Source organism: Ranitomeya imitator, chromosome 6 (assembly GCF_032444005.1).
Source record: "Ranitomeya imitator isolate aRanImi1 chromosome 6, aRanImi1.pri, whole genome shotgun sequence".
NCBI lineage: Eukaryota > Metazoa > Chordata > Amphibia > Anura > Dendrobatidae > Ranitomeya > Ranitomeya imitator.
This window is the reverse complement of record NC_091287.1, coordinates 505436679-505508767: the sequence shown is the minus strand read 5'-3', so window position 1 is coordinate 505508767 and position 72089 is coordinate 505436679.

The window sequence follows — 72089 nt, the reverse complement described above, 5'->3', positions numbered from 1 at the left end:
ACCGTGACATCCCCACTGAGAACTGAAGGGCCCGGCTCTGAGTACCCCACAGCCCTTGGGGGCGCTCCACATGCCCAAGGGAATATCTTTCATTGGAGGTCAGGGGTCACATGCTCTGGTCCTGTAGCAGCTCTTATTGGACCACTAGGAAGGTCCCGGAGAGTTTCTGCTATAAAAGGTTCGCATTGCCGCACGTCCATGCTCTAGTATAAACTTGATAACGTGTGTGTAGATGAATGACTGTCGATGGATGAAAGATCCTTAATCATTCCCATTCCTAGTGTTGTTGACTGTTCGCGAATGGTGGAAGCTATCTTGTGCCCGACAGTGCTACTTGCACACCTAGCACACGTTACAGTGCATTTTGCAGTGCCCGCTTATACGGCATCATGCGCAATCAGTGCGCTTTCCTGACAGCGTGTCAGTGTAGGGTGGGAATTCCCGCTTGGACTCTGCATCTGACTCAGGGCGTCCTCAGGCGTGGGCTCAAAAGCCACTGAGGGTCAGAGCGAGTCCAATCACCAGATTAGTGGGGGTGATTCATAGGGATCTATAGGTTATATATACTAGATTCCATGATAGGGTGTTGATCCAGGGAACTAGTCTGATTGCCGTATGTGGAGTCAGGAAGGAATTTTTTTCCCCAAAACGGAGCTTACTATTTGCCACATGGTTTTTTTTTTGCCTTCCTCTGGATCAACATGTTAGGGCATGTTAGGTTAGGCTATGGGTTGAACTAGATGGACTTAAAGTCTTCCTTCAACCTTAATAACTATGTTAGTGTCTTGCAGCTGCACCCTGTGTCTGTTAACAGGGCACAGCGTATTTTGGAAGCTCTGTGAAGCAACAGAGATCACTACTATTCACACGGGATGAAGTCTAACCCACGTGTGAACAAGTGTCCATCCGCCATTACTCAGCAGCAGATACCATCTCTGCACGGGTAGGGGAATGAATGAATTCAATGAAATTTCAACAAATTCTTGATGGAAACATAACAGCATCTGTAAAAATGATGAAGTTGAGAAGAGGATGGCTTCTACAAATGGATAATAATCCTAAACACACAACAAAATCTACAATAGACGACCTCAAAAGGCGCAAGCTGAAGGTTATACAATGGCCCTCACAGTCCCCTGGTCTGAACATCATTGAAAATCTGTGGTTAGCCCTCAAAATAGCAGAGGATACAAGATGACCCAGAAATCTCACAGAACTGGAAGAATTTTCCAAGGAAGGATGGATGAAAATCCCTCAAACAAGAATTGAAAGACTCTTGTCTGGACACAAAAAGCATTTACAAGGTGTTATACTTGCAAAAGGGCATGCTAGTAGTTTTTTTTTTTTTTTTTTTTTTCAAATGTAAAAGGTGAAAATATATATATATTTTGCTAGAATGCAAAGGAAATGTGTCATCTGTAACTTCAGGCCTTTTAGACCAGGGGTGCCCAAACTTATACATGCCACTGTATCTGGTTGGTTGATTGAATGGACCAGTAGAGAAAGGGTTATTTACAGTAAGAGCAGTCCAGCCTTAACACGAGCAATAATAGCAGCACTAAATAAAGATCTGGAATCTCAGCTCATCTTTATAATTAACAGTGTGTTATGAACAATATGTGGGAGAATGGTGTTATATGGATCCACACTTTCTTGTGGAATCAGGAAGGACATTTTTTTTTCCAGTTGAGACAAAATTGGTTACAATCACAATCACAAAAGTGGAAGTAGATGCATGTGTTGTTTTTTTTAAGTTATGTTAAAATAAAAAGTTCACTGGCCAAATAAAAATAAACTAATTTGTAAATGATAATTAAAGAACAAGCATTTTCTTTCTATGAATCTCCTGAATATTGTCTAGAAGCGCATGGGTCACGGAAAATCAACCGCAGAAGTTACGGAAAGTGACAAAAGCGTAATCAGCAACTCAACATCCCTATCTAGTGGTCAGAATAGGATATAACATTCGGGACAGATTCAGGAGAGTGTAGGAGAAATCTTCTGTTTTTCATCCTGAAAAAAAAACAGTCTTTTTGTCTTCCTTGTCATCTATATGGCTTTTTATTTTTTTTTACACATTGTTATCATCTTTATCACTTCTCTTTTTATAAGTTAACAGTTAAGAAAATGGACAAGTCCGTATCGTTTCCTATGTTAATAAGTGCAACATATAAATCAGAAGCGATACAGATGATTTGTTTGTGGTCCGGATTGTTTTTTTTTGGTGCTCTAGCTGAATTCAGTTTGTGAACCCGTTACTAGCCAATAGTCATCATGATATTTACTAATGCTGTATGACATCTGACCCCCGCCATGGGAGAATTCTGCAGCCATAGATCGTATATATATATATATATATATATATATATAATCTTACCAACTAGATTTAAAGAAAACAGAGCAGAAAGAGATATCATAAGCTGTTTTAACCCAGCAGTACAGGATTGACCTGATATTGTCCTCCGTTCTCTAGATATAAATGTTTTCATTCACTGATTGCAAGCAGAGGTCGTGCAGAATGGCAAGGAAATGCAACACAATATAGCTTAGATAGTTGGAAAACTCCACAACAGACCATGATTGTGGCTATGCGCACATGACGTCTTCTTCAGACCATTTCCACAGCAGAAAACGTTCAAAAGAATGAAAATTTGTATTTGTGTGTGAAGATGACTCTCTGGGCAGATGTTCAGGATTCTAACCGCTTCAAGTTTCTAAATCTGCCAAAAGAAGAGATCTGACCACTCTTATGGTAATTTCTGCTCAGAAGACGCTCTGTACTTTTACAAGACAAGTCAAGGAGAAAGCTTTAAAGACGTTTTTTGGAGCGTTTTGCAATCATTTCTAGCGTTTTCCCCATTTTTGATTGCAGTGGAAAAAAAACACTGTAAAATGACACTAAAAAACATGTCTCTAAAACAAATGGAAATATCTGCTAAAAAAAAAACACGGCTGGCTAAAACTGTAAGAAAAAACACTCAGGAAACGACTGAAAAATCCCAAAAAAGACTCTTCAGGGAAAGAAAACTCCAGTTTCCTTCTCCTTACTCGTCAGGTTCACCTGAGCTTAAAACATGTTGTGTGCACATGGCCAAAGTGAGGGAGAGTAATCCACCCCCTCTAATAAGCGTTATGCTGGATTTACACGGCACAATGAATGGCATTGACCACTGATCATCTATACACAAGCTGATGGACAGAAGGTTAATGGCCAATATAGATTGTCCGGCAAACGCTCCAGCACACAAAATGTATTTATAATAATTGGTCCCTATACAATATTGTGTATTCAGCAGCACATCTGTTTACATGAAGCTACGTGCTGCCAACAGCGATGACCTATAAGCTGGGATTCGAATCATCACATCAGGCGAGCGAGCAATTTGCTCGTTCATCAGGTGTTTGTCAGCTCATTTAGATGAGCCAATAATAGGGAATGAGGGTTCCTAAAAATCCCACTTATTATCTAAATGGGCCACTAGTCTCTGAGGTCTGGACGCTCAACCATGAGGAGAACTTGGTTAATTAATTCTGGTGCAGTGTTTTTAAAAGGCTCTGTCACAAATCTTCTGCTCACTGTGTCCTAGGTACACAGTGAGTGACAGCTCGGCCAACCAATAGATGACAGAGGCATATTGGGCTGTCAGTATTGTGTATGGGATAGCCGAGCCACCCAATCAGGGACTGCAGCATGCTTACTATCCTCATTAGGGACAGCCAAGCCACCCAATCAGGGGCTGAGGCCTGCTGAATATCCTCAATAGAGATAGTCCAGCTGCCCAATCAGGGGCTGGGGCGTGCTGACTATCCTCATTAGGGACATCCCAGCCACCCAATCAGGGACTGCAGCATGCTTACTAGCCTCATTAGGGACAGCCAAGCCACCCAATCAGGGACTGCAGCATGCTTACTAGCCTCATTAGATACATCCAATTACATTATTACAGTAAAACATGGACGCTGTACAGATATACAAAATGGAAATATGGATGAGGATACGGACACAAAAAATGGGCATGAAAGGAGGTGGAGAGCCTAACCAAGCTTTTATGAATGAACCCCACTTTCTACAGCCAAAGGCTATAAGAAGGGAAAAGTAGAAAGGAATAGTTTCAGCAGAAACCATGAAGTAGAGCGTGTGTTCCCAGGTATGGAGAATGAGTAGGAGACACCAGGTCATGTGACAGCTGTCTCGCAGTTAGGGATTATAAAAGGGCCAGGAGAGAAGAGAAGGAGAGGAGTCGACGCCTGAACCTGTATCAGGACAGACGTACGGAAGCATCAGAGCCGCCTTATGGCTGAAATCACCAGCTCTAGACAAATCAAGGAAGAGGGGCCTCAAGCTTGAGTAAAGAAGAATGACCAAAAAAGCGAGCCAACCAGAGGGATCAAGATAACCGTGAGAAGTAATCAGAGGGCTAGAGAGGAACGTGAAAGTCAACTAGAGGGATAGCGATAACTGTGAGAGCCAACCAGAGGGATCGAGATAACCGTGAGAAGCAATCAGAGGGCTAGAGAGGAACGTGAGGCATAGCAATAACCGTGAGAGCCAACCAGAGGGATCGAGATAACCGTGAGAAGCAATCACAGGGCTAGAGAGGAACGTGAGGCATAGCGATAATCGTGAGAGCCAACCAGAGGGATCGAGACAACCGTGAGAAGCAATCAGAGGGCTAGAAAGGAACGTGAGGCATAGCGATAACTGTGAGAGCCAACCAGAGGGATCGAGACAACCGTGAGAAGCAATCAGAGGGCTAGAGAGGAACGTGAAAGTCGACCAGAGGGATAGAGATAACCGTGAGAGCCAACCAGAGGGATCGAGACGACTGTAGAAACCTACCAGAAGGATCGAGACAACCATAAGAGCTTATTCGTAAGAACTGACAAAAGGAACCCAGAGGACTTAGAGACTGGATACAGGAATTTGGAAAATTGTTTGAGCTCTGACCTTGGGTGTATATTATGGTACAGAGGGGGTCGAGGCTGTGCTTCAGGTGACAGAGACAGTTAGAGGAACGCATCGTTAAAGCAACTCATTGGCAAGAGACTAACGAAGCAGCATCACTGACTCCAGTTAGAGTCTATACTATGATTATAATTTATTATTTTATATTTTTCATTATTATTATTATTATAGCAGACATAGTGAGCAAGCGACGATGGTAACAAAAACAAGGCGGACTCTGAAGTATTATAGATCAGGATATTAGACCGAGACATGCCGATTACTTACAGTAATCATTTGTTTGTTTACATAAAAGAGTTGTATTGTTAGACTGATACGTTCATATTCATAAACTACTTCACCGTATTCCAATCATTTGCTAACCCCCGAACATTGTTCCCTGATCGCCCAATCTGATGGCATTAAGTAAATAAATCTTTGGTCCAAGCTTCCCCTGCGTCTCCATCTTCTGCCCCATTGCATCCAAGCCCCTGTTTACAGACACACGGATGACAACACAGATGAAATATCATTTGTTTTTTTCTGGTCAGAAAACAGACGATTTTGGATACGATCGTGTGAACCTGGGATAAGGGTAAGTTCAGGCATGGTGGACAACAAACAGGTGCAGATATTGGAGCAACAGAAGCCTTGGAAGAAGACTTTTCTAACATGTGAGGGTGACTGGCTCAGCAATAAACTGTCCCTGAATATTACTGTGTAATGAAATCACTATTGTGGGGTCCCAATTAGGGTATGTGTCCATGCTGTTCAAAATGCCCACATTTCTGTACCTACCATGTAGTAACATCCCCCAAACACTGTCCTTTAGCTATTATTTTTGGCTATTCCAAAAATAACAGCTCTCCAGCTCAGAACACTGTAATTTGCCCGTCTTTGCACCCCCCACAGTGTTACTGCCAATCAGTAAAATGTACAATGTAATAGAGTCTCCTTGGCATCTCAGAAAAGTTGTCATACGGAAACTATGCAAAGATATTACAGCAAACTATTCCAGCTGTACAAATTCTTTATTTTTTTTGTATCGAAAATAGTCAAAACAAAAAAAACATTTAAAAAGGTCAGAAGGACTGATGAGACACATACAGCAAAGCAATACATTACATCTTGTAAATATTTAATCATTGCTATAAGGCATAACATTAGGGCGCCCCCTTGTGGCAATTCTTGGAATAGACTCATTGTGAAATCATTTCTAAGGAGCCAGTGTCGAATATATAATTTACATAGGGGTTATTGATTATAATGTGGCATTTTGTGTCTTTAGATATCAGAAAATAAGTAAATTTCAACATTTGCACAAGTAATTCAGCAATATAAGGTAATTCTAGTTGGAAATTATGTTTCCTCACTACAGTTGAAAACATAGACATATTATTTTGTGATGTAAAGAGGCAACATTATATGGTTGTCCAGGCTTGTGGATTGTGGATTGTGAGTCAATCTATGTGTCTGCAGACTTGTCAATCCTCACAGCGTGCACAGTGCCAGCTGTCAGGTTCTTCTGCTGGCGTAAGCAATCGGAGATGTGTATACTTCCGGCCACATTCCTACTAGACGTGTCCAGCCTTGCTCAATTCACTTTTATCGAGAAAGAAACACATCTAGTCGGCATGTGACTGCATGTATGAAAATTGCTTACTTGCAGTCATACGCCTGCCCACTCCCGAAAATCCTGACAGCACGCAATGCGAGGATTCACAAGTCTGCAGACTTACAGTGACTGCAGATGTGATCCCCAACCCTAGACAATTCCTTTAAATTCAAAAGGTCCAATTCATTGCTTATTTGTGGTCCAGATTTTAGTGTTTTGCACAACTTCATCATTTTTGCCTTATTCTTATTTTAATTTGCATATGTTTTAAAGCTTATTTTATACGTGTTTGTTTGTTTTTGTTTTTTTACTTTGTTCATCATTGTTTAGGGGATTCCAGATGTTTTCGTCTGACCCATGAATTGCGACTTTTTTAAAAAGTTACCAAATGTTTTGCATAAATGTCCCCCCCAGAGTGTTTGTATGTGCATCTAAAATTTTTGCCCCAAATTTTCTGACATTGGAAGGTGATACAATTTTTTTGTGTGTGTTAAAAATTCGCAACACAGCTTAAAGAAAATAAAGAATATTTTTTTTATTTTCCATAAAAAAAAAATTTAAGCACTTTCACCATTTTGAAGATTTTGATACAAAAACATTAACAAGTATCACACAAAAAAGAAAAGTGGCTTTAAAGGGAACCTGTCACCACTATTTTGCTCTATCAGCTAAAAATATAATTGAATTGATTGTCAGGTATGCATTCCACATCTACATTTGAAACCCCCTGACACTCCATGCATCACCCATAAAAACCTTTTTTATTTGTCCCGCGCTGTATGTTAATCTGTTCGGTCCGGCGTTGCCTCTGTTCCCTCCCTCCACCCCTCCTCGGCTTGCTGGATTTCATAAACGGGCCCTTCAGAGCTGATTCACCGTTTCACCTGATACGGGTTCCTCTCCCACAGGCACACTAGCTTGACTCAAGGACGTTTTTCTGGTACTAGTACACGGTCCCCATCTTGGAGATCTGTCCTCAGCAGCGGAGTTTTTTCTGCATGCTCTAATTCCTGGAATCTGGTCTGCACTAGGCGGTTCAAAGTCTGTAAACGATGGAGATGTTCTCGAACCCAGGTGGACACCCCCGTCCGTTGGAAGTCATCCTCTGGATCCAGCTCCAGCTTGGTGATCTCTTTTCCTGAACGACCAAATAACAAGGTATAAGGAGTATAACTGGTAGTCCTATGAGTGCGGTTGTTGTACACCCACACAAACTCAACTACGAACTCAGGCCATCAGGCCTTCCGGTCATCTTTCAGTGTTCTCAGCATTTTAATTAGGGTGTGGTTAAACCGTTCACAGGCTCCATTTCTTTGAGGGTGATACGACGTAGTGCGAGACTTCTCGATCTGGTACAAATGGTACAATTCTTCCATCACTTTCCCCAGAAAACAGGCCCCCTGGTCAGAATGATTTCGCTTTGGGCAGCCATATACTTGAATGAAATTCTTACAGATGGCATGTGCGGTGGATTCAGCAGTCTGATCACGTGTTGGGGTCACAACAGCGAACTTCGTGAAGTGGTACGTCATCACCAAACAATGCTCGTACCCTTGATGAGCCGGCCCAATAGTCAGGTAGTCTATCATGAGCGCCAGAAGTCACAATGGTTTGTGTAGGAGCTCTCTGCTCTGGTGGTTTCGCCAACTCACAACTCCTGCATAGCCTACAGGTCTCTTCCTCTACAGCCTTCAGTCGAGGATGGTATATTAATCGCTGTAACCACTGAAAGGTTTTCTCTTGGCCAAAGTGTGCTCCCCTTTCATGTGCCTCTGTAGCCACATTAGACAACAGCGTCTCCGGAACTAATACCTGCCAGTTGACACCTAGTTCCCATTGTAGTTGGACCTTTCGATACAGCAGTCCATTTCTCATTTGGATTCTTTCCCATTGTCGAAGAATCAGAAGAGTCTCTGGAGACAGGGCATTTCTCTCTCCTTGACTGGGAAGTTGCTTAGACATCACCCACTGTCTTAGTTGGACAAGTTCCCTATCTTTCTGCTGTAACCGAACCCACTCATCATGGGATCGTCCCAAGACACCATCCCGGGCCAACACCTGCATGCAAGGTCGTACTGGGGTGTTTGGGGCCCACCAGGGGAATGGACTCTAGGTGCCCACCCTACAGCTATATGCAAATATGTCATTATAGAGGAGCATCAGCTATAAAACACAGGTGGCTGCTGCACATCTACTGTGCCCCCATAACTGGGATGTATAACCACGATAGTTTACATTAATTGGGTTCTTGTTTAAAACAAGTTATCACTAGGGTTGAGCGAATTTTAGTTTTTCAGGATCGAGTCGGGTTTCACGAAACCCGACTTTCTCAAAAGTCGGGTCGAGTGAAATCGGCCGATCCTATTGAAAAGTCGGGGTCGGGGATCGGCCAAAACTCGAAACCCATTGTAAGTCTATGGGGTTTTTTTTTTTACATTTCCTTCAGGGCGATATAGCAGAAAAGTCGGTAATTCAATTACCGACTTTTCATTTCTCCTGCCAAAACCCGACATGATATGAGACATGGTTTACATACAGTAAACCATGTCATATCCCCCTTTTTTTGCATATTCCACACTACTAATGTTAGTAGTGTGTATATGCAAAATTTCGGCGCTCTAGCTCTTAAATTTAAGGGTTAAATCGCGCAAAAAATTGGCGTGGGCTCCCGTGCAATTTTCTCCGCCAGAGTAGTAAAGCCAGTGACTGAGGGCAGATATTATTAGCCTGGAGAGGGTCCACGGTTATTGGCCCCCCCGGCTAAAAACATCTGCCCCCAGCCACCCCAGAAAAGGCACATCTCTAAGATGCGCCTATTCTGGCACTTGGCTACTCTCTTCCCATTCCCGTGTAGAGGTGGGATATGGGGTAATGAAGGGTTAATGCCACTTTGCTATTGTTAGGTGACATTAAGCCAGATTAATAATGGAGAGGCGTCAATTATGACAACTATCCATTATTAATCCAATTGTATGAAAGAGTTAAAAAAAACACACACACAATATTAAAAAGTATTTTAATGAAATAAACACACTGTTTGTTGTAATATTTTATTGTACGCTCAATCCACTCGCTGCAGACCCTCGCTCTGTAACAAATAAAAAATAATAAACTAACAATGTACATACCTTCCGTAGATCTGTAACGTCCCACGTTGTAAATCCATCTGACGGGGTTAAAATATTTTACAACCAGGAGCTCTGCTAATGCAGCTGTGCTTGTGGCTGTAAACCCCAGCGAATGAAGGTAATGTAGGTCAATGACCTATAGTTACCTTCATTCGCGGTGATGCGCCCCCTGCTGGATGTCCTCATATGACCTTGATCCTGGGAACTTTTCCCACGCTCCAGGGGCATCCAGCAGGGGGCGCATCACCCCCCTCCCCCCCACCACCAATCAATATGTTATCAATTATCCTGTGGAGAAGTGATTACTTTTTTCCACAGGAAACCCCCTGTAAGTGCATCTCTGCCGCTGTATACAAAGCATTAAAGCTCTAATGGAAATAAAGAATCTTCTCCTAATTAATATCAGAGAGAACAAACGACACAACACAATCCACTATACCAAGATCAATAATACCACATGCAGGAAGAAATACCACCACACCATGACCAGACCACATAGTGACCGAATAATACTACATACATGGGACAAATACCGCCACACCATGACCAGATTGCATATTACCACCACATAGTGACCGAATATGACATATTAGGGCAGGATGGTTTCAGAGGCTAGCACTGCAGCCTTGCAGCGCTGGGGTCCTGAGTTCAAATCCCACCAAGGACAACATCTGCAATGGGTTTGTATGTTCTCATGTTTGTGTGGGTTTCCTCCAGGTACTCTGGTTTCCTCCCACATTTACAAAGACATACTGATAGGGAATCTAGATTGTGAGCCCCATCAGAGACAGTGGCAATAAGGCCTGTAATGCGCTGTGAAATTCATAGCGCTATATAAATGAGTAAAAATAAATATTACCAGCATATAGGGTCCAAATGATACCACATGCAAGGAGAAATACTGCCACGCCGTGACCAGACCACAAATTACCAACACATAGTGCCCGAATACTACAATATTGATTATGAATACAAACCACAATACTAACAACACTGTTATTACCACCAGTGACAATATACATAGTACCTCTGTATATAGTGTCAGTGTACAGGTAATACAGTGATCACAGGTGACATTATACACAGGAGATCTGTATATAGTGTCAGTGTACAGGTAATACAGTGACCACCAGTGACATTATACACAGGAGCTCTGTATATAGTGTCAGAGTACAGGTAATACAGTGACCACCAGTGACATTATACACAGGAACTCTGTATATAGTGTCAGTGTACAGGTAATACAGTGATCACTGGTGACATTATACACAGAAGCTCTGTATATAGTGTCAGTGTACAGGTAATACAGTGGTCACCAATGACATTATACACAGGAGTTCTGTATATAGTGTACAGGTAATACAGTGATCACCAATGACATACACAGGAGCTCTGTATATAGTGTATAGTGTACAGGTAATACAGTGATCACCAGTGACATACACAGGAGCTCTGTATGCAGTGTCAGTGTACAGGTAATACAGTGATCACCAATGACATACGTAGGAGCTCTGTATATAGTGTACAGGAAATACAGTGATCACCAGTGACATTATACACAGGAGCTCTGTATATATTGTCAGTGCACAGGTAATACAGTGATCACCAATGACATTATATACAGGAGCTCTATATATAGTGGATAGTGTACAGGTAATACAGTGATGACCAGTGACATACACAGGAGCTCTGTATACAGTGTCAGTGTACAGTGATCACCAATGACATACACAGGAGCTCTGTATATAGTGTACAGGTAATTCAGTGATCACCAGTGACATTATACACAGGAGCTCTGTATATAGTATATAGTGTACAGGTAATACAGAGATCACCAGTGACATTATGCACAGAAGCTCTGTATATAGTGTCAGTGTACAGGTAATATAGTGATCACCAGTGACATTATACACAGGAGCTCTGTATATGGTGTATAGTGTACAGGTAATACAGGGGATCATCAGTGACATTATACACAGGAGCTCTGTATATAGTGTCAGTGTACAAGTAATACAGGGATCACCAGTGACATTATACACAAGAGCTCTGTATATAGTGTCAGTGTACACATAATGCTCTGTACACAGTATACTGTATATAGTGTAAGTGTACAAGCAACACACTGACTCACCGGTGACATCTGTAGTTGAAGTCTATTTTCTTCATCTAGTGCAGACCGCCATTACTTCATCCAGCAAAGACTCGTCTCTGCAGAAAATAACACAGTTAGCTATAGCTGATCGTTTCCAGAGCACATTCCCCACTATTTTCCTCAACTTCTATACTATGTCAGATGAAGAAAAAAAAGACATAGTGCCACCCTGCACAATAGCAGGACCCCCTTTTGTTCTCCCCATGGAAGACAGTAAGCGCAAAAGTAAATTACAGCAGTAATAATGTCCCCTGATTGGCCCCTACAGTAATTGTCCCCACTTGCCACCATAAACCAATAATGTATGTTCCTCATCCTGACCTCAATAAAGTAGTTATGTCATGCCTTTATTTAATAAGGTGCCAGATCCTTGGACCCTTTACTTAATGTCTCCATCTTGGACCCCAATGTTCACCTTAATAAGGTCCCTATCCTGGGCTCCTTCCAGTAATAATGTCCTCATCCTGGGCCCCTTTATTTAATGTACCCTCCCTGGGCCCCTATGTCCATCCCTATGGCCACAACCTTGCCCAACTACAGAGGGGGGATTCTTCTCACCTTCTTGCGCTTCCCGGCATCCACTTGTGGCTTCATATTCAGCGTGGTCATTACAATGGCTGCCGAATGCAGCTGTGATAGGGCGCTCTGCTCTGTGACAGGCTACCTCATAGTGCACCATACAGTATTATGGTCAACACATAGTGCTCCATACATTATTACGGGCACCTCATAGTGCACCATAAAGTATGATGGGCAACCACATAGTGCTCCATACTGTATTACGGGCGCCTCATAGTCCTCCATACAGTATTATGGTCAACACATAGTCCGCCATACAGTTTTACGGGCACCTCATAGTGCGCCATACAGTACTATGGTTAACACATAGTGCTCCATACAGTATTACGGGCACCTGATAGTGTGCCATACAGTATTATGGGCAACCACATAGTGCTCCATACAGTATTACGTGCACCTCATAGTCCTCCATACAGTATTATGGTCAACACATAGTCCACCATACAGTATTACGGGCACCTCATAGTGCGCCATACAGTATTATGACCTGGCGGCAAAATGGCCGCTCCTTCCTCCCCGCAGTCAGTGCCCGCTCCATATGGATCGCCCCCAGACACAGGGCCATGGGTTACTCGGTACCGGTCCCCTGCTGGCTCAGTTCGGGGTTGTCACGGTGGCTGGACCCGATCCATGACCCTGCTAAGGGGCGTAAAATAAAAGGTGATAGGAGTCTGTCAAGGATTCGTGACGCCACCTGTGGTGTTCGGTCAGGATGACCAACGCTGCTTGGGGTCCGCTGGGGTGATGGAATGGCAGCTAGATGGTATACCTTCCCACAGGTGAAGTACGTCCCCAGGGCTTCCAAGTGATGTAGATGGCGATGGTGTGAGGTGCAGACAATAACGAGGACACAAGGTTGCAGTCTCGTTACCTCTTTACTGAACACTTCAGGATCCGCAATCCAGAGCACGTTTAACAGGGCTTTTTGAGACCGGCCGGTCCGAAGGGCACATCCAGAGTTCCCTTTGCAGGTGGAAATCACTGCCTACCACTAGCGCCTGTGTGTTGTAGTGCTACCCTGCTGAGCATTCAGAATAGTCCTCACAACTTCTGTTCTCGTTCGTTCTTTCTAATTCTCTCTCTCTTGTTCCAGATGTTACTAGTTTCTCGTCCCCCAGATATGTTATGGCTAGGACGCACCCGTATGACGGGAAGGCTCGGAGCTCTTCCGGGACCCTAGAGACGCCCCTCTCCAAGCGTTGCCCCCTATGTCTTTGTAGGAAATTTAAGGTAGACAGCCAACCTATAATTAACTGTCCTGCGGAGTTCGAAGTAAGGCATAGAGTCAGTTACTTCCGCGGTGTTCCGGCCACCGGCTACGCACCTCAGTAGAAAGTTGCCTCGGTCTCACGGCACGACTCCTACTGGCTCTCCTTTGTGCTTGATCTCATTTCTAACTGTTCCACAATACCCTTCGCTTCGTGTCTCTTTCTTAGGATACCGCCGCAAGGTAGTGCAGGCGCGGTTCCGTAATGTTCTGCTCTGTTCGCTAGGTACCTGCCAGGTTCCCACGCCCAACAGGGACCCCCCTGTGTCTTTTCCCTGCAACACCCCCTGCCACGGGATGTTGCCTGAATCCAACCCAGTCAGCTTCTAACTAACTTCCTACCCAACCCCTAGTTTTACCAGTGTGAAGAGTGGCCCAATAAATAAAGCCTTTTTCTCCCCCTAGTGGCCGGAGTGTGAAGTGTAATGTGTGCTGGTGATACCTGGTCAGTAGAATTCCTTGAGTGCCATCAGATGTACCATCACTCCCCTTAGCGGCAGAGTGTCATACTGCAACGACCAGATCTCTGGGGCGCTGCACATACTCCCCTCCAGTCAGCCCTCACACAGGGTTAATGGCAGCGTTATTGGACGGCGTTATGTCGCAGTGTAACGCACTCCATTAACGCAGCTATTAACCCTGTGTGACCAACTTTTTACTATTGATGCTGTGTATGCAGCATCAATAGTAAAAAAATATAATGTTACAAATAATAATAATAAAAAAAAAGGTTATTCTCACCCTCCGACGTGGTGCGCTGTCCTCGGCAGTGCAAGCAGCAGGTTCCGGTGCCAAGGATGCTATGCAAGAAGGACCTTCCATGATGTCACGGTCACGTGACCGCGACGTCATCACAGGTCTTGCGCTCATACCAATCCTGGGACCGGAAGCTGCCATGTGCACCGCACACAGGCGCCAGGACTATAAGGTGCCTTCCGAAGGTGAGTATATGTTTATTTTTTATTTTAAGTCTTTTTGAACCACGCATATAGTGCCCACATTGCTATATACTATGTGGGCTGTGTTACATACTGCGTGGGCTGCGTTATATACTACATGGCTGCTATATACTATGTGGGCAGTGTTATATACTATGTGGGCAATGTTATATACTGCGTGGGCTGTGTTATATACTACATGGCTGCTATATACTATGTGGGCAGTGTTATATACTGTGCGGGCTGCGTTATATACTGCATGGCTGCTATATACTACGTGGCCAGTGTTATATACTATGTGGGCAATGTTATATACTGCGTGGGCTGTGTTATATACTGTTTGGGCTGTGTTATATACTGCGTGGCCACTGTTACATACTGCGTGGCCTGTATCAACGCATCGGGTATTCAAGAATATGTCGTGGCCTGTGCTATATACTATGTGGCTGCTATATACATACATACATACATACATATTCTAGAATACCCGATGCATTAGAATCGGGCCACCATCTAGTAGATAATAATCAATCTTAATGCAATACAGGTGCTACATAAAGTAGTTAAACATGAAGATTGTGACAAAAAGAGAGAAAAATAACTACTTAATAATTTGCACATCAGAATCATAGAAAAAACATATTAATTTTTATTAGAAAACAACATGGACAACATTAACCCCTTAATCCCATTTGACATACTATCCCGTCAAGGTGACCTGGGACTTAATTCCCAGGGACGGGATAGTACGTCAAAGCGATCGGCCGCACTCTCGGGGGGAGCGCGGCCAATAGCCGCCAGATGTCTGCTGACTATCGCAGCTGACATCCGGCACTATGTGCCAGGAGCAGTCACGGACTGCCTCCGGCACATTAACCCCCGAAACACTGCGATCAAACATGATCGCAGTGTTTCGGCGGTTTAGGGAAGCATCCTCCCTGCGCGCTTCCCTGAGACCTGTCGCTCCATGGGTCTCCTACTTTCTTCTCCCTGCAGGCCCCGGATCCAAAATGGCCACGGGGCTGCATCCGGGTCCTGCAGGGAGGTGGCTTACCAAGTGCCTGCTCAGAGCAGGCGCTCGTAAGCCAGGAGCAGTGCACGTCAGATCGCTGATCTGACACAGTGCCCTGCAAAGTGTCAGATCAGCAACCTGACCTTATGACATGATCCCCCAAATTCTAAGGAGCATCTATGGGGCCATAATCAAAGGTGCAGAGCATATATGGCACAGCATTCTAAGGAGCATCTCTGGGGCCATAATCAAAGGTGCAGAGCATATATGGCACAGCATTCTAAGGAGCATCTATGGGGCCATAATCAAAGGTGCAGAGCATATATGGCACAACATTATAAGGAGCACCTATGGGGCCATAATCAAAGGTGCAGAGCATATATGGCACAACATTATAAGGAGCATCTATGGGGCCATAATCAAAGGTGCAGAGCATATATGGCACAACATTATAAGGAGCATCTATGGGGCCATAATCAAAGGTGCAGAGCATATATGGCACAGCATTCTAAGGAGCATCTATGGGGCCATAATCAATGGTGCAGAGCATTCTATATGGCACAGCTTTATAAGGAGCATCTATGGGGCAATAATGAACGGTGCAGAGCATTCTATATAGCACAGTTGTATATGGAGCATCTATGGGGCAATAATGAACGGTATGGAGCATCTATTTTTATTTTTGAAATTCACCGGTAGCTGCTGAATTTTCTACCCTAGGCTTATACTCGAGTCAATAAGTTTTCCCAGTTTTTTGTGGCAAAATTAGGGGGGTCGGCTTATACTCGGGGCGGCTTATACTCGAGTATATACGGTAAATTAAAATAAATAAATAAAAGTACACATATTTAGTATCGCAGCGTTCGTAACGACCCGACCTATAAAACTGTCTCACTAGTTAACACCTTCAGAAAACACCGTAAAAAAAAAAAAACAGCCAAAAAACAACGCTTTATTATCATACCGCTGAACAAAAAGTGGAATAGCACGCAATGAAAAAGACGGATATAAATAACCATGATACCGCTGAAAATGTCATCTTGTCCCGCAAAAAACGAGCTGCCATACAGCATCATCAGCGAAAAAATAAAAAAGTTATAGTCCTCAGAATAAAGCGATGCAAAAATAATTATTTTTCTATAAAATAGTTTTTATCGTATAAAAGCGCCAAAACATAAAAAAATGATATAAATGAGGTATTGCTGTAATCGCACTGACCCGAAGAATAAAACTGCTTTATCCATTTTACCAAACGCAGAACGGTATAAACGCCCCCCCCCCCCAAAAGAAATTCATGAATATCTAGTTTTTGGTCATACTGCCTCACAAAAATCGGAATAAAAAGCGATCAAAAAAAGTCACGTGCCCGAAAATGTTACCAATAAAAACGTCAACTCGGCCCGCAAAAAACAAGACCTCACATGACTCTGTGGACCAAAATATGGAAAAATTATAGTTCTCAAAATGTGGTAACGCAAAAAAATATTTTTTGCAATAAACAGCGTCTTTTATAGTGACGGCTGCCAGTCATAAAACTCCGCTAAAAAACCCGCTATAAAAGTAAATCAAACCCCCCTTCATCACCCCTTTAGTTAGGGAAAAATTAAAAAATTTCAAAAATGTATTTATTTCCATTTTCCCATTAGGGTTAGGGCTAGGGTTAGGGTTAGGGCTAGGGCTAGGGTTAGGGCTAGGGCTATGGTTAGGGCTAGGGTAAGGGCTAGGGTTGGGGCTAGGGTTAGTGTTAAGGTTTGGATTACATTTACGGTTGGGATTAGGGTTAGGCGTGTGGTTGGGATTAGGGTTAGGGGTGTGGTTGGGATTAGGGTTAGGGGTGTGTTTGGGTTAGGGTTTCAGTTAGAATTGGGGGTTTGCACTGTTTATGCACATCAGGGCTCTCCAAACGTGACATGGCGTCCGATCTCAATTCCAGCCAATTCTGCGTTGAAAAAGTAAAACAGTGCTCCTTCCCTTCCGAGCTCTCCCGTGCGCCCAAACAGCGTACTCAGGACAAATTGGACAACAACTTCTTGTGTCCAATTTCTCTTGTTAACCTTGGGAAAAGAAACATTTGGGGGGCTAAAAAAACATTTTTGTAGGAAAAAATGATTTTTTATTTTCACAGCTCTGTGTTCTAAACTGTAGTGAAATACTTGGGGGTTCAAAGTTCTCACAACACATCTAGATAAGTTCCTTGTGGGGTCTAGGTTCCAATATGGGGTCACTTGTGGGGGTTTCTACTGTTTAGGTACATTAGAAGCTCTGCAAACGCAATGTGATGCCTGCAGACAATTCCATCTAAGTCTGCCTTCCAAATGGCGCTCCTTCCCTTCTGAGCTCTGCCATGCGCCCAAACGGTGGTTACCCCCCACATATGGGGTATCAGCGTACTCAGGACAAATTGCACAACAACTTTTGGGGTCCAATTTCTCCTGTTACCCTTGGGAAAATACAAAACTGGGGGCTAAAAAATAAGTTTTGTGGGAAAAATTGTTTTTTATTTTCACGGCTCTGCGTCATAAACTGTAGTGAAACACTTGGGGGTTCAAAGCTCTCACAACACATCTAGATAAGATCGTTAGGGGGTCTACTTTCCAAAATGGTGTCACTTGTTGGGGGCTTCAATGTTTAGGCACATCAGTGGCTCTCCAAATGCAACATGGCGTCCCATCTTAATTCCAGCCAATTTTGCATTGAAAAGTCAAATGGCGCTCCTTCCCTTCTGAGCTCTACCATGCACCCAAACAGTGGTTTACCCCCACATATAGGGTATCGGGGTACTCAGGACAAATTGTACAACTTTTGGGGTCCATTTTCTCCAATTACCCTTGGTAAAATAAATTAAATGGAGCTGAAGTAAATTTTTTGTGAAAAAAAAATTAAATGTTCATTTTTTTTTAAACATTCCACAAATTCCTGTGAAGCACCAGAAAGGTTAATAAACTTCTTGAATGTGGTTTTGAGCACCTTGAGGGTTGCAGATTTTAGAATGGTATCACACTTGGTTATTTTCAATCATATAGACCCCTCAAAATGACTTCAAATGTGATGTGGTCCCTAAAAAAAATTGGTGTTGTAAAAATGAGAAATTGCTGGTCAACTTTTAACCCTTATAACTCCCTAAAAAAAAATTTTTGTTTCTAAAATTGTGCTGATGTAAAGTAGACATGTGGGAAATGTTACTTATTAAGTATTTTGTGTGACATATCTCTGTGATTTAAGGACATACAAATTCAAATTTGGAAAATTGCGAAATTTTCTAAATTTTCGCCAAATTTCCGTTTTTTTCACAAATAAACGCAGGTAATATCAAAGAAATTTTACCACTATCATGTATCATGAAATACAATATGTCTTGAGAAAACAATGTCAGAATCACCGGGATCCGTTGAAGCGTTCCAAAGTTATAACCTCATAAAGGGACAGTGGTCAGAATTGTAAAAATTGGCCCGGTCATTAACGTGCAAACCACCCTTGGGGCTTAAAGGGAAGGTGCCACCAGTTTTCTTGTATTTTGTTTTTTTGTGAAATTAAGCTTAAAATAGTAATTAAAATGTATTAATGCAATGTTTGCACTGTTTGCAAACATTTCTATATGAAAAATATTATATATTTTTCTACAAATATACATTGTTACCACTAGGGGGAGCATTTTCCGTTTTAGACCTCAAGCAGCTATAGTAAGATTTAGCAGCTCTGCCCCAGGGATATTAGACCACCCAAAAGGGGAGGGAAATGGTGATGTCAGCAGTTACTGCCCCAATTTTGCTTCTAACAGTAAGAATGAAGAGCAGCATCACAGGGCAGCACCATTTTGTGTGTGACTGCCCTGTGATCTGCTATCACCAGCAGTTACTGCATCAGAGGCACAGCGTGTTTACAGAGGAGCAGAACACAGTGGGCTCAGCAGCATTTTTTGTGAATAACATTCTTGCCATCCCCCTTCCCCCACCTTAATCCCTGTCCTGTCAGCTGCCCTGCTCTCTCTCCAGGTGTCACCTCCCTCTCTGCAGGCTGTGAGTGCAGCTTACCAGAGATCACAGGGACTGTGTGTGAGGGGGGGGCGGAGACACAGCAGGAGAAACACACAGGGCAGTGTGTGAAGAGCAGAGGATGTGCCTGCCTCGAGTACAGAGGAGCAGTGAGGGCTTCTTCGGTCCTGCGATAGAGAGCACAGGGCTATAATAAAATGGCAGCTAGTCACAGCTACAGCAGTGAGTTGTGCAGCCCACAGAGGTGTGCCCAGCTCACTGCTAATGCTGCTGCAATGTTAGAGATAGGGTCAGCGCCGGTCTATTATCTCCTATGTCCATGGGGTGCCGTAATCTGACACTAATAGTGCCCTGCTACTGCTGCAAAACCAAGATGTCAGCCCCCAGTGCCTTCTTTAAACTCCTATAACACATGAAATCTGTTTCACATGCATTTCAAACTTGCTTATAGCAGCACGTTATGCTACATTACAGTGATTTATTAATGACCTACAAACGCGGTACCTTCCCTTTAAGGGGTTTAAAACATCTAAAAGTAAACACTCTCTGCCATCACCATCTGAGGTATATAACCGGCAAAATTTGCACAGGGTGCTATATACTGTATATACTCGAGTATAAGCCGACCCGAGTATAAGCCGACCCCCCTAATTTTGCCACAAAAAATGGGAAAACTTAATGACTTGAGTATAAGCTTAGGGTGGAAAATGCAGCAGCTACTGGTAAATTTCAAAAATAAAAATAGATACCAATAAAAGTAAAATTAATTGAGACATCAGTAGTTTAAGTGTTTTTGAATATCCATATTGAATCAGGAGCCCCACATAATGCTCCATACAGTTCATGATGGGCCCCATAAGATGCTCCATATTAAAATATGCCCCATATAATGCTGCACAAATGTTGATTATGACCCAATAAGATGCTCCATAGACACATTTGCCCCATATAATGCTGCACATGGTCCCATAATGGAAACAGGAACACATGGGCTACCTGCACAGAGAACAAGTCTGTAAGAACATGTTCACACACCACCAAGAAACCTGAAGACACAAAAGAGAATGGTAAAACCAAAAACACTCAGTTTGAAAAAATGTTTCCAGTAATCCGCAAGTGCTAGTAAAAGATGTAAATAACAGGGTATTTGGTTGATACGTTTTTTGCAAAAAATGTATACTAAGCTGCTCTACCAATCTTCACGGTATACCCTTATCAGAGCAGTCCTAACTAATGTATGCAATCCCTATCTGATGTATTTAAAAACCTGATCATCTGTACATTACCTGTGTGAACAGGGTTCAGAGAGGAAAAATCCATGTGTGCATACAGGGTAGAACAGCTTTTGTGCAGATAGCCCAAGAGGAGTGGTGGAACTCCCCAGTCTTGTAGACACAAGAGAACAATTATGGAAACAGGAACACATGGGCTACTTGCACAGTGAACAAGTCTGTATGATCATGTTCACACACCACCAAGAAACCTGAAGACACAAAAGAGAATGGTAAAACCAAAAACACTCAGTTTGAAAAAATGTTTCCAGTAATCCGCAAGTGCTAGTAAAAGATGTAAATAACAGGGTATTTGGTTGATACGTTTTTTGCAAAAAATGTATACTAAGCTGCTCTACCAATCTTCACGGTATACCCTTATCAGAGCAGTCCTAACTAATGTATGCAATCCCTATCTGATGTATTTAAAAACCTGATCATCTGTACATTACCTGTGTGAACAGGGTTCAGAGAGGAAAAATCCATGTGTGCATACAGGGTAGAACAGCTTTTGTGCAGATAGCCCAAGAGGAGTGGTGGAACTCCCCAGTCTTGTAGACACAAGAGAACAATTATGGAAACAGGAACACATGGGCTACCTGCACAGAGAACAAGTCTGTAAGAACATGTTCACACACCACCAAGAAACCTGAAGACACAAAAGAGAATGGTAAAACCAAAAACACTCAGTTTGAAAAAATGTTTGCAGTAATCCGCAAGTGCTAGCACTTGCGGATTACTGCAAACATTTTTTCAAACTGAGTGTTTTTGGTTTTACCATTCTCTTTTGTGTCCACATGGTCCCATAAGATGCTCCATAGATATATTTTTCCCATATAATGCTGCACATGGCCCCATACAGATATTTGCCCCATATAATGCTGCACATGGCCCCATACAGATATTTGCCTCATATAATGTTGCACATGGCCCCATACAGATATTTGCCCCATATAATGCTGCACATGGCCCCATACAGATATTTGCCTCATATAATGTTGCACATGGCCCCATACAGATATTTGCCCCATATAATGCTGCACATGGCCCCATACAGATATTTGCCCCATATAATGCTGCACATGGCCTCATACAGATATTTGCCTCATATAATGTTGCACATGGCCCCATACAGATATTTGCCTCATATAATGTTGCACATGGCCCCATACAGATATTTGCCCCATATAATGCTGCACATGGCCCCATACAGATATTTGCCCCATATAATGCTGCACATGGCCCTATAAGATGCTCCAGACAGATAATTGCCCCATATAATGCTGCACATGGCCCCATACAGATATTTGCCTCATATAATGTTGCACATGGCCCCATAAAGATATTTGCCCCATATAATGCTGCACATGGCCCCATACAGATATTTGCCTCATATAATGTTGCACATGGCCCCATAAAGATATTTGCCCCATATAATGCTGCACATGGCCCCATAAAGATATTTGCCCCCTTAAATGCTGCACATGGCCCCATACAGATATTTGCCCCATATAATGCTGCACATGGCCCCATACAGATATTTTCCCCATATAATGTTGCACATGGCCCCATACAGATATTTGCCCCATATAATGTTGCACATGGCCCCATACAGATATTTGCCCCATATAATGCTGCACATGGCCCTATAAGATGCTCCAGACAGATAATTGCCCCATATACTCTAATGCTGCACATGGCCCCATAAGATGCTCCATAGAGATATTTGCCCCATATGCTGTTGCTGCGATAAAAAAAATCACATACCGTATTCACCTCTCGTCGCTCAGGCCCCCGGTACTTGCTATATTCACCTGCTCCCCGTTCCACCTCCGAGCGTCGCTGTGTCTTCCGCGTCCTCTGCACTGAAGTTCAGGCAGAGGGCGGCGCACACCAATCATGTCATCACGCCCTCTGACCGGAGCGTCAGTGCAGAGGACTCAGAAGACGCAGCGGGCAGACAGGGCAGACAAAGTACGCCTGCGCCGAAGCCGCGGCGTGAAGACCAGAAGAGGACGTCATGGAATGAAGATAGGAGGCCCCGGAGCAGACCTGAGACACCCATTTGACCGGACCGCAGCGGGACCGCCCCTGGGTGAGTATAATCTAACCTCTTTTTCTCCTCTTTCAGGTAACATCGGGGGCTTATCTACAGCATTACAGAATGTTGTAGATAAGCCCCTGAAGACGGTGAGCTTACCTCACCATTGATTTTGGGGGTGACAGGTTCCTTTTAATAAATATACACTGTATATACAGTAGTCACTGTCTGCCAGATGGGAGCCCTGACATCCCTGGCGGCCTCTTCCGATTATTAAGCCTGGGTCGATGTCAGGCATGGGTCACACCACAACAATGATGTCGCGCCAAGGCTACAGATCGGAAGCGGCGCTCTGTATTCCTGCAGGTAGGGCACGGTTCATCCCTCAGCCATAGAACAACTGACGTGGCAGCTGGACTTGTGCCCTGTGAATTTATTAATCTGTAATATATACGTATATATTACATTTTTTTCCACATTGATCATCAGAAGGTTCTTTTCCAAATCAAATCAACCAACATTTTTAGTGCAATCATTCTAGAGGAATTTCGGAAACACATTAAGTTCAGTCTGCCTTTGTCAGCATTTTTAAACCTTCACCCCATCTTCTAAACTCGGTTATTTATCTGCTAATGACATGCAGCGAGCTGCACACGATCAGAGATTTCCTGCTGACTTGTGACACGTGGTCGTAGATCCATATTTCTTAACGAGCCGAAAAAAAGAGATGGTTCAGAAAGCAAAACTAATAGGACCATCGTACCCACGATTTTCACATAGGAACGCCACAGGAAAAAAACTGCAGCTTTGCAAACTGAACTTCAATTGACACTTCCACCAAGAAGAATATAATCTTCAAAATGTCTCTGGAAGACGTAGATTAGACGTGACATTGGAAGGAGAGAGTGGAAGTCATTAGTATTAATTGCCTATTAATTCACAGTGATTACAGATCCCCCTCAGATAGGAATGCCTATCACACCACAGCGCCCCTCACAGCCGAAAATATATTGTTCTGGAAATTATCGCCAGGCCGTATACACTTAATTGAACGGATGGCATTTAAAATACTGCGAAAAATACTGATCTGACACATTTTATCTACACAAGAAACTCCTTGAGACTGACTTCTCCGCTCTCATTTATGTCATTAGACCACAGATTAATGTTTCAATTATTTTGGTTGAGAGATAGTTTTTACATAAAAGTCACTAGAAAGTAAAAAGTATGGTCGCCATTGAAAGGAACCGCTAAATCTGTAAAGAGGAGATAATAAATTTACCCTGGTCTAGAAGCCACATCAGCAATCAGTGGCTGCCAGACAGGAACCCTGCAAACAACCTACTACCACCATCTTGCCTGGGGCAAACACGTATGGCGAAGTGCCAAGCTGCCTAATCGAAAGAGGATACCAGAAGATAGGAGGTGGCTCGCGGAGTTCCCAAACGGCAGCCACTGATGTGGCCGCTGGGCAAGGGACCTGCAAATCCATGTCTAAAATAAATCTGCTCATGTATCTGCTGGTGAGGTTTGTATAACTTCATCCACTTTTCTGCTTCCCTAGTCCACGACCGAAGCCCACAAAATTTATAGCAATTGTGTCTGCTGTGAATTTACCCTGTAAGTGATTGTTTATAACCCTATTAAAGTGGATCTGTTACCAGAATTCACAATACAAACTGCATATATTATTGAAGGGAATCTGTCAGCAGCTTTGTGCTATGTAATCTGAAAGCAACATGATGTAGAGACAGAGACCCTGATTCCAGTGATGTATCACCTAGTTTACTGAGTGCAGCAGTCGTGATAGAATCACAGTTTTCTCTGCTGCAGATCGAGCAGAACTCGGAATGCTGAGCCCTGTATAACGCCGCCCACACCACTGATTGGCAGCTTTCTCTGTACAATGCATAGGAAGCAGAAAGCTGCTAATCAGTGGTGGGAGCGAGGTTGGACCAGGAGGCGCAAGACAATTAGTCCTGTAGTGATAATTTACTGCTGATAAAGCACTGATTGTATTGAAACAGGAAAACACAGCCAAGTAAGCAACACATGACTGGAATAAGGATCATGGTGTTCTCGGATTACATAGCCAAAACATGTTGACAGATTCCTTTTAAACAGATCCTGTAAACCTGAGGAGGCTGGTGTACTTACTCAGGCAATCCGTGTAAGAATGGCTGTATAATCATTTGCGAAAGTTTAAACCTAATCTCTCCCAGCCCGTAGCCTGATTGACAGATTATCAGTGTCCCTCCTCCCTGCTGCTGCTGCTGCTGCTAAGATCACACACTGCTCAGTACAAGCTGCATCTGTCAGTCAGGCTGGGTGGGCAGAGACCCAATCCCACTGAACTTATGAGACCTCTAACTCTATAGCTGGACTCATAAAATTATCATTTTAATATTAGAATTTGCGATCCACTTTAACTGATGATGATTTTCATTAAATGGGTTAGCTGATCACAACAAATGAATGAGTGACCTATCCATAGCATAGGTCATCAATATCGGATAAAACGGTGTCCAACACCCATCACCCCTACTGATCACCTGTTATTTGCACTGGCGGCAGCCAGATGTAAACACTTTAAATGCCACCACAAAGTGCTGCCGTGTACTGCAGAACAGCCCTACTCAAAGGCCAGCAGAGGAAATAACAGCTAAGCAGTGGGGTGTCAGGTGTCGAACACCCTCCAATTCAATATTGAGGACCTATCTCACGGATGGCTAATCAATTTGTTGTGCCCCGACATCCCTTTTAACCCATTCACTTCCATATCCCGCAAAGTATGCCCACCAATCTCTAAGGGGCTCCTATAAAAAATGGAAAACTCCCAATCTACCAGAAGAGTTGTCAAAGGCCAAATCCTTCCAAATAAGGGTTTCTTCAAATGTTTCTCCTTTGATGGGGGCACAGAAGAGATGTGAGGGGAGAATGGAAGGGATTTGAAGGAAGAATAGAAGAGATGTGAAGGGAGAATGGAAGAGATGTTAAGGGAGCATTGAAGAGATGGGAAGGGAGCACGAAAGACATGTGAAGAAAGCACAGAAGAGATGTGAAGGGAGCATGGAAGAGATGTGAAGGGAGCATCGAAGAGATGTGAAGAGAGCACAGGAGAGATGTGAAGGAAACACAGAAGAGATGTGAAGGGAGCACGGAAGAGGTGTGAAGAAAGCATGGAAAAGATGTGAAGGGAGCATGGAAGAGATTTGAAGGGAGCACGGAAGAGATGTGAAGGGAGTACGAAAGAGATGTGAAGGGAGCATGGAAAAGATGTGAAGGGAGCACGGAAAAGATGTGAAGAGAGCACAGAATAGATGTGAAGGAAGCACGGAAGAGATGTGAAGAAAGCACGGAAGACATGTGAAGAGAGCACAGAAGAGATGTGCAGGGAGCATTGAAGAGATGTGAAGGGAGCACAAAAAAGATGTGAAGGGAGCATTGGAGAGATGTGAAGGGAGCATGGAAGAGATGTGAAGGGAGCATGGAAGAGATGTGAAGGGAGCATGGAAGAGATGTGAAAGTAGCATCGAAGAAATGTAAAGAGAGCACAGAAGAGATGTGAAGGGAGCATGGAAGAGATGCGAAAGGAGCAAGGAAAAGATGTGAAGGGAGCATGGAAGAGATGTGAAGGGAGCACGGAAAAGATGTGAACAGAGCACAGAATAGATATGAAGGGAGCATGGAAGAGATGTGAAGAAAGCATGGAAGAGATGTGAAGAGAGCACAAAAGAGATATGAAGGGAGCATGGAAGAGATGTGAAGGGAGCACGGAAGAGATGTGAAGGAAGCACAGAAGAGATGTGAAGGGAGTGAAAGATGGGGCCAGGGAGGTATTCATAGCCGATAGTAAACCATTTATCTCCCCCCTATCCCCTCTCAGCATACGATTATGTTTCCTTCTCTGAGTACCTCAGGCCTGTTCCTCTTCGCCATCAGGGTCCCCCTGGTGTGAAATTGGGTTCTCTACAGACAGCTTAGCAATAAGAGAGTTACAGTCTGACTTAACTTCAATAACAACATCTTTACTCAGCACAACTAGGACATCTTCAGTTACATTAGGTTTCCCAGCAGGCGACGTACTCTAGGTCCCTGTTCTTCTCTTCCCTTCTCTAAGCTCAGCCCCAGTACGGACCATACCTCTCGGTCCCTCAGCGTCCTCTCTGTCCAGAATTTCTGCCTCATGTGAGGGTGTCCTCAGCTGCTTCGCACCGGATCTAAGAGCCGCTGCCCACGCAAATATCTGCCGCATGATGAGTGACCTGCCCATTCTGCTTAGTCTCCTTCTTAATAGGAACAGACTTGGCTATACTGCATCTGCAGCGCTGCTGTTGCTCTTCCTCCTAATGAAATTCTGCCCCAGGTTGCTATATGCTGGGCCTCTCCTCCTTGGAACGTTACGTGGCACGGTGCTGCACTGGGCTAGCCAGCCCCAGTGAGCTACATGGGCCCCAACTGACAAAACCAGGAAGCTCTCTCTATCTTAATCCCACCGTGCCCCTCCTATCTGAACTATTTACACCCTGTTCCCTTATGACTATGCGAGGGACTGTAATCTATGTGCCCCCATCTAGTGGCCAATTTGAGGTACTAGTCCCCTTAGCACTATACCTTCAGCTGGTGACCGGCCCGGGGTACTAACTTTCCTAACATTCAATATAAATATAAACCATCTTAGCAATATGATTACCTATACACAGAGTAATACACTTTAGGTGTAGCAATACTCGTATTCACCACTGGTAATACACTGAATGGTGTAGCAGTACCATGGTGTATATATTTGTCAGTTATACAGTATATAAACAAATAACATTTGGCAAAATATAAATACAATTCATCATGTCCCCTACAGGAGGACAGGACAAGATGTGAAGGGAGCATGGAAGAGATGTGAAGGAGTGTGGAAAAGGTGTGAAGGAGTGTGGAATATGTGGTGGGGCTTGGCCTGGAAAAAGGGTGTGGAAACTGTTGAAAACCATTCCCAAGGGCGTACATTATTGCAAATATTCTTTTGTTCAGAGACCCTCAGTCATCTGTATCCGCTTCATGTCTTGCTTGACTCCTGCTGGCTGCAATCCTGATTGCTGTCTTGGTATTATGGTTCTTGTCTCAGTTCTGCGCTTTTATCAAGTTGTCTCATGGCCTTGCTTATATCAGCACAATCTGTCTGCTCCAGTTTTATTTCTGACTTGTCTCACAATGTCACCTTAGCTTGAGTTCAACTTAATTGCTGGGACTGCTTCTGTACAGGATAAGATGGAAGTTCCAATTCTGGAAGTTATCATGAGAGGAATTGAAGAAGTCAGTTTTGTGTTTGTGACTGCATATTTTTGGCAAATCTATCAAAGTGTTGTAGGCATTTGGTGCTTTATATCACAGACCGAACTTCTGTTTAGAGATGCTTTCCACTTTTTACACCACCACCATCGCTAATGGAGTGAGAATTTAAACTTTTTTATAACTTTTTAAAAAACTGCAGTTCCTAAAACTGTCTCAGACCTTATTAGCATAGTTAAAGGAGTTGTCCCCTACTGCACAACCGCCTCTTAAAGGGAATCTATTGCTCTATTCATGCTGCCAAAAACCAAGGGCAGAACAAAACAAAGCCTGACAGCATGATTCACTAACCGACACAGACAGAAAAGGGCCCTAGTGCAAGAACAATATATGGGCCCTCATCACAATACACAAATCTCCCTACTTTGGAAGTTGTATTGGCGCCTTATCTCTTGAACCCCTGCAGCCAAAATTCAGGATTTGCTGCCTTTTTTGCTGCTTTTCTTGCAGCATTTTTGCTGTGTTTTTCAGGATCCCAAAGTTCAGCTTGCTTCCACCTTGCAAGCATGAACAATACCAGGTGTTAGGCCATCAATGTAAGATTTATATGAAACCATTGAACATTTGGGGGAAAAGACCAATTTGATCAAATTGTTTAGAGAAAGTGTTTTATAGCTGAAAAAATAATGACTATTCTGTACAAAACAGCTGAATTCATGTATGAAGCACCACCGAGAACTAAGGTTACATGAGTCCACGAAAAAATACACGATTGCAAACTTAAAACCAGCAGGGGAAAGTTGAATTGGTAAGGCACTATTTACTTAAAGGGACACTGTCACCTGAATTTGGAGGGAACAATCTTCAGCCATGGAGGCGGGGTTTTGGGGTTTTTGATTCACCCTTTCCTTACCCGCCGGCTGCATGCTGGCTGCAATATTGGATTGAAGTTCATTCTCTGTCCTCCGTAGTACATGCCTGCACAAGGCAATCTTGCACAGCGCAGGCGTGTACTATGGAGGACAGAGAATGAACTTCAATCCAATATTGCAGCCAGCATGCAGCCAGCGGGTAAGGAAAGGGTAAATCAAAAACCCCAAAACCCCGCCTCCATGGCTGAAGATTGTTCCCTCCAAATTCAGGTGACAGTGTCCCTTTAACACATTGGTAGGGCATTGTTCACTTTCACTCTTGGCAGGGCATTGAATTGGTAGGGCTCTGTTTTCTTTCACACATTTGTAGGGCATTGAGTTGGTAGGGCATTATTCACTTTCACACGTTGGTAGGGCATTGTTCACTTTCACACATTGGTAGGGCATTGAATTGGTAGGGCATTGTTCACTTTCACACATTGGTAGGGCATTGAGTTGGTAGGGCATTATTCACTTTCACACGTTGGTAAGGCATTGAGTTGGTAGGGCATTATTCACTTTCACACGTTGGTAGGGCATTGAATTGGTAGGGCATTGTTCACTTTCATACATTGGTAGGGCATTGAGTTGGTAGGGCATTATTCACTTTCACACGTTGGTAAGGCATTGTTCACTTTCACACATTGGTAGGGCATTGAGTTGGTAGGGCATTATTCACTTTCACACGTTGGTAGGGCATTGAATTGGTAGGGCATTGTTCACTTTCACACATTGGTAGGGCATTGAGTTGGTAGGGCATTATTCACTTTCACACGTTGGTAAGGCATTGTTCACTTTCACACATTGGTAGGGCATTGAGTTGGTAGGGCATTGTTTACTTTCACACATTGGTAGGGCATTGAATTGGTAGGACATGGTTTACTTAACACATATCACTAATTTAATTAAACTGTATTTGGAGTCAGGAGAAACAAAATCACAAAAATAAATGGGATTCACTTGCTGCTGTACCTACATTTTCTCACCAAAATGCTGCAATAACTGATAGGAAAAAGGTAGTCAGGAAAAAAACAAGCGTATGCATGAGATTTCTTAAATCTTATAGCTTTTGCTGGTACTGTAAAAAAACGCTTTTATTTTGCATTTTAAAAAATGCAGCAAAAATGCAACGTGTGAACATAGCTTTACTTCGTAAAATGTGAAGGATTCTAAGATTACCCTATAGCTTGTTATACTTTTGACACTAATATGTTCAATTAACCATCTTCCTTTCCTATCATTTCTTGAGGTATGATTCAATGAGTCTTGTTAGTCATTTACAAGCTCATTTGTCAACTAATGAACTATTTTCGTGAAAGTTTAATTTAAACCTCTTCAGACCATTTAGTGCCACCCGTGTCTAAGTAATGAATGATATTCACATGTGCGTCTTGTGAAAGTAAGTAATTATCCTGTTCTTCCTGCTATTAAACATTGTGTTAGTCTCTGACAAGTGAAGGAATCTATTTAAAATGCCACCAGGACATAAAATATAATTATGGAGCTACATCATTTTCTAGAAAATGTCACAGAAGAAGTGTTTACTCAATGTTATACATTTATTTGCTGGATTCTTCGTAGTTACCAAGAAATCAGAGCTTGTTAATTTTGCACATTTTGGCATCACACATAAATGTATATTTTCTTTGCACTGTATGTAGATAGATAGATAGATAGATAGATAGATAGAGAGAGAGATAGATAGATAGATAGATAGATAGATAGATAGATAGATAGATAGATAGATAGATATATTGTCAGGCCTCATGCCCATGTCAGAACATGGTCACAAGGCTTGTATGGAGTCCCTTATTGCTTTGTGTTAGTGTTCTGTTGGGTCCTTTCTTGTAGTCATATGCTGCTGTGAACTATATGTAACACATTACATATTTTTCTCCAGAATGGATGCACAAACACGATTTTCATCTATATACAGTACCTCAATATAAAATTGATGTTATAAGGAGATACTGCACAGTACTCTGTGTCGCTCCAATACTAAGAACCTCCAACTAACGGCGAGGTGCAGACACTGCCTCTCTCTATGTAACTTCAGCCATCCGGTGTACCCACTGCTCACACAGAGGTAATCCAGTCCCCAAAAGTGATTATCTATCCACTGGATGGGTGACATTTGTTAGATTGGTGTTAGTCTCACTCCTGGGACCTGTAACGGGGGGCAAGGTGGCAGACATGGTGGAGTGCCACATCCATTTTTTTTTAATAAAATGATGAACGAGAGACAGTGTTTTATTTTTATTTTTCTCCCCAACCCCAACTATCATTTCCCCGATTGCCACCGCACCAGGGCAATCGGGAAGAGCGAAGGCGAAGCACCAGAATCTAATGTCAATGACGGCAAACAGAAAACCTCACCGACAGTAAAAATGGACCATCTCACGCGTATGTTTTTTTAAGCGGACGTGTGAAGGGGGCCTAAGTTAGTAAAATAAATGAAATAAATACCACGGCTGAATTTCAGCCTCAATGTCAAGATGACATATGGCTAACCTGTTCCAAAAGTATTGAGGGGCCAGCTGATTGTTATATCCTTCCATATTGTATAGGATGATTGAATAGTAGAAAGGACAGAAGAATGCAAACATTTCACCTAAGGCTCAGCCACACACATATATCTACGTAGTTCCAGCAGATGGAGCTATACAGTAATGGACCGGCCATATAATGATTCCTTAATTTCTTGTAGGAGATTGTAATATATCAAATAGGCTAAATCACCCTGCAAAAACTGATGTACTGTGCAGGAAATTATTAGGATGCGCTAAATCCGTAGACTTTTGATCAGGTCACACATTTTTGGTGTAAAAACATTTTTGCAATAACTTTAGAAAGTATGACGGAAACAAAGGCATAATTTTTAGAGGTGAGGGTAAGAAATTAAAGGGAACCTGTCACCCCATTTTTTCAGTAGGAGATAAAAATACCGTTAAATAGGGCCTGAGCTGTGCTTTACAATAGGGTACTTTTTGTCCCCTGATTCCCTACCTATGCTGCCGAAATACCTTACAAAAGTGTCCTTTTTTGCCTGTCAATCAGACTGGTCAGGTCAGATGGGCGTGGTCACAGCGCTGTTTCTCCCCCACATCTTGCTTATGATCCCGTTGGTGGCGTAGTGCTTCTCGCATGCGCAAGTGCCGAATGCACTGCGCAGCTGTAGAAAAAGAGCGCGCTCGCCGCTATTCAGCGGTTTCTCGGTGGGCGCGGCCATCTGCCTGAGGCCGCGCGTGCGCAGATGGAGTCTCCTGCTTCCTGGGGCTTCAGGAAAATGGCAGCGGGATGCCGCGCGTGCGCAGATGGACATCGCGGCGGCCATTTTCCTGAAGCCTGATTGACAGGCGAAAAAGGACACTTTTGTAAGGTATTTCGGCAGCATAGGTAGGGAATCAGGGGACAAAGAATACCCTATTGTAAAGCACAGCTCAGGCCCTATTTAACGGTATTTTTATCTCCTACTGAAAAAACGGGGTGACAGGTTCCCTTTAAAAAAGGCTAATACAAAATTTGACTAATATGCCCTCAGCATAATACGGGGCATCCAAATTTAATACATACGATCGCTTTCAGCACAGCCCAAAATGACTAAAAACCACACACCAGACCCCATAAATAAGTACAAACCCACAAATAAATGAAGATCTCCCAAAACTAATGGAGAACACAATCCATCTCCCACAATAAAGACCTCAAACCTGTAAATATATACTGACCACAGAACAGACCTCCTAAAAATGCTAAACCTGGGACCAAACTAAAATACCAACACTGTGAAAGACCAGACTGTCACACACAGGTATAGAAGTAGAAAATCTGGAGAGCAAATAAAGCGCAAATAGGGTCTTAACTGGTTAAAAACATGGGGTGCATCGGGGAGAGATATGCTCACCTTGTTTTGTTGCAACTGAGCAACATGTAAAAAGCATGGATCAGCTGCTGCAGGACACGGGTCCAGAGACCGAGGATAATGGTAAAACAGGGTGTATGTGTCCAAATCTGCACTGCTGAGATGAATGACGGATGATATTCTTCAAAGATTTATTTCAAACAAGTTAATAGTCAATGCGTTTCAAGGTCATGCAGGACCTCTTCTTCAGGACGAAACCTTACAACTTCATCGTGAGCCACGCTGTGCCAGCAGTGGAGCCGATGAGACTGGAGCAGCGCAGGGATCAAGGAGGAGAGGTGAGTTGTGTGTGTGTGTAAATGTATGCATTATACTGTGTGTATCTGGGTCTGCACTATACAGTGTGTGTGTCTGCACTATACTGTGTGTTGGGGGAGCTGCACTATACTGTGTGTTGGGGGAGCTGCACTACACTGTGTGCTGGGGGGAAGCTGCACTATACTGTGTGTTGGGGGATCTGCACTATACTATGTGTTGGGGAGCTGCACTACACTGTGTGTTGGGGAGCTTGTTGTGATAGGCAATTCAGTATTACAATGGACATAGCGGTCAGAGCACATACAGTGATCTGACAATAACCCAAAATAATAGAACGAGCTCTGAGACGTGGGAACTCTGCAGACCGCAATCCCTAATCCTCTCCAAACAACACTAGAAGCAGCCGTGGATTGCGCCTAACTCTGCCTATGCAACTTGGCACAGCCTGAGAAACTAACTAGCCTGAAGACAGAAAATAAGCCTACCTTGCCTCAGAGAAATACCCCAAAGGAAAAGGCAGCCCCCCACATATAATGACTGTGAGTTAAGATGAAAAGACAAACGTAGAGATGAAACAGATTCAGCAAAGTGAGGCCCGACTTTCTTAACAGAGCGAGGATAGGAAAGATAACTTTGCGGTCTACACAAAACCCTAAAGAAAACCACGCAAAGGGGGCAAAAAGACCCTCCGTACCGAACTAACGGCACGGAGGTACACCCTTTGCGTCCCAGAGCTTCCAGCAAAACAATTAGACAAGCTGGACAGAAAAAATAGCAAACAAATAGCAAAGAAGAACTTAGCTATGCAGAGCAGCAGGCCACAGGAATGATCCAGGGAAAAACAAGTCCAACACTGGAACATTGACAGGAAGCATGGATCAAAGCATTAGGTGGAGTTAAGTAGAGAAGCACCTAACGACCTCACCAGATCACCTGAGGGAGGAAACTCAGAAGCCGCAGTACCACTTTCCTCCACAAACGGAAGCTCCCAGAGAGAATCAGCCGAAGTACCACTTGTGACCACAGGAGGGAGCTCTGCCACAGAATTCACAACAGGAGCTGCACTGTACTGTGTGTGGGGGGGAGCTGCTGTTACAGATCTGCAACTCAGGGCTAGGGTAGAATGGGGAAAAGCTGACCGTGAACTATGACTAGGCTGAAACCCTACGATCGAGTGGGCGACCTATTCCTTGTAAATAGACCCACCAATGTTTCCTAGGCTAAACTCAAATGAAGACCTACAGGTAGGGGGGAAGGGTATCCATGAACGAGCTAGGGACTGGGAACAAAAACAGATAACCTCCCAGTAGGAAAATAGAGGAAGCTGCAGAAACGAATGGAAAACGAAAAACTAAACTGGCAGAACTAGAGATCCCAGGACTGCATAATACAATACACAGAAAGCTAACAAGGCACCAAGCCAGAACACTAGCGGATTAACACTGTTGTCCAGCAAGGACTGTGAGGCATGTGCTGGGTAATAAAGAGTGATACAATCACCTGACCTAGGACAAACCCAGCACCAGGGGAAAAAGACCATCAGCCTGAAAACCACAACAAGATGGCGGATGGTCAAAATGAAATAGAGTACAGCTGCACTGTACTGTGTGTTAGGAGGAGCTGCACTGTACTGTATGTTGGGGGAGCTGCAATGTAATGTGTGTTGGGGGGGCTGCACTGCACTGTGTGTTGGGAGGAGCTTAACTGTACTGTGTGTTGGGGAGCTGCACTGTACTGTGTGTTGGGGGAGCTGCACTGTACTGTGTGCTGGGGAGCTGTACTGTACTGTGTGTTGGGGAGCTGCACTGTCCTGTGTGTTGGGGAAACTGCACTGTACTCTGTGTTGGGGGGAGCTGCACTGTACTGTGTGTTGGGGAGCTGCACTGTACTGTATGTTGGGGGAGCTGCACTGTTCTTTGTGTTGGGAGGAGCTGCGCTGTACTGTGTGTTGGGAGCTGCACTGTACTATGTGTGGGGGGAGCTGCACTATACTGTGTGGGGGGACTGCACTATACTGTGTGTGGGGAGATGCATTACACTGTGTGTGGAGAGGGGCTGCATTATACTGTGAGTGGGGTGCTGCATTATACTGTGTTTGCGTGGGGCGGCTGCATTATAGTGTGTGTGTAGGGGGGTGCTGCACTATACTGTGTGTTGGGAGATGCATTATACTGTGTGTGGAGGGGCTGCATTATACTGTGTGTAGGGGAGGGGCTGCATTATACTGTGCGTGTGTGGCTGCAGTATACTCTGAGGGGGACTGCAGTATACTCTATCAAGGACCATGTGGAGTGCACTAGACTATAGGTACTATATTGGAACTGCATTATACTGTGTTGAGGACTGTCTGTCGCCATCATTCTTCCTCAGTCGGTGTAAAAAAACTCGGGAACAAGTGTTGAACGACTTCATTATTGTCGATCATGCTTGATTAACAGCCTGAACTCTACACCTGTAAATACAACCAAAATATTTGTGTGATGTGGCATATGTGAGCATTTGCGGCCCTACTTTAAACTTTTGCCCAGGGCCCCACTTTCTCTAAAACCGACCCTGTATGCTAGGCATGTGCAAGGAGTCGCGAGTAAACATCACTTAGTCAAGGATACTGGGAATTTTTTGCTCTATTCTTATGACTGCATGAAAAATTCTCTACCTTGTCAAAAATAACACAAAATGATACAATGGAGCATCTAAAATAGTAGATACATCATGTAGAGTAGAGTATTCATGATTACAACCAAACATTTCCATCCAGCTGGAGTTGCTCAGCAACACCAGTAAATTGTCCTTGGAAATGTGAGAATGTCAGGTCAGGAAGTGTGCATGTAGAAAAGCGTATACGGTTTGTTGTTCTGCAGGATTGAGATCTGATGTAATATGATTTTTTTAGATAATAGCGAGGCGATTATGATGTTTCTGGTGTCAGGGTAAATAGTTCAGCTGGAAATACTGAAATAATAAAAATAAATCAGTAATACCGACATATCATGTCGAAATGTAATAAAAAAAAATCACTGAAAAGCAAAAACATACAAAAAATGAAATAGAGGAGATTTACTAATTTATGCCCCAAAACCAGTATAGTTTTCATGTAAATGTCTGCTGTTATCTTATACATTACATATAGTAACATAGTAACATAGTTAGTAAGGCCGAAAAAAGACATTTGTCCATCCAGTTCAGCCTATATTCCATCATAATAAATACCCAGATCTACGTCCTTCTACAGAACCTAATAATTGTATGATACAATATTGTTCTGCTCCAGGAAGACATCCAGGCCTCTCTTGAACCCCTCGACTGAGTTCGCCATCACCACCTCCTCAGGCAAGCAATTCCAGATTCTCACTGCCCTAACAGTAAAGAATCCTCTTCTATGTTGGTGGAAAAACCTTCTCTCCTCCAGACGCAAAGAATGCCCCCTTGTGCCCGTCACCTTCCTTGGTATAAACAGATCCTCAGCAAGATATTTGTATTGTCCCCTTATATACTTATACATGGTTATTAGATCGCCCCTCAGTCGTCTTTTTTCTAGACTAAATAATCCTAATTTCGCTAATCTATCTGGGTATTGTAGTTCTCCCATCCCCTTTATTAATTTTGTTGCCCTCCTTTGTACTCTCTCTAGTTCCATTATATCCTTCCTGAGCACCGGTGCCCAAAACTGGACACAGTACTCCATGTGCGGTCTAACTAGGGATTTGTACAGAGGCAGTATAATGCTCTCATCATGTGTATCCAGACCTCTTTTAATGCACCCCATGATCCTGTTTGCCTTGGCAGCTGCTGCCTGGCACTGGCTGCTCCAGGTAAGTTTATCATTAACTAGGATCCCCAAGTCCTTCTCCCTGTCAGATTTACCCAGTGGTTTCCCGTTCAGTGTGTAATGGTGATATTGATTCCCTCTTCCCATGTGTATAACCTTACATTTATCATTGTTAAACCTCATCTGCCACCTTTCAGCCCAAGTTTCCAACTTATCCAGATCCATCTGTAGCAGAATACTATCTTCTCTTGTATTAACTGCTTTACATAGTTTTGTATCATCTGCAAATATCGATATTTTACTGTGTAAACCTTCTACCAGATCATTAATGAATATGTTGAAGAGAACAGGTCCCAATACTGACCCCTGCGGTACCCCACTGGTCACAGCGACCCAGTTAGAGACTATACCATTTATAACCACCCTCTGCTTTCTATCACTAAGCCAGTTACTAACCCATTTACACACATTTTCCCCCAGACCAAGCATTCTCATTTTGTGTACCAACCTCTTGTGCGGCACGGTATCAAACGCTTTGGAAAAATCGAGATATACCACGTCTAATGACTCACCGTGGTCCAGTCTATAGCTTACCTCTTCATAAAAACTGATTAGATTGGTTTGACAGGAGCGATTTCTCATAAACCCATGCTGATATGGAGTTAAACAGTTATTCTCATTGAGATAATCCAGAATAACATCCCTCAGAAACCCTTCAAATATTTTACCAACAATAGAGGTTAGACTTACTGGCCTATAATTTCCAGGTTCACTTTTAGAGCCCTTTTTGAATATTGGCACCACATTTGCTACACTACATTTGCTACACTACATTTGCTACACTACAGGAAGAATATATAAACTGATTTTCACTAGATTTAACCGGGCTAGGCAATGTGGCAATTCATTCTGTGCCAAAAATTTGCATAGAAAACATAAAGTTTATGCCGCATTCACCAAACGTAAAAAAGGATGAATGGTCTTCTCATGGGAGGCAGAAAAGAGAGAGATGACATGATTTATAAATAGGGTATCAAATACTAGTCTTACGGCCAGAGGCGTAGCTAGAGCTTTTGCCGCCCGGGGCTGTTCCCGAGTTTGGCGCCCCCCCCCGGCTCAATACACACAAAGGTTACCAAAAACGGTTTTCCTGTTTTGTAGAACTTAAACTGGGCCTAATGGTGTCACCCCCACATGCCACACCTGTGACTTAATACCACCACACCATGACCAGGCCACATAGTGACCGAATAATACTACATACAAGGGACAAATACCACAACACCATTTCCAGACCACATATTACCATCACATAGTGACTGAATACTACAATACTGATCAGTAATAAAAAAAAAACCACAATACTATCACCATAAGTGCCAGTATTCACAGGAGATCTGTACTTAGTATGCAGTGTCTGTGTAGAGGTAATACAGAGATCACTGGTGACATTATACACAGGACCTCTATATAGTATACAGTGTATAGTGTCAGTGTATAGGTAACACTGACTCACCAGTGACGTCTCTAGGTGAAGTCCTTCATCTTTCATCCAGCACAGACCGCCATCATTCCTTCCAGCCAGGACTCGTTTCTGCAGGAAATAACACAGTTATCTCGAGCTCCGCTTGCAGAACACATTACTTAATTTTTCACAACTTCTACATTACATCACATGAAGAAAAAAAGGTGATATAGTGTCACTCTGCACAGTAACAGGACCGCCCCCCCATTTAAAACAGTATACTCAAAAAATAAAATAAATACATCACTGCAGTAATAATATCCCTTAATTAGCCCCTATGGTATTAATAATATCCCCCAGCCTGGCCCCGTTTCTCATTCCTGGCTCCAGCCATATGTTCTCGCATCCTGCCCTCATGAGTATCCATTCTACCCCATATGATCTCCACATCCTGCCCCACCAGCCTCCATCGTATCCGTCCTGCCCAATGATCCAATCCTGCCCCGTGTCTCCAATCATGCCCCGTATCTACATTCTGCCCATGCCTCAAGTCCTGCCCCCAGTGTGTCCAGCATATTACCCCCATGTTGTCCAGCAATCTGCCCCAGTGTGTCCAGCATATTACCCCCATGTTGTCCAGCAATCTGCCCCAGTGTGTCCAGCATATTACCGCCAGTGTGTCCAGCAATCTGCCCCAGTATGTCCAGCACTGCCCCCAGTGTGTCCAGCAATCTGCCCCAGTGTCCAGCCTTTCCCCAGTGTGTCCAGCAGTCTGCCCCAGTGTGTCCAGCATATTACCCCCAGTGTCCAGCATTGCCCCAGTGTGTCCAGCATATTACCCCCAGTGTGTCCAGCAATCTGCCCCAGTGTCCAGCATTGCCCCAGTGTGTCCAGAAGTCTGCCCCAGGGTCTCCAGCATTGCCTCAATGTGTCCAGAAATCTGCCCCAGGGTCTCCAGTATTGCCCCAGTGTGTCCAGCAATCTGCCCCATGGTCTCCTGTATTGCCCCAGTGTGTCCAGCAATCTGCCCCATAGTCTCCTGTACTGCCCCAGTGTGTCCAGCAATCTGCCCCATGGTCTCCAGTATTGCCCCAGTGTGTCCAGCATTGCCCCAGCCCCAGACAGTCAGACATAAAGAAAAAAAAAAAAGTAAAATCCTCACCTCTCCCGTTCCTAGCGCAGGTCCGGTGCAGTCAGCGTCTCTCCGGCTCTGCGACGCTCAGGACAGAGAGGCAGAGCGGCGCGCACAGTAGTGACGTCATCGCGCCCTCTGCTCTGAGACGTCGCAGAGTCAGAGGACGCTGCAGCTGCCGGCGCCGCAGGAACCAGGAGAGGTGAGTATAGAGCGGGGGGCGGGGTCCGGTGGTGGGGGGAGCTGGCCCTGGTCGTGGCGGCGGACGGCGCCGCCCGAAGATTTAAAGGGGCGTCTTTTTTTTTTTTTTTCTTCTCCTGCAGCGCCGGCCGCCCCCCGCATTGTGCCGCCCGGGGCGGACCGCCCCCCCCGCACCCCTCTTCCTACGCCACTGCTTACGGCTCACTTACACGAACCTATAAATCAGACGAGTGCAATGCTAGATTACATCGCATTGCACCCTGACTAATGTTAGTAAATAGGTCAGTGCTCATATGAGTTTTTTCTCAGCTTCGATATGACTGACAAAAAATCCATGCTGCGATGTCTGCGAGAATCGGATCACACTCACCAATGCAACTTAATGGGTGCGAGAAAAAAAAATTGCACGGCACACGAATCATGCATGTGCCGTTCAATTTTTACGCCCACCTCTCAAGGGAAATTCCATATTTCATCAGTCAAGTACAGTAAATTTACAGCCCGAACCATCAGAATAGAATCAATAGAAAAGATATATAGATAGAAATGTCAGTGAGATATATAATTAGCGCAGTGCAAGTGTAGTTTACTGTACATGTACATGTATCTAGCTATGAAATATAAAGCTAAATGAAAAAAAAATGGCGTGGGGTCTCTTATTTTTAATGACCAGCTGAAGGAAAGCAGACAGCTGTGAGCTGGTCTTATTATTCTGGGAAGGGGCCAGTATCCATGGATCTTTCCAACCTACAGTATTAGTATCAACTCACAGCTGTCTGCATAGCTTTTACTGGTTATTAAAAAAAAGGGAGGACCCCAAAAAATAATTTTGTGAGGTCTCCCTTATTTTTAATAACCAGTAAAGGCTAAGCAGACCGCTGTGGGCTGATATTAATAGTCTGGAAAGGGCCTTGGTATTGGCACCTTCCCAGACTGATAACACCAGCCCTCAGTCACACCATAAATGGTGCATCTATTAGATGCACCAATTCTGGTGCTTAGCCTTGGCTCTTCCTGATTGCCCAGGTGCGTTGGCAATCGGTGCAATGGTTTTGGGGTTGATGTAAGCATTGTAATGTCCGCTGACATCTATCAAAGTGGTTAGTAATGAAAAGGCATCTATACTCACCTCCCATGCTGGTGCCATTCCCACGATATGGGCACTCACTCTCCTCTGGGCTCTCGTGTGGTTGTTGTGACACATGACCCCAGTGCCCGATCAGCAAGTACAGACTGCTAATATTATTGAAGCAAGCATATTACAATTAGAATGTTAAATATATCCAAAACTTACAAATAACGAATATGCGTAAAGGACATATAAGGAAGGGGCCAGCTGCCAAACATGAATCCGAAAAGGAAGGCTAAACAGCCATGGAGTCCCATAAAATGTAAATATTTATTAAACAACATTAAAAACCATCAGATAAGGTATATCAGTACAAAACAAGGAAATAGATGCACGATACAAATGGCCATGGCAAAAACGGGCCCAAGACACCAGCATCCAACCCGCCTAACTACACCACTGGGCCATATAAAAGTAAATGCCCATTGCTAATAAGAAGTATAATGGAACAGTGCCATAGCATGGGACGCTAGACATATGCGTACATACCCAGTGTGTATATATGAGCAGGATGGATCGGCGGCTGGACCCGACCCCGACGCGCGTTTTGGAGTGGACAGCTCCTTCATCAGGGGCTTTTTAATGTTCTTTAATAAATGTTTACATTTTATGGGACTCCATGGCTGTTTAGCCTTCTTTTTCGAAGAACAGACTGGGGCTGAATTTAAGTCCTGGCATTTGAAATCACACAGGCCCATGTTTTCGCCGTCCCCATGAACCAGATGGGGATATATTACTAATATTATCCTGGATGGAGGAAAGGGAGATTTTCTACAAGACCAATCTTTCTAATGATACCCTTGGCCTGCTGGGGTAAGTGATGTAATCAGCAACTTTGTGCTCCATCACAACTCTTAACAGTATGGGTATCTTGAGAACACCAATTCTGTTAGCAGCATAGCAGACAAGGCGGCCGATGACCAAACAGGCCCTTCTGGTATTTGCCAGAATTGCCTGATGGCCAGTCTGGCCCTGCCGATCAGCATCACTGTCTCCGACTTCATACAAATTGAACATGACGAGGAAGTCAGAGATAAGCTACAGCCCCAACTTCCTCTTCAGGTTCAATTTGTCCAAAGGTGGGAACAGTGACACCAGCACTGATTAGGTGTTGGGGTCACGTGTCACAACAACTGCACAGGAGCCCCAGGAAGAATGAGTACCGACACTGCGAGAACGGTGCCGGCACAGCAGGTGAATATAGGCTTTTTTATTTTATTGGGGTCAAGTGTGGGTATGAGAAGGGTTCTGTCCAAGTAGTCGACAACTTCTTTAAGATTATCTCAGCATAGGAACATTTTTTTAACCCTTTAGCAACATTAAAATGGTGGCCATTAATAGACCTTATTAACTTTTAAATGGGTGATCGGGAATAAAATTATAGCACCCCTGCATTGGAAATTCTCTAGGGTTTCAGCTACCTTGAGTAGCTGAGACCCCGGAAAACATGATCAGGGTTGTTTTTTCCAGTCTTCAATCAAAAAAACAAAAGTGTGCCCGCTATTAAAAACATATCTCTCATCTGACATGATATACATTTCACAGGAGTGAAAAATGAGGTCCTTCGGTACCACTGCCAACCCCCAGTCCCTCCAGCTACATTCCCCGACCATCCGACAAGTCTTCCTGGAAAAAAAATGGCAGGCAAATGCACAGTGAGCCCCCGAGATCTGTTGGTCGGCACCTAGTAATGGCAGGGATTTTTCCTATTTTCTCATTTTGATCACTGTGATAGACCCTACTCATTACTACCAAATGCTAATCCTTAGGAATGGGTCATCTATGCTTGACAAGAATATGTTCGATGCCCAGAAACCTTGCCATTTGTAAAAATGAAGTGCTGCACTATAATGAAAAGTTGAAATATCCCCACAGTACAAAGTAATATGTGTTGTTCAGTAAAATATATATAGATTCTGTACAGATGATGTCTTGAAATACTGCAGTCTTTGGTGGTTCGTTGTCACATGCACGTAAAAAAGGGTTACAGACGTGGGAGTGACAGCCAGTATTGATGGAAAGTCATTTTATTATATTGCTCCTCAAGGTTTCTATTATGATTTCATGGTGACGTAAGACCTATCACTACGATTAATATAGAGCAATGTAAACAAAGACTGAACAATAACAGTTCCACCCGACCTGTATAGTTCTTGCAATATCACGCTAAAAAGCTGAATAAACATTGATTAGTGGGAATGCATCATCAGAATTGACTCGTATGTAAAAGAAAACTAAACACAAATAAATGCATAACACAATGTAAAAATATCCCAGCACTTTCTCCCTTTATTTCCTATTTTATCTCATCCTGCAACTAAAACTGAATGGCCAAGTCAATTTTTCTTGAGTGATTTTCATTAATGTTCCTGGATCCGGTTTTTGTTCGTTTTTGGTCAATGTGGCTGTGGATCGCCCCCGAGGGTCGTGGGGTACTCAGATCCGGGCCCTTCTGTTCTCGGTGGGGATGTCACGGATGTCCGTTGATGAAATGGGGGAAAGGTTTTTAAAGGGATAATGTTCGTGATGCCACCTGTGGTACTCGGTCAGGCTTAGGGGTCCGCTGGGGTGATGTGATGGCAGCTAGGTGGTATACCTTCCCACAGGTGAAGTATGTCCCCATGGCTTCCCAGAATGTAGATGGTGGATGGTGGATGATGTAAGGTGCAGTGACTAACGAGGACACATGGTTGCAGTCTCTTTACCTTTACTGAAGGCTTCAGCATCCACAGTCCTGGGTAGGGACCACAGGGTAGGCAGAGTCCGGCCGGTCTGAAGGCAAATCCAGAGTCCCTTTTTCCAGGTGGAAATCAGTAGCCTTCCTCTAGCGCACAGTAATACAGTAGATCCCTACTTGCATAAGCTCCAATAAGGTCCTCACTGTTGTTACTCCTCTCACTGTTCCCCGTGGTCGGACAAAACACGTATGACCGGTGGCTTGAGGCTTTTTATAGGGACCCTAGAGACGCCCCGGCCCCCACAAGTTGCCACTGTGCCTGCTGTGTAAATGGCTATAAAGGCACAGATGATACGCCTCAGGGAGACCAAAACATCCAACACCGCGGAGACACCATCACGTGTTTCTCAACGCAGTGATTCCAGAACACTGCCCCCATCCCTTATGGGAAATATGCAGATGCATGTAAAGAAGCTGCGGTGACACCATCACGTGTTTCTCGACGCAAGCAGTGAATAGCCAGGCCTTTCCCCGGGAAGGAACAACCACGGGAAGGGCAGCATCCTATGAAGGAAAGCCACCTATGCCAAACATGGTATCCATCCACAGACAGCTGTTTCGGGGTTGTCTGTGGATGGATACCATGTTTGGCATAGGTGGCTTTCCTTCATAGGATGCTGCCCTTCCCGTGGTTGTTCCTTCCCGGGGAAAGGCCTGGCTATTCACTGCTTGCGTCGAGAAACACGTGATGGTGTCTCCGCAGCTTCTTTACATGCATCTGCATATTTCCCATAAGGGATGGGGGCAGTGTTCTGGAATCACTGCGTTGAGAAACACGTGATGGTGTCTCCGCGGTGTTGGATGTTTTGGTCTCCCCGAGGCCAATCATCTGTGCCTTTATAGCCTTTTTACTAGGCACTGCTCCTAATAGCCAGATTCCTACTCCACACTGATGAGGGGCAACAACCCCGAAACAGCTGTCTGTGGATGGATACCATGTTTGGCATAGGTGGCTTTCCTTCATAGGATGCTGCCCTTCCCGTGGTTGTTCCTTCCCGGGGAAAGGCCTGGCTATTCACTGCTTGCATCGAGAAACACGTGATGGTGTCTCCGCAGCTTCTTTACATGCATCTGCATATTTCCCATAAGGGATGGGGGCAGTGTTCTGGAATCACTGCGTTGAGAAACACGTGATGGTGTCTCCGCGGTGTTGGATGTTTTGGTCTCCCCGAGGCCAATCATCTGTGCCTTTATAGCCTTTTTACTAGGCACTGCTCCTAATAGCCAGATTCCTACTCCACACTGATGAGGGGCAAAAACCCCGAAACAGCTGTCTGTGGATGGATACCATGTTTGGCATAGGTGGCTTTCCTTCATAGGATGCTGCCCTTCCCGTGGTTGTTCCTTCCCGGGGAAAGGCCTGGCTATTCACTGCTTGCGTCGAGAAACACGTGATGGTGTCTCCGCAGCTTCTTTACATCCAAGTCTCTGAAGTAACGGCATAGAGCTCTTTACTCCCTCGGTGTTCTGGCTACCGGTCCTGCGCTTCAGAAAGAGGCAGCCTGCTTCTAGCTGGTCTCCCTCTGATGTTTCACTCCTGTTGCTATGACTTCGTTGCTCACTCACTGTAACACAATTCCCTCCGTGTCCTTTCTTAGGATGCTGCCACATGGGATGCAGGCGCAGCTCCGTGTACCCTCGTCCTCCTCAGACCGCAGTCTAGATCTGACTGGAGATCACTCCAGCCAGCTCGACCTGGAGACCTTTCCGTCTCGGTCCCCAGCCAGGAACTCCCTAACTTTCCCTCCAACTACCAGTTTTACCCAAGTGTGAGGAGTGGCCTAGTAGATAGAACCTTTAGCTCCCCCTGGTGGCTGGAGTGTGAAGTGTGTGTAATGGTTGTGATACCTGGACAGAAGATCTCCTTCATTGCCCTCAGGCGTAACATCACTCCCCCTGGTGGAAGAATAACATTACTGCAACAAACCAGGACTCTGGGGCGCTGCAGCTGTTTTACCGTTAGTGAGTTATTGCTTATCTATGAAAAAAAATTAATAGACTGTGAAGCCTCCAAGTATGGACAGCACTGCACAGACCAGCCGCAGATTTCCTTATCTGAATTTGACAGCCTGATATACCGCTCTGGCAAAAACTAAGAGACCACCACATCAATCCCCTGTCAGGGCAGCCCAATCTCCAGACCTGAAACCCATTGGAAACCTCTGCAATGTAGTCAAGAGGATGATGGATAGTCACAAGCCATCAAACAAAGAACTGCTTACATTTTTGCGCTAAAAGCAGTGTGAAAGACATGTGGAAAGCAGGTGAAAATCATGGTTATTCCACAAAATATTGATTTCTGAACTCTTCCTGAGTTGAAACATTAGTATTGTTGTTTCTAAATGATTATGAACTTGTTTTCTTTGCATTATTTGAGGTCTTAAAGAACTGTGTTTTTTTACATTTTGACCATTTTTCTTTTTCAGAAAATAAAATACAAAATGTATTGCTTGGAAATTCGGAGACACATTGTTGTCAGAAGTTTATAGAATAAAAGAACAATTTAAATTTTATTCAAAAATATACCTATGAAGAGAAAAATCAAACAAACTGAACATTTTGCAGTGGTCTTAATTTTTGCCAGAGCTGTATGCCTAAGGTCCATGCATCACGGTCTGTATTCGGACTCTGAAACATGGATAAGTGAATCTGGCCCAAGACAAGTGTCTGCAGCGGAAGCCTCCCCTTTTCCCTATCTGCAGAAGGACAAAGATTTGCTAAAGACTTGCTAAGTTTTTCACCTTGGCTAAAGGGGTAGTCACCAACCTAAGATGGAATTGATCAGGAATCAGGATTTAAACCCTGGTGTTATCTTTCTGAGAGCCGCCTGAAGTAATGACAGGCACATTGTCTTGACCTGATTTAGGGTGGGTTTTTTACACACGTAACCAGCTACAGTGTCTTGAATAAGTATTCATACCCTGTGAACTTTTCCACATTTTTTCAAGTTACACCTGAGTCGCCCCGCCGGCTAGGGGTACTCGGTACCGGGTCCTGCGGTTCACAGGGCAATGTCACGGTGGCTGCAACCCAGTCCGTGGCCCAGGGCACCCATGTAAAAGGGGAAAGGTCTTTAAAGGGATAGAGTTTATGTTCGTGACACCACCTGTGGTATTCGGTCAGGGTGACCGATGCTGCGTTAAGGGGTCCGCTGGGGTGATGATATGGCAGCTAGATGGTATACCTTCCCACAAGTGAAGTGTTATCCCCAGGGCTTCCCGGTGTGTAGATGGTAGGATGGTGAAAGGCGCAGTGAAGAACGAGGACACAAGGTTGCAGTCTCTTTACCTTTACTGAAGACTCCGGCATCCACAGTCCAGGGCACCAGACCACAGGGAAGGTAGGGTCCGTACTGTTTGGAGGCAAGTCCAGAGTCCCCTTGTCCAGGTGGAGAATGAAAGCCTTCCTTTGCGCTGTAGTGGTGTAGTCGCTTACAGCTAAGCTTCACATAAGGTCCTCACAGATGTTATCTCTTTCTCTGTCCCCCGGATAGGATAGGACAAAACCCGTATGACTGGTGACTTGAGCCTGTTTATAGGATCTCTTATATGACCCGGCTCTATGGGGTGTCACCGTGCCTCCTGGGTGTAGGTGCGGACAGGTAACGTGCAATTAGCTGTCCTTCCGGTCTCTGATGTAAGGCGGAGAGGTCCTCACAACCTCGGTGTTCCGGGTACCAGTGTTTCTGCGCCTCAGAAGGAGGCAGCCTGCTAGGGGCTGATCCCCTTCTGGTATCCTCTCCTGTGCTTCCTCCCCTGCATGCTCGCTGCAAGCAATTCGGCCTTCAATGTCTCTTTCTGGGAGCTGCAGCTCTGTGGGCATGCACAGCTCCGTGAACCCTCTCCTCTGTCCTCTGACAGGAATTCACTCCTGCCAGGAACAGCTTCCCTCAAGGACTGACTGGCTTTCCCTACAGACTACCAGTTATATATATATATGTGGAGTGACCTTGTAAATAGGAGCAAAAGCTCCCTCTGGTGGCCTGGATTGTGATGTGTTGAATGTTTGTGGTACCTGGATGCAGTTATCCTTCCTTGCCTCCAAACGTAGTATCACTCTCCCCTGGAGGAAAGCAATACCACTGTGACGACAAGGACCCTGGGGCGTCACACACCAACAAACTTAAAAATATTTTATGGGGATTTTATGTGATATACCAACACATGGAAGCAAGTGTTTGTGAATAGTGATGAGCAAGCGTGCTTGTCGCTGCTCGATAATCGATTGAGCATCAAGGTTTTAGATACCTTGTAGATTGTGAGCCCTCGCGGGCAGGGTCCTCTCTCCTCCTGTACCAGTTGTGACTTGTATTGTTCAAGATTATTGTACTTGTTTTATTATGTATACCCCTCCTCACATGTAAAGCGCCATGGAATAAATGGCGCTATAATAATAAATAATAATAATAATAATACTCTCATTACTTGATAAGAGTATTGAGGGTTTTCGAGCACCATGCTCAAATAACTGCCTCGCATGTTTGGCACCTATTAGACAGCCAATGAACTTGAGGGGATTGCCTGCCAAACATAATAATGCCATAGCAATGTTGACTACGGACTTTACTGTGATTGTCTGGCCTCATCGAGTCATGGGGTCTTACACTGTATTAGAACCAGTGACACAATGCTCAGCACACTGTGCTTAGTAAGCAGTTCAGGGAGAGTTTCTCATGATCCAGTTCGGGGTTTGTTTTCTGCTATCCTCTCTCTGAACTGGTCATGCAGGGGTTAATCCCCTCAGCCTCGTTTTGGAGCTGAATGGGCTTTTTAAGTCCTCTGCAGTTTGCTGGCCAGCGTCAGTGATAGTTCATGCTTCCAGGTTAGAGCAGCTGACCCGTATACCCTGGTGATCCTTCTGCCTCTGACTTTCCGTATTTGTATTAGACCCATTCCCTATCCCTGATTTAGTGTTCGTCTGGTTGTTTCCCTACAGTGTATGACTCAGCCTGATATCTGAACCCCTCCTCTTGTATTTTGTCTCTGATACCATGTTCCCCGACCGGCTTTGACTCTCTGGCTTGTACCCCGACTTCGTCTTATGTCTCACGCTTTGGATACTGCGCTCCTGTTTGGCTATGACTTCTGGCTTGTCTCTGACTGCGTGCATTGCTGTTACTTATGGTACTTCTGCTCCTGACAGGTTTCTGTGAAACCTGTGTGGCTGCTCAGTGTTGCTGCAATGTAAGTGTGCAGTTTCTCTTCCCTCACCAGCACCCCCTGGTGGAGGTTGCGCTACACTGCACTGACCACACATTTAAAGGGGATATTGCTTTTTTTTCCTCTGGTCATGGATCCGCTTTGTAACTTGGCAGATCAAGTGTCCAGTTTGACACAGATGATGCGGAAACATCAGACCCTCATGTGTCTCATACTCAAGAAAAAAGTTGATGGAGACTGTTAAGACCGTGCAGGGAACTACCCTTCATGCTGTTAGTCGAACTGGTGATTCAGTAGATGTTGTTTTGCACTCTCCCGAACCCTCGGTTAAGCTTCCTGACACCTTTTCTGGCAAAAAAGATAAATTTCGTACGTTCAGGGAGGGATGAAATGAAACCATCTCATGAAAATGCCATACATCAAAGTAATTGTATCAATTGTTCTAATATTTTAGTACTAGGGTCATATATTGATGGACATTATAGAGGAAAAATCGCAATAATCATAACATCCAAACCAAAAAAACCGCGACAAAAAATTCCAGAAATACTTAAAGTAAACAAAAAATAATTTATTAAATAGCCAGGTACAGACGGAGAAAAGGAGAGGGTTACACCCACTAGCACATGCAAAAAGGATACTCAAAGGACACTATATAGACTATCGACAAAAGCTAAAAGAGTCATATCCAATGCTACCACATGTGATCATGATCACAGATATTGCACATCTCCCTTTTTGCATGTGCTAGTGGGTGTAACCCTCTACTTTTCTCTGTCTGTACCTAGATATTTAATACATTATTTTTTGTTTACTTTAAGTATTTCTGGAATTTTTTGTTGCGTTTTTTTCGTTTGGATGTTCAGGGAGGGTTGTAGATTATTTTTTTCTCTTAGACCCCGATCGTCTGGGAATGAGACTCAGTCGGTAGGGATTATTATCTCCTTACTTAGGGAGGGTCCCCAATGTTGGGCTTTCTTGCTGCCCCCTACTGCCCCTGAACGGATGTCGGTAGATAGGTTCTTTGAGGCCCTAGGACGTATCTATGACAAACCGGACAATGCCAGGTTGGCAGAGGACACTATTATGGGTCTGATTCAGGAGAAGCGCTCAGCCGAGTAGTACAGCTCTGAGTTCCATCGATGGTCCACTGAGGTGTCCTGGGATGAGTACGCGCTGAGATGCCAGTTCAGGAGTGGACTGTCGGATTACCTGAAGGACGCTCTGGCACTCCATCCTCCACCCAGCTCATTGGAGGAAGGTATGACTCAGGCTATCCGCATGGATTGAAGGCTGCTGGAGCGAGGTGTTACACAGCGAGAGGTTCCGTTGCTCCCTGCTGGCCCTGTTGTTTTGCCTGCGTCTGAACCTATGGAGGTGGGGACTGCCAACCTCGAGGAGAAGGAGAGGAGACGGAGACATGTAGGAAAGCTGTGTTTTTACTGCGGATATCCCGGACATTGGAAAAAGGACTGCCCCTCCTGCCCACCGACTACCAAGCGATTGAGTCTGGGTGATTGTCATGGAAGTCACTCAGACTATCAGGTACCTTTTTCTGCAGTTTCAAAAATTTTGTTGTAAGTGGAACTTTGTTGTGGGAGTGGTTCCGCACCCACTTCTGCAGGCATATATACTTAATTTAAAATGAGCAAGGCGTGCAGTAAGGGACGGGGAAGTGGGCATGCTACTGGTGATGCACGCAGAAACTGAGGCCATGGAACAGGTGAAACTGTGCCTGCTGCCGGAGCACAACAAACACGCACATCCTTGAGACCTAATTTCCTGTCCCACTTGGTTGATAATGCTTCCAGTATGTTTCCCAGCACCACCCTGTCTTCTATACGACCCAATTTCACTTGCCAAGAGTATGGACCAGATAAACCAGAATAAGGCAATGGGGGTAACAAAAATTAGTGTCTCAAAAGGTAGATCATGAGATACAGTTGCCAACAAGTTATATTGTTAAGTCAACAAGCCAGGAGGATCAGAGTACAGACGTGGAAGACAAGGTGGTGGACAATGAAGTCACTGACCCAACTTGGGAATGTGCCATGCAGCGCAAGGCCAGCAGTGCAGAGAGGTAAGTATGCACAGCACTGCAACAGGCAGGAAGAGGCAGTGGGGTGGCCAAAGAGAGAAGGTGGGCAACTGTTCCCCAGAGCATGCACACTCGTCAAGTTCCCAGGCCAAAGGTTAGGTGTTCCCCAGTCTGGTGCTTTTTTAAAAAAAAAAGTATAAAAGACTGGTCATTTGCAACCTGCCCCAAACCAAGATCAGCAGGAGCCTGAACACTACCAGCCTGCCCACCACCAGCATGCTCAGTCACATGTCATCAAAGAGCCCAACTTTGTGGGCCAAATGCCTGGATCCACAATCAGTGACTGCTGGTGACAAGACTGCCTCTTCCCCTGTTTTACATACTTGCCAATCCCCTGTCCATGATGCAGGTATGGATGCCTCCTGCCCTGCACCTTTTTTTGTACATTTGCAAGCACCATCAGCAGCCACGTCCAATTCTTTGTCCCAGTGCAGCGTTCAGCTGTCCCTACCCCAAGCATAAATAACCAGCCATCCACCCACAGGTTCAAACACTAAACGGGCACATTGCCAGACTGCTTGCCTTGGAAATGTTGCCATTTAGGCTTGTAGACAAGGAGGCTTTCCGCAACCTCATGCCGGCGGCTGCCCCTCGGTACTCGGTCCCCAGCCGCCTCTATTTTTCCCGGTGTGCCATCTCCACCTTACACCACGTGTCCTATAACATTACCTGTGCCCTGCCAACACAGTTACTGGGAAGGTCCACTTAACAACCAACACGTGGACGTGTGCATACGGCCAAGGACACTACATTTCCCTGATGACATACTGGTTGAACCTAATGGAGACTGGGACCAGGTCGGACTTTGGGATGGCACACATGCTACCAACACTCACTATTGCAGGCCCTAGTTCCACCAGAATTTCCTCCACCACGTACACCAGTTCCTGCACCCTCTTCTCCTCCTCATTCTCCATCTACAGTGCTTTGCGAAAGTATTCGGCTCCCTGGAACTTTTCAACCTTATCCCACATACAGCATCATGCTTGAAACATAAAGATACCAAATGTAAATTTTTGGTGAAGAATCAACAAGTGGAACACAATTGTGAAGTTGAATTAAATTTATTGTTTATTTTACATTTTTGTGGAAATTCAAAAACTGAAATATGGGGTGTGCAATATTATTCGGCCCCTTTACTTTCAGTGCAGCAAACTCACTCCAGAAGTTCATTGTGGATCTGTGAATGATCCAATGTTGTCCTAAATGCCTAATGATGATAAATATAACCCATCTGTGTGTAATCAAGTCTCCATATAAATGCACCTGCTCTGTGATAGTCTCAGGGTTCTGTTTGAAGCACAGAGAGCACCATGAAGACCAAGGAACACAACAGGCAGGTCCGTGATACTGTTGTGAAGAAGTTTAAAGCCGGATTTGGATACAAAATGATTTCCAAAACTTTAAACATCCCAAGGAGCACTGTGCAAGCGATCATATTGAAATGGAAGGAGTATCATACCATTGCAAATCTACCAAGACCCGGCCATCCCTCTAAACTTTCATCTCAAACAAGGAGAAGACTGATGGGACACTGCACAAATCTGGCCTTTATGGAAGAGTGGCAAGAAGAAATCCATTCTCAAAGATATCCATAAAAAGTGTTGTTTAAAGTTTGCAACAAGCCACCTGGGAGACACACCAAACATGTGGAAGAAGGTGCTCTGGTCAGCTGAAACCAAAATCGAACTTTTTGGCAGCAATGCCAAATGATATGTTTGGCGTAAAGGCAACACAACTCATCACCCTGAACACACCATCCCCACTGTCAAACATGGTGGTGGCAGCAGCATGGTTTGGGTCTGCTTTTCTTCAGCAGGGACAGGGAAGATGGTTAAAATTGATGGGAAGATGGATGGAGCCAAATACAGGACTATTCTTGAAGAAAACCTGTTGGAGTCTTCAAAAGACCTGAGACTGGGACGGAGATTTGTCTTCCAACAAGATAATGATCCCAAACATAAAGCAAAATCTACAATGGAATGGTTCACAAATAAACGTATCCAGGTGTTAGAATGGCCAAGTCAAAGTCCAGACCTCATTCCAATCGAGAATCTGTGGAAAGAGCTGAAAACTGCTGTTCACAAACGATCTCCATCAAACCTCACTGAGGTCGAGCTGTTTGCCAAGTAAGAATGGGCAAGAATTTCAATCTCTCGATGAACAAAACTGATAGAGACATACCCCAAGTGACTTGCAGCTGTAATCGCAGCTAACGTGGCGCACCAAAGTATTTACGGTAGTTAAAGGGGCCAAATAATATTTCACACCCCACTTTTCAATTTTTGAATTTCCCAAAAAATTTAAAATAACCAATATATTTCGTTCAACTTCACAATTGTGTTCCACTTGTTGATTCTTCACCAAAAATTTACATTTGGTATCTTTATGTTTGAAGCATGATATGTGGGAAAAGGTTGAAAAGTTCCAGGGAGCCGAATACTTTCGAAAGGCACTGTATATGAGGCTGCAAATGGCTCTGATCCATACGGATTACAATGGGCAAGATGGCTTTTTTCGACATATATTCCTTCTATCTGGCCATTTGATCACATTTTTATATTTGAATGCCTTAGGCCAGGGGTCGCCAACTCCAGTCCTCAAGGCCCACCAACATGTCATGTTTTCAGGATTTCCTTAGTCTTGCCCAGGTAATAATTGCATCACCTGTGCAATGCAAAGGAAATCCCGAAAACATGACCTGTTGGTGGGCCTTGAGGACTGGAGTTGGGGACCCCTGCCTTAGGCTAAGTTCACATTACGTTACGGCAATCCATTAAGCGCAAAGCGCTAGCGGATTGCGCTAACGCAATGTTTATTTTGGTGCCGCGTTCGCCGTCCCCGCTAGCGCAGATCCCCGAGCGTCCGAGGTCCGTCACAAAAGAACGGCACACCGCTAGCGCGTGCTGAAAATGGCATGCTCTAGCGATGCGCTACAGGCAGAAATTACATTGCTGTCAATGGGTGCGCTAACGGACCCGTTGCACGGCGTTAATTGCGACATTTTCGCCATGCAACGCAGTCCATTAGCGTTAACCCATTAACGTAATGTGAACCTAGCCTTATAGTGATCACAGTAGTGATACACATTTTTTGCTTATAGACATTTTTCTTTGACTTTAGGGATTATGTACATTGAACTAGCCACTTTATATTAGAAGGTAACGGACACTGTAGTCAGTACCTACTGCTTTGGTCCTTTACATATAAATATCATTATTTGAATTTTGCATTTGATGTTACTTTGGTATATATGTGTTAGGTTTTCAGTGCTGCCGGGGGCATAATAACTGATCGGCACATACGGCTGTCAACTGAAAATGCTGACATGCTGACTTGATGCTTATCAAAATGAACTGGATTTACCCAGACTTGTTAACCCCACCGGATGACAGCAGCAGAACATAAAGCCAATTTAAATGTTCCTTTTTTCTGATGTATTCCCATGTATCCCTTCCCACCCCAAAAAAGGATATACAGTTCATGGTTTCTTCTTTTTCTTGTCCTCCTCCTCCTCCACAAAATCAACTGGCGGCCCTCACTCAAAATTTTTATAGGGTCATCAGGGGGCCCTCACTGAAAACAGGCCATCAGGCATCAGGCAGCCTACAATCAAAATCTTTAAATGGTCATCATGCTGCCCTTACTCAAAATGAACAAGGTCTGGATTGGCCCAGACTTCTCAACCCTAGTAGATGAAAGTAGAGAAACATAAAGCCTATACGGCCATCATGTGGCCCTCATTCCAAATTTTTATCTGGTATATTATGGGTCACTTTCTCCATATTTTTGGAAGATCATTATGAATCACTCTCTCTCATTTTTAGAGGGTCATTATGTGTCACACTCTTCAAATTTTTAGAAGGTCATTATGCATCACACTCTCCAATTTTTTGAGGATCATTATAATCACTCTCTCCAAATTTTTACTAGGCCATTATGTGTCACTCTCTCAAAATTTTTAAAAGGTCTTTATGCGTCAATGTCTCCAAATTTTTAGAAGGTCATCATGCAGCACTTGTTCAACAGTTTTGTCTTACAGGGTGTATTGCAGTCTCTCCTTCAAAATTTTTGTCAGCCCTTGCACTCAGTGCATAGGCTTTATGTGTCTAGGAGTCCCACTACCAGACAATTTTAATAGAATGTATATGAGGACCTCCTTTATGTCTAATACAGGGAGTATCGGAGTCCCTTTTCTGTCTAATGTCTGGGATTTCTTGCACTGTCTGCATAGGCTGTGAGAGTTTCAGAGTCCCGCCTTGATAAATTAAAAAACAGGATGCATCTGACCACATGCCCAGTGTTATGAAGGTGGTTGTGGAACAACTGCACCATGGACCGGGGAGAGTTTAGAGGGGAGTAACTAAGCGAAAACCTGGTTCTTCACTAGAGCCCCTGATGGTGTGGTTAGACTTGAACCCATGCCAGGTGCTACTCCATAACAGACCCCAGAGACACAGCAGCTGACCCCTAAGAAGCAGGGAAGAAGGGCTGGACTATGAGAATCAAGTTGGCCAGGAACTGGTTAAGAGGAGGATGCTGGTTAGACCGAGCTGGTTTAGTATAGGGCTGCACGACTGATAGACAGTATGGATACTGGATCAGGAACAGACAGGATAGGTGCAGGAACACTGGACGGCCTCGGGTGTAGGATCAAAGGTGCAGGTTCAGACTGTACCGGTGAGGGTAGTGGTAATGGTGCGGACTAGGCAGATAAGACTTCAGGACTAGGAATAGGCAGGATGGGTTCAGGAACAGGTACAGCAGGAGGGGCAGGTTCAATTTCAGTTAGGACAGACAGGATCAGATTCAGGGAGCACAAGTATAGGGACCTTACAACTGAGTAGCAGGAAATCACACTAATCAATAATGTTGCTAAGCCATCTCCCTATGGGAGAGCGTGCCTTAAACATCAGACATCTCCCAGCTATTGGCTGGGGACATTTCAGAAGCATGCTGCCTCTTTAAGAAGCGGGGAGCATGTGTGCGTGCAAGCCCTGAGCACACTCCCAGATGACCTGCGCACCATGCGCAGGTCTTAGGAAGCAGCAGACTGGAATATAGAGCGTGAGTAAGAGTGCACATAAGCGTACCTGCCAGTAGGAGGAAGGGGAATCGTGTACGGACATCGGAGCTGTCATTATGTATAGATAAGGTAGTAAAATTACATTCACCAGAGGATATAGTTTTATTTCCCTCTCTACTATGTCATCTACTACAGAAGATGTAGTCATAGGTGACAGGGAAATATGGTGAAAAATGGCCTGGCTATTAAGGGGTGGAGGATCCATTTTTTGTTTCTCTTTATAATGTTGCCTTATATACAAGTCATTAAACAGGAAAAAATGTTTCCTAACATTTATTTTCAATTTTGTATGTTTTATTGTCAGTTGTGAAATACTCTGACAACATTATTCCCTTCAGTGAACTGGGAGTCAAAGATGCATCCACATGTCTTCTCCAAGATGTTCCCATTCCTTTTGAGCGCTGTTTCCATCCATTTGATCAATTTTTCTGCCTCCCCCACCAGCCCCCAGGGTAGGGTCTTCCGGAAAATTGCTTGAGTTTCTATTGACTTCCATTATATTCATTACTTGAATGAGGCCCATCCAAGGGTTCCGACCTGCTCGACTTTAGTACTGAGCACTTGTGCATTTTAGTGCTCTATCATCACTGTTTGTGAAGTGACACAAACTGTTTGTGACACATGGTTTTCTAATTATTTTAAAAATATTAATCTGAAAATTGTGATGTGCATTTGTATGCAATAAATTGAGTCCACCTGTGAGTAATTTTTTACAACTGTTCTGTGAATGCCTCAGTGGTTTGTTTGAGAGCATTAAGGATCAAACAGCATAATGAAACCCAAGGAGCACTATGAGACAGGTCAGGGATAAAGTTATGGAGAAAGGAAAAGCAGGGTTAGGGTAAAAGAAAAGAGCCCAAGCTTTGAGCAGCTCATGGAGTATATTGTTCACTCCATCTTCCAAAAATGGAAGGAGTATGGAACAACTGCAAGACCTGCCAAGGTTCAGCTGACCTCCCAAGCAAGGAGGGCACTAATTAAAGATGCAGTCAAGAGGCCCATAGTCCCTCTGGATGAACTGCAGATCTACAGCTTAGGTGGAAGAATCTGTCCACAGGATAACTATTAGTAGTATACTCTAGAAATCTGGCCTTTATGGAAGAGTGGCAAGGGGAAAGCCATTTTTGTAAACAAGCCATAAGAAGTTCCTTTTGCAGATTGCAAAGAGCCTTGTAGGGGAAATAGCTGGCATTTGGAAGAAGATAATCTGGTCAAATGAGACCAAAGTAGAAGTTTTTGGGCTAAATACAAAACGCTATGTGTGGAGGTGAACTAACACTCCAAATCACCCTGAAAACACCATCCCCACCGTCAAATGTGGTGGCAGCAGCATGCTGTGGGGATGCTTTTCTTCAGCAACGACAGGGAAGCTGATCAGAGTTGATGGGAAGATGGATGGAGCTAAATACAAAGCAATCCTGGAGGAAAACCTGTTAGAAGCTGCAAAAGACTTGGAAGTAGGTTCGTCTTCAAGCAGAACTTACTGCCAGAACTACAAAGAATGGCTTAGATCAACACATTTGTATTTGTGTGAATGGCCCAGTCACAGTCTAGACCTAAACCCCAATGAGAATCTGTGGCAAGATGGGAAAATTGTTTGAGTGAGTGTGAAAGAAGAATGGACAAAAGGTTCAGCCTCTAGATGTACAAAGCTGGTAGAGACAGACCCCAAAAGACTTGCAGCAGTAACTGCAGTGAAAGATGGTCCTACAAGACATCGACTCAGGAGGCTGAATACAAATGCACGTCACTATTTTCAGATTTATATTTTTAAAATATTTAGAAAACCAGGCATCAATTCCTCAACACTTCACAAATACTTATTACTTTATGTTGATCTATTACATAAAAACTCAATAAAATGCAATTACGTTTGTGGGTGTCACATGCAAACGTATGGAAAAGTTTGCTTGGTATGAAAATTTTATCTAGGTACTGTACATGCGATAAGATCCCAGTGTCTCGTTATCTCTGTTATTTTATTATAAATTCACTCTTTCCAAACAATATACGGTATTCCTCCTTCTTTATTTATCTTCCGTGTCCAAATGCGCTTATTTCATATGTGTGAAGGAAGCCTGTCAGTAACCTGAAATTTCCAATTTATATGACTATGTAGCCTTTTAAAAGCTTTCTCTTTATGAAACCAAAGTGGAGCGTCAGCAGCAAGAAATCGTGTTCTGAAGTTCTGTAAAACATGAACAAAGTTTATAAGTTTTAATTTGACACCTTGAAGTTGGCTATTTTGACATGTGTTAACAACTTTTATAGAAGTTTTATTCAATACCTTTGACCTGGACCTGAAAATAGACATCAAGAAGGTTCTTTATATAATATTATTAGGGAATGTAAAAGATACTGTTCCAACACCAGTGCCCTCAACGTCATCTTCTAAGCAGGAGAGCTACACGTTGTAGACCATTGACCAAGACCCTTTAAGATTGACCAAGCTACAGTTGGTTGCAGCTTCTGGAAAAAGTTCAAGTGTCGTCTTATAAAATAAGCTTGATTTCTTCTACCCTTCTTCAGACTTTGGATACAGCCCAGGTCATATTCACCAGTTTTTATGCATCTTCTTGAGATTTGATTGCTCTTAAAAATAAACACCCATTAACAGGGTTTAACAGCTCTTCACTGGCAACGAGCATCATCCGCTTTCAATCAGTTTGTCTACATTCAGCAAGCTTAGAGAAAATTTGTAATGCAAATTCGAAATTCTATCAGTGCTGAGACTTTGGAGAGCTTTCACAGCTCTGAGATTCAGCAAAATGGCTCTAAAATTAGCACTGTGCCTCTGTCGCTTACACTTTTCTGTATCTCAGGCTTATCAGGAGACTTCTATCTATGATGAGGTATGATGAGATATGAAATATTCCTCAAGATGAGATCTTCTCTTACAGATTAATGAGGTTCAGAGCAGACTGTGACTCCATGTGTATACAAAACATAAAGACTGTTTATTAGGAATTTGCAAACAAATTTTACAGCAGCCCACAATGTTTTTCATTAATAATTACTGATTTTCTAAATGGAAAACTAATACTGAATAAGATGAGTCGCCCGCCAGGGCGGTGGGGTACTCGGTACAGGGTCCTGCTGTCTCACAGGGGGATGTCATGGTGGCTGCGACCCGGTCCGTGGCCCTGGGCGCCTATGTAAAAGGGAAAGGTCTTTAAAGGGATAAAGTTTATGTTTGTGTCGCCACCTGTGGTATTCGGTCATCGATCGGAATCATGGCACAGCTTGAAGTGCCTTGGGATCGTTTTTAATTCCACATCTTCATCTAAATATTTGGCCGCCACGATGTCCCTCACATGTTCTCGTGTCCTAACCCAAAGCTCACGTGATGTAAGTCCTATATAAACTAAATTGCAGGCGCAGATGGCATAGTACACCGCATGAGTAGTGCTGCATGTAATGTAACTCGTAATCCGGTAGCCCCTATCACCGCTCACCGATGAGAATGATGTAGCTTTAACAATATTTCCACAGGCTGCACAGGATCCACAAGGAAAACAACCCCACCTCTGTTTACCTACCCCGAATGGGTTCGGGGGGGTTGCCACATAATGGCTCCTTACCAAGATATCCTTCAAATTTCTACTTCTCCTTGCTGTCAAAAGTGGAAGGTCTGGGATCAATCGTTTTAAAGTAGGTTCCGTATTAAGCATTGGCCAGTGTCTTTGTAAGATACTACAAATGTATCCCCATTGATCATTAAATGTGGGTCCTTTTGGCTCTAGTTCTTGTTTTACAGAGAAGTTGCAGAGAATATCCTCCTGGCCCGTTGGTACCCTTATTTGATTTTTTTTATTGCAATACCCCCTCTCCCGGAACCTGCTGGAGAGATCACGAGCCTGGGCCTCAAACATTGCACCCAATGAGCAAATCCTCTTCATTCGCAAGAACTGCCCAATCGGGACAGCTCGCATAGTTGAAGAGATGTGCGCGCTTGATGCATGTAATAGTGCATTGACCGATGTCTCTTTACGAAATACGTCGGTCTGCAACACCCCTATGTCTGTTAGGTGTCGAGTTCCCGCCTCTGCACAGGGGGAATCTCGAACCATCTCCGCTGTGGTCTCCCATTCTTCTCCAGCCACAGTGGAGTCTGCTCAGGGAGATGTCGGTCCCAGCGTCTAGCTCAGGCTGATACTGGATGACTGGTTACTACTGTCCTTCCAGGCTCTGTCCTTGTTGCCAGCAATGTTCAGCAGCGAGCAGGTCTTTCTGGGACTAAGTCACGCTTTTCCATTACTGAGAATGCCCACGGGATGACCTCCCATTGGAGGTCGGGGGTCACATGCTCAGGTCCTGTTGCGGCTCCTATTGGTCCATCTGGAAGGTCTTGAAGCACTGCCGCTATAAAAGGTCTGCATGGCCATGCGCTAGTGTACTTATGAAATCGTGTGTGTTGATGAGTGAAAGTCGTTGATAATTTATCCCCTCCCTTGTGTATGACAGCTCGTGTAAGGTGGATGTCTGCTATCTAGCGCCCGGCTGAGCCATCAGCAATAAACACATGAAACGTCTAATTGCTGTAACCACCAGTGCGGTGCCGTGCGCTATTAGAGCGCTTTCCTATCCCAAGTCTGGGTAGATAGTGGCATCCGCCAGTGCGGCACTGCATGCACTCTTGTGCATTTAAGTTAGTTTTGCAGTTACTCTGACACCCCAGTTGCGGTGTAGAGCGCAAGAGGTCTAGACGAACTCTAATCCTGTGTCTTGGGATTGAGTTCTGAGACTCCTTGCTTGCGCTCTTGGTGCGGTACCGCAGCTCTGTGACGCAACAGGGTTTGCTTCCTTCACACAGGGGGAAGTTAACCTGTGTGTAACCACATTGTACTGCCATATAGTTCGTCATTACTTAGCAGCAGGTTCCATCTCTGCACGGTGGACCCCAGGCTGCGAACGCACCTTACCCTATCTTCCTTATTATTTGGTGCGTTCTGTTAGCCTTAACAATGTCATCTACCAAAATCCTGATGTCCAAAAAGTCCATTTCCCTAGACGCAATTTTGTATGTCAATTTAATGTTGTAATGTTCCTATTTAGCTCACCGATGAAACCATGAAGCCCGGGCTCATCACTCTACCAAATAATGATGATATTCATCTATATAACGGTACCTGTTCTGAAAGGCAATTCAGAATCACAATGGACATGGAGGTCAGAGCACATACAGTGAACTGACAATAACCCAAAATAATAGAACGAGCTCTGAGACGTGGGAACTCTGCAGACCGCAATCCCTAAGCCTATCAAACCACACTAAAGGTAGCCGTGGAGCGCTCCTGACCAGAACCTAGGCGCCTCGTCACAGCCTGAGAAACTAGCTAATCCTGAAGATAGAAAAATAAGCCTACCTTGCCTCAGAGAAATTCCCCAAAGGAAAAGGCAGCCCCCCACATATAATGACTGTGAGTAAGATGAAAACACAAACATAGAGATGAAACAGATCTAGCAAAGTGAGGCCCGACTAGCTGAACAGAACGAGGATAGGGAAGATAACTTTGCGGTCAGCACAAAAACCTATAAAAAACCACGCAGAGGGGACAAAAAGACCCTCCGCACCGACTAACGGTACGGAGGTGGTCCCTCTGCGTCTCAGAGCTTCCAGCAGGCGAGAAAAACCAATAAAGCAAGCTGGACAGAAAAATAGCAACAAAATAACATAAGCAAAACTTAGCTTTGCAGAGCAGCAGGCCACAGGAATGATCCAGGGAAAAAACAAGTCCCACACTGAAACATTGACAGGAAGCATAGATCAAAGCATCAGGTGGAGTTAAGTAGAGAAGAAGCTAACGAGCTCACCAGATCACCTGAGGGAGGAAACTCAGAAGCTGCAGTACCACTTTCCTCCACAAACAGAAGATCCCAGAGAGAATCAGCCGAAGTACCACTTGTGACCACAGGAGTGAACTCTGCCACAGAATTCACAACAGTACTCCCCCCTTGAGGAGGGGTCACCGAACCCTCACCAGAGCCCCCAGGCCGAACAGGATGAGCCACATGAAAGGCACGAACAAGACCGGGAGCATGGACATCAGAGGCAAAAACCCAGGAATTATCCTCCTGAGCATAACCCTTCCATTTAACCAGATACTGGAGTTTCCGTCTTGAAACACGAGAATCCAAAATCTTCTCCACAATATACTCCAATTCCCCCTCCACCAAAACCGGGGCAGGAGGCTCAACAGATGGAACCATAGGTGCCACGTATCTCCGCAACAATGACCTATGGAATACGTTATGTATGGAAAAAGAATCTGGAAGGGTCAGACGAAAAGACACAGGATTAAGAACCTCAGAAATCCTATACGGACCAATAAAACGAGGTTTAAACTTAGGAGAGGAAACCTTCATAGGAATATGACGAGAAGATAACCAAACCAGATCCCCAACACGAAGTCGGGGACCCACACGGCGTCTGCGATTACCGAAAAGTTGAGCCTTCTCCTGGGACAAGGTCAAATTGTCCACTACCTGAGTCCAAATCTGCTGCAACCTGTCCACCACAGTATCCACACCAGGACAGTCCGAAGACTCAACCTGTCCAGAAGAGAAACGAGGATGGAACCCAGAATTGCAGAAAAATGGTGAAACCAAGGTAGCCGAGCTGGCCCGATTATTAAGGGCGAACTCAGCCAAAGGCAAAAAGGACACCCAGTCATCCTGATCAGCAGAAACAAAGCACCTTAGATATGTTTCCAAGGTCTGATTGGTTCGCTCGGTCTGGCCATTAGTCTGAGGATGGAAAGCCGAGGAAAAAGACAAGTCAATGCCCATCCTACCACAAAAGGCTCGCCAAAACCTCGAAACAAACTGGGAACCTCTGTCAGAAACAATATTCTCTGGAATGCCATGCAAACGAACCACATGCTGGAAGAACAAAGGCACCAAATCAGAGGAGGAAGGCAATTTAGACAAGGGTACCAGATGGACCATCTTAGAAAAGCGATCACAGACCACCCAAATGACTGACATCTTTTGAGAAACGGGAAGGTCAGAAATAAAATCCATAGAGATATGTGTCCAAGGCCTCTTCGGGACCGGCAAGGGCAAAAGCAACCCACTGGCACGAGAACAGCAGGGCTTAGCCCGAGCACAAATCCCACAGGACTGCACAAAAGCACGCACATCCCGCGACAGAGAGGGCCACCAAAAGGATCTAGCCACTAACTCTCTGGTACCAAAGATTCCAGGATGACCAGCCAACACCGAACAATGAAGTTCAGAGATAACTCTATTCGTCCACCTATCAGGGACAAACAGTTTCTCCGCTGGGCAACGATCAGGTTTATTAGCCTGAAATTTTTGCAGCACCCGCCGCAAATCAGGGGAGAGGGCAGACACAAATACTCCTTCCTTGAGGATACCCGCCGGCTCAGATAAACCCGGAGAGTCGGGTACAAAACTCCTAGACAGAGCATCCGCCTTCACATTTTTAGAGCCCGGAAGGTACGAAATCACAAAGTCAAAACGGGCAAAAAACAACGACCAACGAGCTTGTCTAGGATTCAAGTGCTTGGCAGACTCGAGATAAGTCAAGTTCTTATGATCAGTCAATACCACCACGCGATGCTTAGCTCCTTCAAGCCAATGACGCCACTCCTCGAATGCCCACTTCATGGCCAGCAACTCTCGGTTGCCCACATCATAATTACGCTCAGCAGGCGAAAACTTCCTGGAAAAGAAAGCGCATAGTTTCATCACTGAGCAACCAGAACCTCTCTGCGACAAAACAGCCCCTGCTCCAATCTCAGAAGCATCAACCTCGACCTGGAACGGAAGAGAAACATTTGGTTGACACAACACAGGGGCAGAAGAAAAACGACGCTTCAACTCTTGAAAAGCTTCCACAGCAGCAGAAGACCAATTGACCACATCAGCACCCTTCTTGGTCAAATCGGTCAATGGTTTAGCAATACTAGAAAAATTGCAGATGAAGCGACGATAAAAATTAGCAAAGCCCAGGAACTTTTGCAGACTTTTCAGAGATGTCGGCTGAGTCCAATCATGGATGGCTTGGACCTTAACAGGATCCATCTCGATAGTAGAAGGGGAAAAGATGAACCCAAAAATGAAACCTTCTGCACACCAAAGAGACACTTTGATCCCTTCACAAACAAAGAATTAGCACGCAGGACCTGAAAAACCGTTCTGACCTGCTTCACATGAGACTCCCAATCATCCGAGAAGATCAAAATGTCATCCAAGTACACAATCAGGAATTTATCCAGGTACTCTCGGAAGATGTCATGCATAAAGGACTGAAACACTGATGGAGCATTGGCAAGTCCGAACGGCATCACGAGATACTCAAAATGACCCTCGGGCGTATTAAATGCAGTTTTCCATTCATCACCTTGCTTAATTCGCACCAGATTATACGCACCACGAAGATCTATCTTTGTGAACCAACTAGCCCCCTTAATCCGAGCAAACAGATCAGATAACAATGGCAAGGGGTACTGAAATTTAACCGTGATCTTATTAAGAAGGCGGTAATCTATACAAGGTCTCAGCGAACCATCCTTCTTGCCTACAAAAAAGAACCCTGCTCCTAATGGCGACGATGACGGGCGAATATGCCCCTTCTCCAGGGATTCCTTCACATAACTGCGCATAGCGGTGTGCTCAGGCACGGACAAATTAAACAATCGACCTTTTGGGAATTTACTACCAGGAATCAAATTGATAGCACAATCACAATCCCTATGCGGAGGTAGGGTATTGGACTTGGGCTCATCAAATACATCCCGGTAATCAGACAAGAACTCTGGGACCTCAGAAGGAGTGGATGACGAAATTGACAGAAATGGAACATCACCATGTACCCCCTGACAACCCCAGCTGGACACCGACATGGATTTCCAATCTAATACTGGATTATGGGCTTGTAGCCATGGCAACCCCAACACGACCACATCATGCAGATTATGCAACACCAGAAAGCGAATAACCTCCTGATGTGCAGGAGCCATACACATGGTCAGCTGGGTCCAGTATTGAGGCTTATTCTTGGCCAAAGGCGTAGCATCAATTCCTCTCAATGGAATAGGACACTGCAAGGGCTCCAAGAGAAACCCACAACGCTTAGCATATTCCAAGTCCATCAAATTCAGGGCAGCGCCTGAATCTACAAATGCCATGACAGAATATGATGACAAAGAGCAGATCAAGGTAACGGACAGAAGAAATTTTGACTGTACAGTACCAATGGTGGCAGACCTAGCGAACCGCTTAGTGCGCTTAGGACAATCAGAGATAGCATGAGTGGAATCACCACAGTAGAAACACAGACCATTCAGACGTCTATGTTCTTGCCGTTCAACTCTGGTCAAGGTCCTATCACACTGCATAGGCTCAGGTTTAAGCTCAGGTAATACCGCCAAATGGTGCACAGGTTTACGCTTACGCAAGCGTCGACCGATCTGAATGGCCAAAGACATAGACTCATTCAAACCAGCAGGCATAGGAAATCCCACCATGACATACGTAAGGGCTTCAGAGAGACCCTTTCTGAATATTGCTGCCAGCGCAGATTCATTCCATTGAGTGAGCACTGACCACTTTCTAAATTTCTGACAATATACCTCTATCTCATCCTGAGCCTGACAAAGAGCCAGCAAATTTTTTTCTGCCTGATCCACTGAATTAGGCTCATCGTACAGCAACCCAAGCGCCAGGAAAAACGCATCGATATTACTCAATGCAGGATCTCCTGACGCAAGAGAAAACGCCCAGTCCTGAGGGTCGCCGCGCAAAAAAGAAATGACGATCCTAACCTGTTGAATTGGGTCACCAGAAGAGCGAGGTTTCAAAGCCAGAAATAGTTTACAATTATTTTTGAAACTCAGAAATGTAGTTCTATCTCCAAAAAACAAATCTGGAATAGGAATTCTCGGTTCAAGCAAAGAATTCTGGACCACAAAATCTTGAATATTTTGAACTCTTGCCGTGAGCTGATCCACACATGAAGACAGACCTTTAATGTCCATTGCTACACCTGTGTCCTGAACCACCCAAATGTCTAGGGGAAAAAAAAAGACAAAACACAGTGCAAAGAAAAAAAAATGGTCTCAGAACTTCTTTTTTCCCTCTATTGAGAATCATTAGCACTTTTGGCTTCCTGTACTGTTCTGAAAGGCAATTCAGAATCACAATGGACATGGAGGTCAGAGCACATACAGTGAACTGACAATAACCCAAAATAATAGAACGAGCTCTGAGACGTGGGAACTCTGCAGACCGCAATCCCTAAGCCTATCAAACCACACTAAAGGTAGCCGTGGAGCGCTCCTGACCAGAACCTAGGCGCCTCGTCACAACCTGAGAAACTAGCTAATCCTGAAGATAGAAAAATAAGCCTACCTTGCCTCAGAGAAATTCCCCAAAGGAAAAGGCAGCCCCCCACATATAATGACTGTGAGTAAGATGAAAACACAAACATAGAGATGAAACAGATCTAGCAAAGTGAGGCCCGACTAGCTGAACAGAATGAGGATAGGGAAGATAACTTTGCGGTCAGCACAAAAACCTATAAAAAACCACGGAGAGGGGACAAAAAGACCCTCCACACCGACTAACGGTACGGAGGTGGTCCCTCTGCGTCTCAGAGCTTCCAGCAGGCGAGAAAAACCAATAAAGCAAGCTGGACAGAAAAATAGCAACAAAATAACATAAGCAAAACTTAGCTTTGCAGAGCAGCAGGCCACAGGAATGATCCAGGGAAAAAACAAGTCCCACACTGAAACATTGACAGGAAGCATAGATCACAGCATCAGGTGGAGTTAGGTAGAGAAGAAGCTAACGAGCTCACCAGATCACCTGAGGGAGGAAACTCAGAAGCTGCAGTACCACTTTCCTCCACAAACGGAAGATCCCAGAGAGAATCAGCCGAAGTACCACTTGTGACCACAGGAGTGAACTCTGCCACAGAATTCACAACAGGTACCAGCAGGGCGCATGGGAGGCAGCACACGCGCCATCCCCGGAAACCTCCCTCTCCCAATACCCAAGAAAGAGGTTTGCGTAGGATGGTGCACACACCGCACTCATCGCAGTGCCACGTTGCAGTAGAAAAAAGTGGTCCTTAACCCCTTTACGCCCAAGGGTGGTTTGCACGTTATGGACCGGGCCAATTTTTACAATTCTGACCACTGTCCCTTTATGAGGTTATAACTCTGGAACGCTTCAACAGATCCCGGTGATTCTGACATTGTTTTCTCGTGACATATTGTACCTCATTATAGTGGTAAAATTTCTTTGATATTACCTGCGTTTATTTGTGAAAAAAATGGAAATTTGGCGAAAATTTTGAAAATTTCGCAATTTTCCAACTTTGAATTTTTATGCAATTAAATCACAGAGATATGTCACACAAAATACTTAATAAGTAACATTTCCCACATGTCTACTTTACATCAGCACAATTTTGGAACCAAAATTTTTTTTTGTTAGGGAGTTATAAGGGTTAAAAGTTGACCAGCAATTTCTCATTTTTACAACACCATTTTATTTTAGGGACCACATCTCATTTGAAGTCATTTTGAGGGGTCTATATGATAGAAAATACCCAAGTGTGACACCATTCTAAAAACTGCACCCCTCAAGGTTCTCAAAACCACATTCAAGAAGTTTATTAACCCCTTCAGGTGCTTCACAGGAATTTTTGGAATGTTTAAATAAAAATTAACATTTAACTTTTTTTCACAAAAAATTTACTTCAGCTCCAATTTGTTTTATTTTACCAAGGGTTGCAGGAGAAAATGGACCCCAAACGTTGTTGTACAATTTGTCCTGAGTACGCTGATACCCCATATGTGGGGGTTAACCACAGTTTGGGCGCATGGCAGAGCTCGGAAGGGAAGGAGCGCCATTTGACTTTTCAATGCAAAATTGACTGGAATTGAGATGGGACGCCATGTTGCGTTTGGAGAGCCACTGGTGTGCCTAAACATTGAAACCCCCCACAAGTGACACCATTTTGGAAAGTAGACCCCCTAATGAACTTATCTAGAGGTGTGGTGAGCACTTTGACCCACCAAGTGCTTCACAGAAGTTTATAATGCAGAACAGAAAAATAAAAAATCATTTTTTTTCACAAAAATTATCTTTTCACCCCCAATTTTTTATTTTCCCAATGGTAAGAGAAGAAATTGGACCACAAACGTTGTGGCACAATTTGTCCTGAGTACTCTGATACCCCATATGTGGGGGTAAACCATTGTTTGGGCGCATGGGAGAGCTCGGAAGGGAAGGAGCGCCGTTTGACCTTTCAATGCAAAATTGACAGGAATTGAGATGGGACGCCATGTTGCGTTTGGAGAGCCACTGATGTACCTAAACATTGAAACCCCCCACAAGTGACACCATTTTGAAAAGTAGACCCCCTAAGGAACTTATCTAGATGTGTGGTGAGCACTTTGACCCAATAAGAGCTTCACAGAAGTTTATAATGCAGAGCCGTAAAAATAAAACAAAAATTTTTTCCCACAAAAATAATTTTTCAGCCCCCAGTTTTGTATTTTCCTGAGGGTAACAGGAGAAATTGGACCCCAAAAGTTGTTGTGCAATTTGTCCTGAGTGCGCTGATACCTTATATGTGGGGGAGAACCAGCGTTTGGGCGCATGGGAGGGCTCGGAAGGGAAAGAGCGCCATTTGGAATACAGACTTAGATGGAATGGTCTGCAGGCGTCACATTGTGTTTGCAGAGCCCCTAATGTACCTAAACAGTAGAAACCCCCCACAAGTGACCCCATATTGGAAACTAGACCCCCCAAGGAACTTATCTAGATGTGTTGTGAGAACTTTGAGCCCCCAAGTATTTCACTACAGTTTCTAACGCAGAGCCGTGAAAATAAAAAAAAAAAATTTCCCCTCAAAATTATTTTTTAGCCCCCAGTTTTGTATTTTCTCGAGGGTAAAAGGAGAAATTGGACCCCAAAAGTTGTTGTCCAATTTGTCCTGAGTGCGTTGATACCCCATATGTGGGGGGGAACCAGCGTTTGGGCGCATGGGAGGGCTCGGAAGGGAAGGAGCGCCATTTGGAATGCAGACTTAGATGGAATGGTCTGCAGGCATCACATTGCGTTTGCAGAGCCCCTAATATACCTAAACAGTAGAAACCCCCACAAGTGACCCCATATTGGAAACTAGACCCCCCCACGAACTTATCTAGATGTGTTGTGAGAACTTTGAGCCCCCAAGTGTTTCACTACAGTTTATAACGCAGAGCTGTGAAAATAAAAAATCTCTTTTTTTCCCACAAAAATTATTTTTTAACCCCCAGTTTTGTATTTTCCCAAGGGTAACAGGAGAAATTGGACCCCAAAAGTTGTTGCCCAATTTGTCCTGAGTACGCTGATACCCCATATGTTGGGGTAAACTCCTGTTTGGGCACACGGGAGAGCTCGGAAGGGAAGGAGCACTGTTTTACTTTTTCAATGCAGAATTGGATGGAATTGAGATCGGTCGCCATGTCGCGTTTGGAGATCCCCCTGATGTGCCTAAACAGTGGAAACCCCCCAATTATAACTGAAACCCTAATCCAAACACACCCCTAACCCTAATCCCAATGGTAACCCTAACCACACCTCTAACCCAGACACACCCCTAACCCTAATCCCAACCCTATTCCCAACCGCAAATGTAATCCAAACCCTAACCCTAACTTTAGCCCCAACCCTAACTGTAGCCCCAACCCCAACCCTAGCCCTAACCCTAGCCCTAACCCTAACCTTAGCCCTAACCCTAGCCCTAGCCCTAACCCTAGCCCTAATGCTAACCCTAGCCCTAACCCTAGCCCTAACCCTAGCCCTAGCCCTAACCCTAGCCCTAACCCTAGCCCTAGACCTAGCCCTAACCCTAATGGGAAAATGGAAATAAATACATTTTTTTCATTTACTTTTATAGCGGGTTTTTTAGCGGATTTTTATGATTGGCAGCCGTCACACACTGAAAGACGCTTTTTATTGCAAAAAATATTTTTTGCGTTACCACATTTTGAGAGCTATAATTTTTCCATATTTTGGTCCACAGAGTCATGTGAGGTCTTGTTTTTTGCGGGACGAGTTGACGATTTTATTGGTAACATTTTCAGGCACGTGACATTTTTTGATCGCTTTTTATTCCGATTTTTGTGAGGAAGAATGACCAAAAAACAGCTATTCATGAATTTCTTTTGGGGGAGGCGTTTATACCGTTCCGTGTTTGGTAAAATTGATAAAGCAGTTTTATTCTTCAGGTCAGTACGATTACAGTGACACCTCATTTATATCATTTTTTTATGTTTTGGCGCTTTTATACGATAAAAACTATTTTACGGAAAAAATAATTATTTTTGCATCGCTTTATTCTCAGGACTATAACTTTTTTTTTTTTGCTGATGATGCTGTATGGCGGCTCGTTTTTTGCGGGACAAGATGACGCTTTCAGCGGTACCATGGTTATTTATATCCATCTTTTTGATCGCGTGTTATTCCACTTTTTGTTCGGCGGTATGATAATAAAGCGTTGTTTTTTGCCTCGTTTTTTTTTTTTTTCTTACGGTGTTTACTGAAGGGGTTAACTAGTGGGCCAGTTTTATAGGTCGGGCCGTTACGGACGCGGCGATACTAAATATGTGTACTTTTATTGTTTTGTTTTTTTTTATTTAGATAAAGAAATGTATTTATGGGAATAATATTTTTTTTTTTTTTTCATTATTTTGGAATATTTTTTTTAATTTTTTTTTACACATTTGAAAATTTTTTTTTTTACTTTTTTACTTTGTCCCAGGGGGGGACATCACAGATCGGTGATCTGACAGTTTGCACAGCACTCTGTCAGATCACCGATCTGATAGGAGTGCAGGCTGCTTCACAGTGCCTGCTCTGAGCAGGCTCTGTGAAGCCACCTCCCTCCCTGCAGGACCCGGATCCGCGGCCATCTTGGATCCGGGGCTCGAGCAGGGAGGGAGGGAGGTGAGACCCTCGCAGCAACGCGATCACATCGCGTTGCTGCGGGGGGCTCAGGGAAGCATGCAGGGAGCCCCCTCCCTGCGCGGTGCTTCCCTGCACCGCCGGCACATCGCGATCATCTTTGATCGCGGTGTGCCGGGGGTTAATGTGCCGGGGGCGGTCTTTGACTGCTCCTGGCACATAGTGCCGGATGTCAGCTGCGATAGGCAGCTGACACCCGGCCGCGATCGGCGGCGCTCCCCCCGTGAGCGCTGCCGATCGCATATGACGTACTATTGCGTCCTTGGGAAGTAAAGCCCACCCCACATGGACGCAATAGTACGTCTAATGGCAGAAAGGGGTTAAAGGTGAAAAAATTGTGTGTCGACACAAACTGCAGCAGTTCCAGGATGATGGAGCACAGAGCAGGGTCCAAATTGCTGGATTCAAGGTAGAATTTGGCAGCCTTTATACCATCTAGGTGATCAATACTTGTATAGAGTGACTCTACGTCAATTGTGGCAAGGAACATGTCAGATTCCATCGTTAAACCGTTTAATTTTCTCAGGACGTCCGTCGTGTCCCTGACATAAGAGGGCAGCGTTTCCACTAATGGGTGGAGATAATATTCAATAAAATTGCATGCTGGATCACAGAGCCCTCCTATGCCAGACACAATCTGATGTCCCCGGGGGGTCAGGGGGTCCTTGTGGATCTTGGGCAGCAAATAAAAAGTAGTGACCACCGGATTCTTAACACATAGGCCATCATAGATTTTCTTGGGGATAATACCCTGTAAAAAAGCTTTTCCTAATATTTCATTAAGGAGTCCTGAGAAAGTTGTTATCGGATTCTTAGGTAAAGGGGTATACGTTTCCCTGTCCCTGAGTTGGCGAAAGGCTTCCTTTTTGTACAAGTCCGCCGGCCAGATGACCACGTTCTCCCCCTTATCTGCTGGTTTAATAACCACATCCTTCACAGATCATAATTCACCAAGTGCCTGTCGTTGTGCCCTGGTTAAATTATCCCTCCCTCTATTCCTAGAGATGGTTT